The following is a 72,089-nucleotide window of genomic DNA, read 5'->3' as shown; positions in this document are numbered from 1 at the left end:
TGCTCGACACCAACGTATAGATACTCGTCACCATACCTATACGTCGTACACAACAGTAACACGTAGCAAATAAAAAACAACACATATTCCCTCAAGCTAAGGTTAGGCCAAACACTTACCTCGATTCCACGGCCACTAATCAAGCCTCAAATACCGCTTGCCCTCTAGATTTCACCTCCAATTCACTTGTATCTAGTCATAATTAGCTTAATAACATCAATAAATGCTAAAGAACTCCAACACAATGCTTAATTATAGTTTTCCCAATATTTTTCCCAAAAAGTCAAAAATCGACCTTGGGCCCGCTTGGTCAAAACTCGAAGTTCGGACAAAACCCGATTACTCATTCACCCCTGATCCCGGATATGCAATTGGTTTTGGAATCCGACCTCAATTGAGGTCTAAATCCCCAAATTTCGAAATTCTCAAATTTCACTCAAAAACACTAATTTCCCATGAAAATCCCTAGATTTTATGATAAAATCTTGTAAAAAGATGAAGCGGATTGAAAAAAAATGAGTTAAAAGTTGTTTACCTATGATTTCGGGAAGAACTTTTCTTTGGAAAATCGCCTATGGGAGCTTAGGGTTTGAAAATTTAAAAGAATGAGTTGAAATCTCGTCTAAGTTATAATTTACACAGTCGCAATTATTGCATTTGCAATAACAGGTTCACAAATGCGACCAAAGCATCGCAAATGTGAAGCTTGGCCTGGGCTGCTCACTTCGCAAATGCGAACTATTGTTCGCAAATGCAGTGACTGCTGGAGTCTCAATTGCGACATTGAACTTTGCAAATGCGAAGGTCCCCCTCCCTGCCCTCTGATCGCAATTGCGGTGGATCTTCGCAAATGCGATGCTCGCATTTGCGAGCCAATGCGAAGTCTGCAGATCTGCAAGATAACAACTATTTCCTTTAAGTCTCAAAACACTCTGTGGCCTATCCAAAACTCACTCGAGCCCTCGGGGCTCTAAACCAAACATGCACACAAGTCTAAAAACATCATACGAACTTGCTTATGCGATCAAATCACCCAAATAACATCTTAAATAACGAATTTAGCACCAAAATCAATAAAAATCTCAAGAACTCTTAAAGTTACTATTTTCACAACCGAGGGTCCGAATCACGTCATATGAATTCCGTTTCTTACAAAATTTTACAGACATAACATATACACCATATTAAACCTGTACCGAGCTTCAGAACAAAAATACGAGCCTGACGCCATCTAATTCAAACATTATTCAATTTCTAAACTCCTTATATTTTTCAATTAGACAATTTTCTTCAAAAATTCATTCCTTGGGCTAGGGACCTCGGAATTCAATTCCGGGCATACGCCCAAGTCCAATATTTTTTTACGGACCCTCCAGGACCATCAAATCACATGTCCGGGTCTGTTTACCCAAAATATTGATCGAAGTCAACTTAATTCAATTGTAAAGGTAAAATTTAGCATTTTTCTCAATTCCTCACGTATAGGCTTTTCGGAAGCGCACTCGGACTGCGCACGTAAATCAAGAAGAGAAAAAAATGTGGTTTTGAATCCCTCGAAACTCAGGATTGGGTTCTAAAATATGAGATGACCTTTTGGGTCATCACCGTTTTGATCTAATATTTTGAGATATTAATTGTTCATAATGGTTATCACATTATTTGGATACTCATTTAATTAATCAAATTCTGCAAATTAATGACTAAGGTAAGAAAGTATGGTTCGTCCGGTAGGTAGTATTAGCTGGGTGCCAGTCACGTCTAGGGGGTAGTTTGGGACGTGACAAAGTTGGTATCAGAGCTTAGGCTTTAAGTCCTGGGTCATGGAGTAGTGTTTAATAGATTCTTGTCCATGGTACGTAGGCGCTCATACTTATGATCTTGAGGCTACTAAGCATTTAGGATATTTTCCCTTCTTTTATTCCTCATTCGTACGTTAAGCTGAATCAAGTTTATTCTTAGGATGTCCCTTTAACAAATGGCTAGGCCGCATGTAACCTTCTCTTCTGGACGACATAGTTGGTTTGGAAGTTTATAACAATATATGTACGATTGAGAGTGGCTTTGAGTATATGAAGTTTTATGTGTGTTGGTGATAGTTGGAATTTTACTTGTTTTAAATTTTGGGATAACTCTATTTCGTAGGAGGGTGATGTTTAGCTTAAAGTATATATATGTTTACGTATATCACCTCATATTTTACTTTTGTTTCATGAATTTGGGAAGATAAATGCTATGATTTATGTTAATTTGAAGTTTTTTTATGTGTAGGAATAATTCGGGAGCAATTAGGGGCGAAACGCGTAAGATTTGAGCCAAAACGAACAAAACCAGACGAATTGAGCATTTGGGCGCCACAGGCGGTGCCTGGCGCCACCTGTGGCACTGGAGGTAGAATGGAATTTGAGGCAGCGCCCTGGTGGGCTCCTGGCGCTACCTAGGGCGCCGGTGACATAATTTTGTCCAATTTCGCCCGGGACAAGGTTATTTCGGCCCTAGACCTACCCAACACATATAAAAGCAAGACTAAACCTATTTTTGGAGCGAGGACGCCACTTTGGTGATATCTAACACACTATGGAGGGGAATTCACGTGGAAGAACACATACCACGCTTGGAGGAGGCTTCTAACTAGTTTTTCTTCTCTTCTCTTCCTTTAATTTCATAGTTTATTAGTTCTAGAGTTTTGGGTGTTGCATGAACGTTGTAGTTTGAAGATTGAATTTTTCTTATTATTTTATCATATTGGTTTATTTATTCAATCTTGCGTTTAATTATTTGATTGCTTGATCACCAATTGAATACTATCTACGAATCTAGGATTGAACTCGGGAGAGGGAATTCTAGATTGCATATAAGATTGAGTAGAGCAAGATCTTAACTCTGAGGGGGGCGGATTTGCAGTTAGGATAGGAATATACCTAATTGCCTTGCTTGGTTATTATACGGGAATTATAAATGTGTTCTTGTTAAATCTAATTTCATAGGCCAATTTGGCTCAGATATCCATGACATGCAGGCTCAATTGAATAACAAGCTTGAGGCATCTGATGCCCCACAACCAATTTTTGTGGACACTGGCCAACTTGTGGAGCGGAAAGAGGAATTCCAACTATTCGACCAAAATATTATTAATGATGCCAAGGTTGATGAAGAGTGCAAAATTGAGGATGTCAAAAATAATGCAATTTTAGAGTTGGAGCATATTGGACCTCATTCTAAATACTTATCAACATTGTGTTTGGTTGGTGACATGGAAATTGATCCAGTCGAGCATATGGAGGAGTCAATGGATGAGGAACAAAGTGTTTATATTCTAAAATTTGCCACACCAAGGAGACAAAATGATATTCCTCACTTAAAGGCCAAGAAGTGCAAGATGCGATACCTATTGTTAGGTTCATTTTTGTTTTACACCACCGCCCCAGGAACGTGACAGAAAAATTGATGCAAAATTAGGGGCGCAATTCTATCTTCAAAGTGGAAGGAAAAATGGTGAAAGTGATGGTGTCGTGCCGCAACGTTAAATCAAGCGCTTGTTGGGAGGCAATCCAACCTGTATTTTTTTTAATTCTTTATATAGTGTCAAGTGTCGTGTTGTTTTTGTTTTGCAGAGTAGGGAAAGTCTGAGTACCCGAAGTTGAAGCTGAGGAGCATGTTTGAGCTTAAGTATGGGGTCATCCCGACCCTTAATATTGAGGATCATGTCCGAGCTAGGCCCGAGAAGGCCTCAGGGAGTATTTCTTACCCTTGTTGTATTATTTTTCTCTATGATCATGCATTGAGGACTATGCATAAAACAAGTGTGGGGTGGAGAAACTACTTTCTGAAGTGTAATTGTATAAAATTATTTCTTTTAGTTTTTCTTTTAGATTTCGTAGTAGACATAGTCTAGTTAAAAAAACGAAAATTGAAAAAAAAAATTAGAAAAAGTTCAGACTTTTCCCGACAATGGATCTTTTGGACAATTTTCTTGAGGGATAAAGTCCGATTAAAAACACCAAAAAGATTTTTTTTTAAAGATAGTTAGGTAGTATCCCTTGGTTTTTCTTTGGGCACCGGTTCTTTTCCAAGGGTGTAGCTCGAACCGGGTACTTTATATTTATTTTTTTTAGGAGTAGTTTAGGAAGAAACTGAGTCGCTCTGAGATACTCATTGACATGGTTGATGCTGGCACATTAGGCTATGACATACATTCTGTTTTCCCGTTTATTTGGTTTGAATTATGAAGCCTAAGTAAAGTAAATAGCCTATTTCGTGACGCCTTTTCTCATTTGTTTGACTTGTATGCCACATAGTGCAATATTGCTTAAAGTTGTCAATTATGTGTGCTTGCTTGACTTGAGAGTTGAACAGAACTGTCTTGATTGAGTCATGTGCAACGTGTCTGTGAGAATTTGTGATTTTTTGTGCTATCCTGTGTTGTCTAGAACTTTCCCCGTGTGTTAATTGAAGCGAAATTGTGCTAATCTAGGAGATGACGCAGGCATTTTCTTGCTTGATCATGGATGTGTTTGTCACATAAAAATAAAAGTTTCCGTTGCTAGCCCTTTTGAGCCTGTAGACCTTTCTTTTAGCACCCACATTACAAGCCATACCCCCATTTTGATCTTAATTACATATTGATTGAACCTTCACCTCCTAAGGCACTTAGTCGCTAAAAGAAGTTAGGTTAGAGATTGGAGAGTATCTTTTGAGTGGAACCATGGAAGGGCCTGTTGGTGCATTAAAGTTGAAATCAAAGGTCACTAGCCGATGAACTTTAATGTATGGAGTGTGTGAAGAAAAGAAAAAAAAGAGGAGAAAAGGAAAAGGAAAATTGCAAGAAAAGAAAAAAAAATATGGTAGTACAAATAATGGAAAAAATACACACCTCCGATTCTTATTGATTTGTGCTAGTGGAAATATAGAAGTGCTTAATTGAAAAGAGGGCTATGTTGTATATGGCGAGTGAATTGGTTGAGAAGAATATGTGCTTGAATTGTGAATGTAGTGCATTAAAGTGCTTAGGAGGGTTAGCCATTATTTCTAAATGTATCATACCTGTCCCTTAGCCTATATTACAACCTTAAAGTCCTAATTGATCCAAGATTTGGCTAGCTTAAATTAGTAGAGATATACAATATGGGCAAGCTTATGGTACGACCACGGGATGCATATGAATTCTTTGTGAGAGTGAGTGAATTTTGTTTAATTGTGCGATGTCCTTAATCTATATTCAAAAGTATATTTGAATGTGTGGACTACTATATTCACTCTTTTGTTTGTTGGTAAGGGCACATGATCTCATAATTGGTTAGTAATGTTGTAAACTTTCGTGTTGTGTAAGTGCATGAATTGAGGGTGCTTAGTGGTTGCAAGTCGACTTTTGAGGTTGGGTTGTGACAAATAGGTTGTTGAAATTGATTGAATTGAATTATATTTGGGCATGCTTAAACGGGAAGAAAGTGAAATTTTGCGTGTTCATTCTTGTGTGTCGGTATTGATCATAGTCAAGGGTATAGTGTGTGGTTAAAAGTTAAAGTGCTCCTCTATAATTGATACTTGTACGTAGTTGGGGGTTTATTAGATAGTCCCATTGCTCGAGGACGAGCAAGAGTTTAAGTGTGGGGTGTTGATGTTTAGCTTAAAGCATATATATTTTTATGTATATCGCCTCATATTTTACTTTTATTTCATGAATTTGGGATGTTAAATGCTATGATTTATGTTAATTTGAAGTTTTTTTATATGTAGGAATAATTTGGGAGCAATTGGGGGCGAAACGCGCAAGATTTGAGCCAAAACAAACAAAACCGGACGAATTGAGCATTTGGGCGTCACAGGCAGCGCCTGGCGCCACCTGTGGCGTTGGAGGCAGAATGGAAGTTAAGGCAGTGCCCTGGTGGGCGCCTGGCACTACCCAGGGCACCGGTGACGTGATTTTGTCCAATTTCACCCGGGACAAGGTTATTTCGGCCCTAGACCTACCCAACACGTATAAAAGCAAGACTAAACCTATTTTTGGAGGGAGGAAGCCACTTTGGTTATATCTAACACACTTTGGAGGGGAATTCACGTGGAAGAACACACGTCACGCTTGGAGGAGGCTTCTAACTAGTTTTTCTTCTCTTCTCTTCCTTTAATTTCATAGTGTATTAGTTCTAAAGTTTTGGGTGCTACATGAATGTTGTAGTTTGAAGATTGAATTGTTCTTATTATTTTATCATATTGGTTTATTTATTCAATCTTGCGTTTAATTATTTGATTGCTTGATCACCAATTGAATACTATCCTCAATCTTGCGTTTAATTATTTGATTTCTTGATCACCAATTGAATACTATCTACGAATCTAGGATTGAACTCGAGAGAGGGAATTCTAGATTGCATATAAGATTGAGTAAAGCAAGATCTTAACTCTGAGGGGGGACGGATTTGCGGTTAGAATAGGAATATGCCTAATCCCTTTGCTTGGTTATTATACGGGAATTATAAATGCGTTCTTGTTAATTCTAATTCCATAGGAATATAGGCGTTAGGTTAGCTTGAATAGGCGAGTTGTACTTCGGGAGAAGGCTACGAGCAATATTAACCCCGTCAATCAATAAACTAGATAAATTAATTAGACAATTTAGGTAGAAAACTCAACGGGATTGTTAGCTAACCCATAGCTCTAGAATATACACTCACATTGAATTCGTCTCTATAATTTGCCAACTTATTTTCTTTAATCTCTTAATTTGTTACTCTAGATTAATTTTAGTTCAATATTCATACGATAGGACTCGCTTGAATAGATTAATTGTTTGGTTTAATTTAGTAGATAGTTAATTACAAGACTATGTGGGTACGATATCTGAACTTATAATCCTATATCACTTGTCAACCACGTATACTTGCGTGTGCGTTTGGGAGTAACTAGTTTTTGGCGTCGTTGCCGGGGACTTAGAAATTAACTAGTCTACTAGATTAGATTTTTTCTTTTTGCCTACTCAAGTTTTTTTTATTATTATTTTTATTTTAGTTTAATATTTACTATCTTTGTTGATATGGCATTTTGGAATGATAATTGGTCGAATATTGGTTATTCTTATTATGGTGATCCTTGTCCATATTGTGGAGGACCACACTTAGGGCAAAATTGTGCATCTCAATCTGATGTGTGAAATTTTTGTAATGTGTGTGGCTGTCAAGGTGGCCATTGGGATGGTTGTCCTAATTCTTATTATCCTTCTCAGAGTTCTTTTTATAATGTTTCTAATAATGTTTATGAGTTTGATAGGAGCAATGAAGTGGAGGATATGGAAAGCATGGCTCGTATTATGGACATGATGAGGCAATTAGCCGAGCAACAGGACATGATGATAAGGCAAGTAGCCGAGCAACAGGACATGATGATGAGGCAAATAGTCGAGAAACAAAGTCTTGATGCCTTAATAATCAGAAGACTCCAGGCTAGAATGGATGAATTAATGGCCAATTTCCAAGAAGAACCTCAATTCGATGAAGAGAAACAACTGATAGAAGGAAGAATTGAGCTCAGGCAAGAGATAGACCAATTTGGCTCAGATATCCATGACATGCAGGCTCAATTGAATAACAAGCTTGAGGCATCTGATGCCCCACAACTAATTTTTGTGGATACTGGCCAACTTGTGGAGCGGAAAGAGGAATTCCAACTATTCGAACAAAATATTATTAATGATGTCAAGGTTGATGAAGAGTGCAAAATTGAGGATGTCAAAAATAAGGCAATTTTAGAGTTGGAGTATATTGGACCTCATTCTAAACACTTTTCAACATCGTGTTTGGTTGGTGACATGGAAATTGATCCAGTCGAGCATATGGAGGAGTCAATGGATGAGGAACAAAGTGTTTATATTCTGAAATTTGCTACACCAAGGAGACAAAATGAGATTTCCTCACTTAAAGGCCAAGAAGTGCAAGATGTGATACCTATTGTTTGGTTCATTTATTTTTACACCACCGCCCCAGGAACGTGACAGAAAAATTGATGCAAAATTGGGGCGCAATTCTAACTTCAAAGTGGAAGGAAAAATGGTGAAAGTGATGGTGTCGTGCCGTAACGTTAAATCAAGCGCTTGTTGGGAGGCAATCCAGCCTGTATCTTTTTTTTAATTCTTTATATAGTGTCAAGTTTCGTGTTGTTTTTGTTTTGCAGAGTAGGGGAAGTCTGAGTACCCGAAGTTGAAGCTGAGGAGCATGTTTGAGCTTAAGTGTGGGGTCATCCCGACCCTTAATATTGAGGATCATGTCCGAGCTAGGCCCAAGAAGGCCTTAGGGAGTATTTCTCACCCTTGTTGTATTATTTTTCTCTATGATCATGCATTGAGGACTATGCATAAAACAAGTGTGGGGTGGAGAAACTACTTTCTGAAGTGTAATTGTATAAAAAAAATTAGTTTTTCTTTTAGAACTCGTAGTAGACATAGTCTAGTTAAAAAAACGAAAATTGAAAAAAAAAATTAGAAAAAGTTCAGACTTTTCCCAACAATGGATCTTTTGGACAATTTTCTTGAGGGATAAAGCCCGATTAAAAATACCAAAAAGATTTTTTTTAAAGATAGTTAGGTAGTATCCCTTGGTTTTTCTTTGGGCGCCGGTTCTTTTCCAAGGGTGAAGCTCGAACCGGGTACTTTATTTTTATTTTTTTTAGGAGTAGTTTAGGAAGAAACTGAGTCGCTTTGAGATACTCATTGACATGGTTGATGCTAGCACATTAGGCTATGACATACATTCTGTTTTTTCGTTTATTTGGTTTGAATTGTGAAGCCTAAGTAAAGTAAATAGCCTATTTTGTGACGCATTTTCTCATTTGTTTGACTCGTATGCCACATAGTGCAATATTGCTTAAAATTCTCAATTATGTGTGCTTGCTTGACTTGAGAGTTGAACAGAACCGTCTTGATTGAGTCATGTGCAACGTGTGTGTGAGAATTTGTGATTTTTTGTGCTATCCTGTGTAGTCTAGAACTTTCCCCATGTGTTAATTGAAGCGAAATTGTAAGTTGTGCTAATCTAGGAGATGACGTAGGCATTTTCTTGCTTGATCATGGATGTGTTTGTCACATAAAAATAAAAGTTTCCATTGCTAGCCCTTTTGAGCATATAGACCTTTCTTTTGGCACCCACAATACAAGCCATACCCCCATTTTGTTCTTAATTACATATTGATTGAACCTTCACCTCCCAAGGCACTTAGTCGCTAAAAGAAGTTAGGTTAGAGATTGGGGAGTATCTTTTGAGTGGAACCATGGAAGGGCTTGTTGGTGCATTAAAGTTGAAATCAAAGATCACTAGCCGATGAACTTTAATGTATGGAGTGTGTGAAGAAAAGAAGAAAAAAAGAGGAGAAAAGGAAAAGGAAAATTGCAAGAAAAGGAAAAAAAAATATGATATTACAAATAATGGAAAAAATACACACCTCCGATTTTTATTGATTTGTGCTAGTGGAAATATAGAAGTGCTTAATTGAAAAGAGGGCTATGTTGTATATGGCAAGTGAATTGGTTGAGAAAAATATGTGCTTGAATTGTGAATGTAGTGCATTAAAGTGCTTAGGAGGGTTAGCCATTATTTCTAAATGTATCATACCCGTCCCTTAGCCTATATTACAACCTTAAGTCCTAATTGATCCTAGATTTTGCTAGCTTAAATTAGTAGAGATATACACTACGGGCAAGCTTATGGTACGACCACGGGATGCATATGAATTCTTTGTGAGAGTGAGCGAATTTTGTTCAATTGTGCGATGTCCTTAATCTATATTCAAAAGTATATTTGAATGTGTGGACTACTATATTCACTCTTTTGTTTGTTGGTAAGGGCACATGATCTCATGAATGGTTAGTAATGTTGTAAACTTTCGTGTTGGGTAAGTGCATGAATTGAGGGTGCTTAGTGGTTGCAAGTCGGCTTTTGAGGTTGGGTTGTGACAAATAGGTTGTTGAAATTGATTGAATTGAAGGGTTATATTTGGGCATGCTTAAACGGGAAGAATGTGAAATTTTGCGTGTTCATGATTATATGCCGGTATTGATCATAGTTAAGGGTATAGTGTGTGGTTAAACGTTAAAGTGTTCATCTATAATTGATACTTGTACGTAGTTGGGGGTTTATTAGATAGTCCCATTGCTCGAGGATGAGCAAGAGTTTAAGTGTGGGGTGTTGATGTTTAGCTTAAAGCATATATATTTCTATGTATATCACCTCATATTTTACTTTTGTTTCATGAATTTGGGATGTTAAATGCTATGATTTATGTTAATTTGAAGTTTTTTTATGTGTATGAATGATTCGGGAGCAATTGGGGGTGAAACGCGCAAGATTTGAGCCAAAACAAACAAAATCGGACTAATTGAGCATTTGGGCGTCACAGGCAGCGCCTGGCGCCACCTGTGGCATTGGAGGCAGAATGGAAGTTAAGGCAGTGCCCTGGTGGGTGCCGGTGACGTGATTTTGTCCAATTTCACCCGGGACAAGGTTATTTCGGCCCTAGACCTACCCAACACGTATAAAAGCAAGACTAAACCTATTTTTGGAGGGAGGAAGCCACTTTGGTGATATCTAACACACTTTGGAGGGGAATTCACGTGGAAGAACACATACTACGCTTGGAGGAGGCTTCTAACTAGTTTTTCTTCTCTTCTCTTCCTTTAATTTCATAGTTTATTAGTTCTAGAGTTTTGGGTGCTACATGAACGTTGTAGTTTGAAGCTTGAATTGTTCTTATTATTTTATCATATTGGTTTATTTATTCAATCTTGTGTTTAATTATTTGATTGTTTGATCACCAATTGAATACTATCTACTAATATAGGATTGAACTTGGGAGAGGGAATTCTATATTGCATATAAGATTGAGTAGAGCAAGATCTTAACTCTGAGGGGGGGCAGATTTACGGTTAGGATAGGAATATACCTAATCGCCTTGCTTGGTTATTATATGGGAATTATAAATGTGTTCTTGTTAATTCTAATTCTATAGAAATATAGGCATTAGGTTAGCTTGAATAGGCGAGTTGTACTTCGGGAGAAGGCTATGAGCAATATTAACCCCGTCAATCAATAAACTAGATAAATTAGTGAGACAATTTAGGTAGAAAACTCAAAGGGATATTTAGCTAAACCATAGCTCTAGAATATACACTCATATTGAATTCGTCTCTATAATTTGCCAACTTATTTTCTTTAATCTCTTAATTTATTACTCTAGATTAATTTTAGTTCAATATTCATACGATAGGACTCGCTTAAATAGATTAATTATTTGGTTTAATTTAGTTGATAGTTAATTACAAGACCCTGTGGGTACGATATCTGGACTTACAATCCTATATTACTTGTCGACCACGTATACTTGCATGTGCGTTTGAGAGCAACAGAGGGATAACTCTATTTCGCATGAACATGTGCCAAAATTCTTTTTAGAAAATAAGGGTTTGAAAGTTAGTCAAATTTTTAAATATTGAGAATCTATGTGAATTGTAAAGTGGTCTAAGGGTTTGATTTTGCCTGAGAGCGACTTATTCAATATTTGAAGTTGTGGAAACAACTCCATGTTATAAGTTTGATTTGGAGAAAAAAAGAATTAAACGCGAAAGGAGTAAGATAATAATAGCTTAAACACATCTAGACTATTAGGCTTGGTGAGAAAGACATTTTAAGAAATGTGCTTATATTGTTATAAGCTTAATATTTTTTTTAAAGTGATTTGATATTACTAGTGATATCCTGATAGTGACATTATAAGTGTAATTGTGGCATGACTATCCTAATTTAAGTGCATTGAGCATAACATCGATAGTGGCGCTATGTGATGTAAAAGGTACAACATATTCTACTTGAGATCCGTTAATAAATTCCGATTTGTGAGAGAAAGTAAGACTTAAGTGTAACACCTAGTGCACCAATATAGTAAAAGATTGAATATGAAACTTGGCGAAAGATGGCATGATTATGTATATTAATAAGGGTAAGATGTACATTATGGAGACTTTCATGCACCGTATTAGAGAGAGAGGGAAGACAGAGAGAGAGAGAGAGAGAGAGAGAGAGAATTTGAAGCGTTGAAATACTTCAAAAGTATTAATACAAATGTTATCGAATTCAGTGTTATGTTCTCACAATTGTCATGATGTTGTATCTTGTGCTATGAGTTGAGAAAGTTTGAATATTGACGAAGTGAAGTGATACCTGGAAAAGTATAATTTTACCCAAGTGGAGCTTCCTATTGCTGATTGTGTTTATCAAACTTATGGGATCACAGTTAGGACAGAAGGATAGTTGCGAATTTGTTATAAATTGTAATGTTGACATTTAAGTGAACCCGGTATAGATTGACTAGTTTCGCCATATTTAGTACTCCTCATGTGCCATACGTGGTGACGATCCTAGTGGGGAGAGTCGGAGACTATACTTGTGGATAGAGTATATGGAGAATGTGTGATATTTGTTCATGGATGGAACACCATAGTCGCTCTACTAGTATTGCGATGTCTGACTTTAATGTTATTATGTGCATAAATTGATTGGTAGCGTACTATGTGATGCATAATTGTCAGGTAAAGGATATTAAGTTTGTTGTTTCCTATGTTCTTAGAATAACATGGAAGGGTATTCACGATTGCCATTGGCGAGGAAGAACCTTATACAAAGGTTTTACATGAGATGAATAAAAAGTGTTCAACATATCTAACTATAAGTTAAGACACTATAGCAGAGATTCTAACTCTTGGGATAGTGGCAGTTGTTAATAAGTTTTCAAATGAGTTACACGAGGTGTATGTATTGTAAATATGAAAAGATAAGATGAGTGTAACGATGAAATATTCAAACCTCTTATTTTAGGGCATAGCTCGCTTATCATTCGAGGGCGAATATTCTTCTTAGTGGGGGAGAATATAATAACCCATTTTTTTCAAATATACTTATTATTTGTGAGACTAGAGAATTAATTTTATTTATAATTATTGGGTCAAATAATAAGTTAGTAGGAGGAAATTTGTATTTAAGATAGTTATTAAATAAAGATTAGTGGGCCTAATTTATAATTAGGTATACCGGTGAGCAATATTAATAATTTTAGATAATAACAGGGATGGAAAAAAATGGGCCTTAACCTTATGCTGCTATAATTAGGATTTAGGGTTCGGAATATATATATTTTACACTTGGGTGTTCGGCGTAAATGAGTCCCAATTGTGTGTTAATACTAACGAAGCTAAGGAGGGGAATAAACTTTGTAAGCTTTAGGCACGGAGTGAGGCCATTGGAGGCCGTTTGGTTAGTGTTTTAGACCTCACAAGGTTGAAAAACTTTCCGTTAGCGAAGTAAGTGAGACTTTAAGCTTTGATGCTTGCTTTTTTCAAAACCCATTTTGAAAGTTTTTTTTTCTGCCTAGTCCATGTGTTGAGACAAGCGTGTGCTTGGCAGAATCAGTGGTCTTTGACCAGCCAAAAATATATATTATTTTGTAAAAAGCTAAAATTATTTAATAAGTAATTTGTGGTGTAGTGTGATGTGGCATAGCCTTGTGCTATGGCATTGGGGCGTTAGAAATTATTTTTTCGCTACCGCTATATATTTGGGGCATTGTGTATGCCACCGCTATAGGTTTGGGGTATTTTGTATGCCGTCGTAATAGATTTGGGGCATTGTGTATGCTGCCGCTATATATTTGGGGCATTATGTATGCCGCCGTGATAGATTTAGAGAATTGTGTATGTCGCCGCTATATATTTAGGGCATTGTGTATGCCGACGCTATTTATTTGAGGCATTGTGTATGCCGTCGTAACAGATTTGGGGCATTGTGTATGCCACCGTGATAGATTTGGGGCATTGTGTATGCCACCGTGATAGATTTGGGGCATTTTGTATACCGCCGTGATAGATTTGGGACATTGTGTATGCTGTCGTCGACTCGTTGGGGTGTTTGGTTGATTTCATGTACTGCCGTTTATGACAAGTTCTTAATGTAGTTGTGTTGAGATATATAGTGTTGTTGTTGAATAATTATTTGGACCTTATAGAGTAATTATATGATAAAAAAAATTTGTCCATATTATTTGTGTGCTCGTTGTGTATTTGTATTTTCTAACACTTGTTCTAGAGATATTTAGAGTGGCAGGTCGAGGATCTTACTAAGTTATATTTACGTATAACTCACTTCTTACCTGCATGTCTATACAGATACTATTGGTGAAGACGGAGCTAGTAGCCGACGAGTTCGCTAGAGTTGATTCAGTTATTGAGGTGAGTCGCCGCATTGTTCGTGGAGGCTGCCCAAAGAGTCTTTATCATTTATTCATATGAGGTCTTTTGTAATTCTCTTAGATGATCCATGGCCTAGCGTGGGATTTGGGCATATGCAACCTTAAGACAGGTGAGACCTATGCAACCTAGGCTCTAATACCAGCTTGTCACGATCCTAAACCGGACCCGGTCGTGATGGCGCCTATCGTGAAATAAGGCCAGCCGACACAAACCCCCAATATCAATTTAACAGTTATAATAATTCAATTTAAGTCATTAATATGCTATAAATCCCAAAATAAAGAGTGAAATAGAACAATTGCGGAAACAACACAGCCCGACATCGGGTTGTCACCAGTCATGAGCATCTAAACATCCGTCTAAGACTATGAAAAAGGACTACACAGTCTATTATAGAGCTAGTACAAAGGAAAGTAAAGATAAGAGGGAGAAGCACTGGGCTGCGAACGCCGAGCAGCTACCTAGTGAACTCGGAACAGTCTGTTGGAAGCAATCAGCCCTCGCTAGCATGACCCAAAACTCCTGAATCTGCACATAGGGTGCAGGGAGTAATGTGAGTACGCCAACTCAGTAAGTAATAAAAGTAAAGGCAGCTGAGCGATAACAAAACACGTAAAACACATCACAATGCTAAAACGAAGCAGTATAAAATCAGAGTAATGCAATAAGACAGTAAAAGCTCATACAAACACCTTAATTCAACTTTTTAAAACATCTTTTAGCAGTTCAACAAGTGAATGAAAACAGGGAGAAAAGATAGAAAACATAAATCAGCCCCTCAGGCAAAATACCAATAGAACTAGTCCCTCGGGCTATCTCACAATCACTCGTATCAGCCCCTCGGGCAATAAGATGGAACAACATCAACCCCTCGGGCTAGATCACATCTCACACTGGGTACACGCGCTCAGTGGGGGTGTACAGACTCCGGGAGGGGCCCCTTACAGCCCAAGCGCAATAACAAGCCATCTCGTGGCATAATCAAACAGGCATTCGGCCTTATAACAAGCCACATCGTGGCGTAACAAATCAGGCCCTCGGCCTCATAATCATGAATCAGTATATCACTGTTACGGTGCACAACCCAATCCAATAGTATCCTCACAATACAGGCCCTCGACCTTACTCAGTCAGAATCTCACAAGCCACTCGGGCAACAGTAAAATATGATGCTCAGCCCAACATATCATTTTAAAAAAATATCAAAGGCGAGTAAAGGTGGCTAAGTTGTGAAAATAGTAGAATATAACATGACTGAGTATAGATACGAAGCCAAAACAGTGAGGAATAGTAGTAAAAATTCCCTAAGGGTCCAAAATAGTTGGCACGAGGCTCAAATATGATATTCAGTCCAAAACATGATGATAGCAAACAGTTTTCAATCAAATACGTGATTAACAATCATACGGGACGGACTAAGTCACAATCCCCAATGGTGCACGACCCCACGCTAATCATCTAGCGTGTGCGTCACCTCAAAGTAGCACAACAATGTGAAATTCGGGGTTTCATACCCTCAGGACAATATTTACAATCAGTACTTACCTCTATCCGGTCCAAACTTTATCCTTTGCCTCTCGAATCGACCTCCGGATGCTCCAAATCTAAAATATAAACCAAAATCAGTATATAATCATCAAAACATGCTAAGGGAACAACGCCTACTCAAAACTAATCAAATTACAATACAAATCCCGAAATTTACCAAACCCGACCCCGGACCCACGTCTCGGAATCCGACATAATTTACATTAATGGAATCCTTATCATTCCACGAGTTCATTCATATCAAAAGTACCAAAATCCAACCATAAATGACCTCTCAAACCCTTAATCAAAGGTCTCCAATCTCAAACCCTAGTTTCTTCAATAATTACCCACAAATTTTCCATAAATTTCAAGTCTAATCAATGAAATAACACCATAGGAATAAGTTTTTATGTTCAAAAATCTTACCTCAATGAATTTCCCTTGGATTCCCTCTTCAAAATCCCCCAAAATCTCCAAAATAATTAAAAATGGTGAAGAAAGGCTGAAAATCACGAAGGAGGGTTTATATTCTTTCTGGCCCAGGAATACCGCACATGTGGCCCCAAACACGTACCTGCATGACCACATCTGTTGTCAAAGCACTACATCTGCGGTTTTCACTTAAAAGCCCTCTTCCGCATCTGCGACCAAACGCCCGCACCTGCGCTATCGCAGGTGCGCTCCAATAGCCGCTTCTGCAGTTCCAGCTGACCTCCCTCTTGGCCGCTTTTGCGGCTTGCCTTCCACTTCTGCGGGCATCGCACCTGTGGCCTCCCAACCGCATGTGCGATTATGACAGCAACAATAAACTTCAGCAGCCAAACTCAACTCCAAAATCTCCCGTCAACCATCCGAAATCACCCCGAGGCTCCCGAGACCTCAACTAAAAGCACGAACAAGACATATACCACTATCCAAACTTATATCAATCTTCAAAACACCTCAAACAACATTGAATCAACCAAATGACATCGGATTCAAGCCTAAGATTCCAAAAATATTCCGAATTCTAGTTTTAATCAAAAGGTCTATCAAACCACGTACGAATGACCTGATATTTTGTACACACATCCCAAATGACACAACGGACCTACAACAACTTCTGGAATTCCATTCTGATCCTTCTATCAAAATCTCACCTATGAACTAGAAAACGCCAAAATTCCAATTACGCTAATTCAAGTCAAAATCTACTACGGAATCTCCAAAACACGTTCCGATCACACTCCTAAGTCCCAAATCACCTCTCGAAGCTATCTGAACCATCGAAATTCACTTTCGAGCCCTTTTTCACGTAAGTCAACATCCGGTTGACTTTTCTAACATAAGCTCACTCAAAGAAGACTAAGTGTCTCAACCCTTACCAAAACCTTTCCGAACTTGCGCCAACCAACCCGATAACACATAATACAGCTGAACAAGACAATAAGAAGCAGAAATGGGGAAAATAGAGCGGTACGATCGGCCGAGTCGTTGCATCCTCCACCTCTTAAACAAACGTCCGTCCTCGAACGAGTCAAGAAACATACATGAAGCCTCAAATATGTGAGGATATCTGCTTTGCATCTCCCGCTCGGTCACCCAGGTAGCCTCCTCCACGGGCCGACCTCTCCACTGCACTTTCACTGAAGCTATATCATTTGACCTCAACTTTCGAACATGATGCTCCAAAATAGCTACTAGCTCCACATCATAAGTCAAATCATCATCTAACTGAACCATGTTGAAGTCAAAAATATGAGACGGATCACCAATATACTTTCGGAGCATAGAAACATGAAATACCGGATGCACACTCGATAAGCGGGGTGGCAAAGAAAGCTCATAAGCCATCTCCCCAATCCTCCGAAGTACCTCAGAAGGCCCAATGAACCGAGGACTCAATTTACCTTTCTTCCCAAATCTCATAACACCCCTCATGGGTAAAACCTTCAATAGAACCTTCTCACTAACCATGTAGGACACATCCCGAACCTTCCTATCATCATAACTCTTTTGTCTTGACTGCGCTATACGAAGCCTCTCCTGAATCATCTTCACCTTGTCTAAAGCATCCTGCACCAAGTCTGTACCCAATAGCCTAGCCTCACCCGGCTCAAACCAACCAACTGGAGATCTACACTGTCTCCCATACAAAGCCTCATATGGAGCCATCTAAATACTCGACTGATAACTGTTGTTATAAGCAAACTATGCGAGCGGTAGAAACTAATCCCATGACCTTCCAAAATCAATGACACAAGCGTGCAACATGTCCTCCAATATCTGAATAGTGCGCTCGGACTGCTCGTCCGTTTGAGGGTGAAAAGTTATGCTCAACTCAACTTGAGTACCCAACTCTCGTTGTACAGACCTCCAAAACTGTGAAGTAAACTAAGTGCCCCTATCTGAAATAATGGAAACCGAGACACCATGCAAACGAACAATCTCCCGGATATAGATCTCTGCCAACCACTCTGAAGAATAGGTAGTACACACAGGAATGAAGTGCGAGGCCTTGGTCAGTCGATCCACAATCACCCAAATAGCATCGAACTTCTTCAAAGTTCGTGGGAGCCCAACTACAAAGTCTATGGTGATCCGCTTCCACTTTCACTCTGAAATATCCATCTGCTGAAGTAAGCCACCCGGTCTCTGATGCACATATTTCACCTGCAGACAATTGAGACACCGAGCTACAAATCCCACAATGTCCTTCTTCATTCACTTCCACCAATAATGTTGTCTCAGATCCTGATACATCTTTGTGGCACCCGGATGAATGGAATACTGTGAGCTATGGGCCTCCTCCAGAATCAACTCCCGAAGTCCATCTACATTGGGCACACATATCTGGCCATGCATCCTCAACACCACATCATCGCCGATAGTCACATCTCTGGCATCGTCATGCTGAAATCTGTCCTTAAGGACAAGTAAATGAGGATCGTCATACTGGCGCTCTCTGATGCGATCAAATAAGGAAGACCGAGAAATCGCACAAGCCAATACCCGACTGGGCTCCGAAATATCTAACCTCACGAACCGATTGGCCAAGGCCTGAACATCAACTGCAAGAGGTCTCTCCCTAATTGGAATATATGTCAAACTCCCCATACTCACCGCCTTCCTACTCAAGGCATCGACCACCATATTCGCCTTCCCCGGATGGTACAAAATAGTAATATCATAATCCTTTAGCAACAAAAAAAATTGTTATTTAATATCATCTTTTCTTTTTTATATACATGTGTGTGTTATATAAAAAAATTGTTATATAAAAAAAATTGTTATATAAAAAATTTGTTATTTAATATGATCTTTTCTTATTTGTGTTATATAAAAAAAATTGTTATTTAATATCAACTCCAACTATCTCTGCTGCCTCAACTTGAGATTCTTCTGCTTAAACAAGTGTTGGAGGCTACGATGATAAGTAAACACCTCACAAGACACACCATAGAAATAATGCCTCCAAATTTTCAACGCGTGAACAATGGCAGCCAAATCTAAATCATAAACAAGGTAGTTCTTCTCATGGGGCTTCAACTGACGAGAAGCATAATCAATAACTCTACCCTCCTGCATCAACACACACCCAATACCAACTCTCAAAACATCACAATACACGGTATATGAACCTGAAGCTAATGGCAAAACTAACACTAGAGTTGTAGTCAAGGCAGTTTTGAGCTTCTGAAAGCTCACCTCACACTCATCTGACCACATGAATGGAGCACCCTTTTGAGTCAACTTGGTCAAGGGCGATGCGATAGATGAAAATCCCTAAATAAACCAGCGGTAATAACCCACCATACCAAGAAAGCTGTGAATCTCTGTGGCTGAGGACGGTCTGGGCCAACTTTGAACCACTTCTATCTTCTTCGGATCAACCTGAATACCCTCACTAGACTCCATGTGCCCCAGGAAAATCACTGAACTGAGCCAAAACTCACACTTGGAGAACTTTGCATAAAGCTTCTCCTCCCTCAATCTCTGCAACACAACTCTCAAATGCTCCACGTGCTCCTCCTGGATACGCGAGTACACCAGAATATTATCAATGAAAACTATGACAAACGAGTCGAGATAAGGCCAAAACACGTTGTTCATCAAATACATGAATACTGCTAGGGCATTGGTCAGCCCAAATGACATCACTAGGAACTCATAATGACCATATCGGGTCCTGAAAACTGTCTTAAGAATATCTAAGTCTCTGATCTTTAGCTGGTGATAACCTGAACGGAGATCAATCTTGGAGAACACTCTCGCTCCCTGAAGCTGGTCAAACAAATCATCGATACGAGGAAAAGGATACTTGTTCTTGATTGTTACTTTGTTCAACTACCGGTAATCAATGCACATCCTCATTGTGCCATCCTTCTTCTTCACAAATAGAACAGGCGCACCCTAAGGCGACACACTAGGCCGAATAAACCCTTTATCAATGAGTTCCTGAAGCTGCTCCTTTAACTCCTTAAACTTTGATGGTGCCATACGATATGGTGGAATAGAAATGGGCTGAGTGCCCGACACCAGGTCAATACCAAAATCAATATCCATGTCTGATGGCATGCCCGGCAGGTCTGCAGGAAACACATCGGGAAAATCCCTCACAATAGGAACATAATCAACACTAGAAGTCTCTGCACCGACATCCCTCACAAAGGCTAAGTAAGAAAGACAACCCTTCCCAACCATATGCAAGGCCTTCAAGAATGAAATTACCCTACTGGGAACATAATCAGTCGAATCTCGCCACTCAATTTATGGCACACCCGGCATAGCCAATGTTACTGTCTTAGCATGACAGTTCAAAATAGCACGACACGGAGATAACCAATCCATGCCCAATATCACATCAAAGTCCACCATACAAAGTAATAACAAGTCCACCCGGGTCTCCAGACCTCTATTAGTCACCACACACGATCGGTACATACGGTTCACAATAATAGTATCGCCCACCGGAGTAGATACACGAATAGATAAAATAAGAAACTCATGGGGTGTGTCCAAATAACAAGAAAAATATGATGACACATATGAAAAAGTGGAACCGGGATCAAATAACACAGAGGCATCTCTGCGGCAGACTGAGACAATACATATAATCACAGCATCTGAAGCAATAACATCGAGTCTAGTTGGGAGTGCATAGAAATGGGCTTGACCGCCACCTGATCGACCTCCCCCTCTAGGGCGACCCCTAGCTGACTGACCTCCACCCCTAGCTGGGTGGGTAGGTGGTGGTAAAGTAACTGGCACTGAAGCCGATGGCTGACTCCTCTGCTGAGATGAACCCTCAAGACGACGAGGACACTGCCTCCACATATGACCCAACTCTCCACACTCATAGCAACTCCCTAGTGCAGGAGACGGGGACTAAAGGGTACCCTAGCACCGGAATGACTAGTAGATGCACCTGGCATAGAAGAGCCCTAAACTGATGAAGCACGGGACAAACTCTGGGCTGGAAGGGCAAGGAGTGATGAATGGCCCTGATGAGAACTGTGAGAAAACCATGACCCGATGACGCCCCACGATAACCTGGGCGAGCTGACTAAGCATGTCTAAATGGACGGCCTCTGCCATGCTAAAACTGACCCTTCGAAGGAGCACCACCATAACTACCAGATCCCCGAGGCCTCTTGGCCTCCCTCTCATCTCGGTCCTGGCGATGAACTGACTCAATCTCGCGAGCAATGTCTACAACCTCCTCAAAAGTAGCGCCAGACACCCTCTCCCTAATCATGAGAATCCAAAGTTGATACGTGAGGCCATCAACAAACCTCCTAATCCCCTCTCTCTCTCTCTCTGTAGGAACCAACCAAACAACATGACGAGCTAACTCCGAGAACCTCATCTCATACTGCGTCACAGTCATATCTCCCTGCCGCAACCACTCAAACTGTCTGCACAGCTCCTCTCTGCGAGACTATGGCACATACTTCTCCAAAAAGAGAACGGAGAACTGCTGTCAGGTAAGGGGCACTGCACCAATAGGCCTACGCCTTTCATAAGCCTCCCACCAAGTGAAGACAGCTCCAAAAAACTGAAAAGTAGTAAATGCAACCCTGCTAGTCTCCAGAATAACCGTTGTACAAAGAATCCTCTGATACTTGTCCAAGAAACCCTAGGCATCCTCGCCCTCTGTACCACTAAAAGTGGGAGACTGAAGTCTACTAAACCTCTCCAACCTGCGCTGCTCGTCCTCTAGCATAGCAGGAGCTACATAGTCCTGAACGGCTACAACCAGTTGGGCTAGAGGTGCCCTCGGTGTCTGAAGTTCCTTCATGACCTGCGAAGGTGTGCGAGCAGCAGAAGTTTGAGTGCCTCCCCCGGCCTGAGAAGTAGTTGCAGTTGTAGTAACTGAGACCGCCTAAGCTAGGCCAGTGCATACTGATAGAATATGGGTCAGGGCCTCCTGAAGATCTGGAATCACAATAGGCACAACTGGTGCCTGAGGTGGTGCTGCTGGAGCATCCACAACTAGGACCTGATCCTGAACTAGAACGACTGGTGGATCTGCAAGTGCAGCCCTAGTTGCTGTGCAGGCTACACCCCTACCCCTATCTCGGCCTCGACCGCGTCCTCGGCCTCTAGTGGCCCCAGCTGGTGGTACTGGTGGCCATCCATCCAGACTGATAGCATGTGTCCTCACCATCTGTGAGAGAATAGAATAATAGAAGTTTAGTACTCAGATCAACATATTCGCACGACAAGAATTTCAAGAATATGAAGTTTTCCTAAAGGTTCTACAGCCTCTCGAGGATAAATACAGACATCTCTGTACCGATCCCCGATACTCTACTAAACTTGCTCATGACTCGTGAGACCTATGCAACTTAGGCTCTAATACCAGCTTGTCACAACCCTAAACTAGACCCGATCGTGATGGCGCCTATTGTCAAACAAGGCCAGCCGACACAAAATCCCAATATCAATTTAACAGTTATAATAATTCAATTTAAGTCATTAAGATGCTATATATCCCAAAATAAAGAGTGAAATAGAATAATTGCGAAAACAAAACAGCCCGACATCGGGGTGTCACCAGTCATGGGCATCTAAACATTCGTCTAAGAGTATGAAAAAGGACTACACAACCTATTACAGAGCTAGTACAAAGGAAAATAAGGATAGGAGGGAGAAGCATTGGGCTGCAAATGCCGAGCAACTACCTAGTGAACTCCAAACAGCCTGCTGGAAGCAATCAACCCTTGCTAGCGTGACCCGAGACTCCTAGATCTACACACAGGGTGCAGGGAGTAATGTGAATACGCCAACTCAGTAAGTAATAAAAGTAAAAGCAGCTGAGCGATAAGAAAACACGTAAAACACAATACAATGCTACAACGAAGCAGTATAAAATCAGAGTAATGCAATAAGACAGTAAAAGCTCGTAGAAATACCTTAATTCAGTAAAAACCTTTTAAAACATCTTTTAGCAATTCAACGAGTGAATGAAAACAGGGAGAAAAGATAAAAAAACATAAATCAGTCCCTCAAGCAAAATACCAATAGAACTAACCCCTCGGGTTATCTCACAATCACTCGTATCAGCCCCTCGGGCAATAATATGGAACCACATCAGCCCCTCGGGCAATAATATGGAACCACATCAGCCCCTCGGGCTAGATCACATCTCACACTGGGTACCCACGCTCACTGGGGTGTACAGACTCCGGGAGGGCCCCCTTACGGCCCAAGCGCAATAACAAGTCATCTCGTGGCATAATCAAATAAGCACTCGGCCTTATAACAAGCCACCTCGTGGTGTAACAAATCAGGCCCTCGGCCTCATAATCGTGAATTAGTATATCACTGTTACGACACACAGCCCGATCTAATAGTATCCTCACAACACATGCCCTCGGCCTTACTAAGTCAGAATCTCACAAGCCACTCGGGCAACAGTAAAACATGATGCTCAGCCCAAAATATCATTTTTAAAAAATATCAAAAGTGAGTAAAGATGACTGAGTTGTGAAAATAGTAGAATATAGCATGACTGCGTACAGATACGAAGTCAAAATAGTGAGTAATAGTAGTAAAAATCCCCTAAGGGTCCAAAACAGTTGGCACGATGCTCAATATGGCATTCAGTCCAAAACATGATGATAACAAACAGTTTTTAATCAAATACGCGATTAACAGTCATACAGAAAGGACTAAGTCACAATCCCTAATGGTGCACGACCACATGCTTGTCATCTAGCGTGTGCGTCACCTCAAAGTAGCACAACGATGTGAAATCCGGGGTTTCATACCCTCAGGACAGCATTTATAATCATTACTTACCTCTATCCGGTCCAAACTCTAGCCCGCAATGCCCTTACCTCTCGAATCGGCCTCCGAATGCTCCAAATCTAACCAAAATCAGTATATAATCATCAAAACATGCTAAGGGAACAACGCCCACTTGAAAATAATCAAATTACAATATAAATCCCGAAATTTACCAAACCTGACCCCCGGGCTCACGTCTCTGAATCCGACAAAATTTACATCAATGGAATCCTTATCACTCCACGAGTTTATTCATATCAAAAGTACCAAAATCCAATCACAATGACCCCTCAAACCCTTAATCAAAGTTCTCCAATCTCAAGCCCTAGTTTCTTCAATAATTACCCACAAATTTTCCATAAGTTTCAAGCCTAATCAATGAAATAACATCATAGGAACGAGTTTTTATGTTCAAAAATCTTACCTCAATGAAGTTCCCTTGCATTCCCTCTTCAAAATCCCCCAAAAAGCTCCAAAATCGATTTAAAAATGGTGAAGAAATGCTGAAAATCGCGAAGGAGGGTTTATATACTTTCTGGCCTAGGAATACCGCACCTACGGTCCCAAACACGCACTTGCGTGACCGTATCTGTGGCCAAAGTACCGCATCTGCGGTTTTCACTTAAAAGCCCTCTTCCGCATCTGCGACCAAACGCCTGCAACTGCGTTATCGCAGATGCGCTCCAATAGCCGCTTTTACGGTTCCAGCTGACCTCCCTCTTGGCCGCTTCTGCGGCTTGCCTTCTGCTTCTGCGGGCATCGCACCTGCGGCCTCCCAACCGCATGTGCGATTATGACAACAACAATAAACTTCAGCTGCCAAACTCAACTCCAAAATTTCCCGTCAACCATCCGAAATCACCCCGAGGCCCCTGGGACCTCAACCAAAAGCACGAACAAGACATATACCACTATCTAAACTTATACCAATCTTCAAAACACCTCAAACAACATCGAATCAACCAAGTGACATCGGATTCAAGCCTAAGATTCCAAAAAATTTCTCAATTCCAGTTTTGATCAAAAGGTCTATCAAACCACGTACGAATGACCTGATATTTCGTGCACACATCCCAAATGATACAACGGACCTACAACAACTTCCGGAATTCCATTCCGATCCTTATATCAAAATCTCACCTATCAACCGGAAAATGCCAAATTTTAATTTCGCCAATTCAAGCCTAAATCTACTACGGACCACCAAAACACGTTCCGATCACACTCCTAAGTCCCAAATCACCTCCCGAAGTTATCCGAACCATCGAAATTCACATCCAAGCCCTTTTTCACATAAGTCAACATCCGGTTGACTTTTCCAACTTAAGCTCACTCAAAGGAGACTAAGTGTCTCAACCCTTACCAAAACCTTTCCGAACCCACGCCAACCAACCCGATAACACATAATACAGTTGAAAAGACAATAAGAAGCATAAATGGGGGAAAACGGAGCGGTAACTCATAAAACGACCGGTCGGATTATTATACTAGAGTTTTAATCTAATATTTTGAGATATTAATTGTTCGTTATGGTTATCAAATTATTTGGATACTCATTTAATTAATCAAATGCTGCAAATTATGACTAAGGTAAGAAAGTATGGTTCGCCTGGTAGGTGGTGTTAGCTCGGTGCCAATCACGTCTAGGGGTAGTTTGGGACGTGACAAAAATTTAGTCACATGGATGTTACTTTGTACGCCGTGATCAATAAGATGTCATTTGTTTTAAAAAAAATGTTCCAAAATGTATTCTGAAAATTAAAAGTTCACTTTTTCTTGTAAAAACACAATGTTTATATTATCATAACGTAAAAACGAGTAAAATTCATAAATAGCCACTTTTAAGTCTCTATTATTGAAAATGGCCAATATCCTGAAGTTTTAAACGTCACAAGTGAATCTCCAGAATAGTGTTGGGCATATATTGGGTAAAACCGATAGTCCGAATCAAAAAAGTTTATTGGGTTATCGCTATCGGGTTATTGGATTAATGGTTCTATAACGGTTTAATGTTATTGGATTATTGGATTATCGGTTCGGGTCTCAGTTTTCCAATTTTATAAACGGTTTAATCGATAACTCAACAATCTTTATCAAAATTATAATTTTACCCTTAGGTATATAAAGACACCTTAGGGCTTCATTCTATTAGAACTATGTTTGGATTTCTTAATTATTATGGCGTGATTGCTACTATTTTGTGTTGTTTCTACTGTGTTTGGAAAACTGAACTTGAACAAATCTCTTGTTCTTGATATGAAAGCAACTTTTGTAATTATGATTATCCAATATTCCAGTGTTCATCATATTCTGCTAATTGATCGTCCTAATGGATCCTCCCGAACAACCTAGAGTATGCGTGCAACATTTCCAGAATATGTTGTTTCTCTTGCCACAATTGTTGGATTAGCACATTTCATCGTAATAGTATGATTAATGTTTCTCTCTTAAATAATGGAATATTGTTACGTTTGATGAAAAGATTAATGAGACTTATTCAATCATTGTCTTGGATGGATGCAAGTTAATATGGTGAAGTCATCCTTGTTCATTTCATAATCTCATTGTTGTTCATTTGTATTTGAATACATGAAGTACAACAACAACAACAAAAAGTGAAATCTCACAAGTGGAATCTGGGGCGGGTAGTGAGTATGCAGACCTTACCCCTATCTCGATAGAGTAGATTAAAATATGAAATACATTTGAGCACAAATATGTCTGTGAAATTTTTGTTCATTCTATAGAACATAATTGAAAGGGGTCAAAGTTATAAGATCATTAACATTATACACTACATTTTTTCCTCTATATTTAGTTATCTTATCGGATGAACCGATAACCGAACCGATAATGATCGACAACCAATTAACAATAACCGATACCTTATAGGTTCGGTTATCTATAAATCGATAACGATATATCGAACCGATAACACTCGTAACCGAATCGAACCGGCCATAGCATATCTATAAATCGATAATCGCTATATCGAACCGATCACATTTGCAATCGAACCGAAGCGGCCGATATACACTCCTACTCCAGAACATTGACATTGGTTATTTTTCAAAGGCAAGGTCGAAAAGTGGCTAGTGGGCCCTTATTCTACAGTAAAAACACCTAAAAATAGCACGGTATAACCAGTTTTCGGACTGGTCATTCAAAAATAGCTAGCATTTACGAAGTCAATGAAAAATAGCCACTATTTTGCTGTAACAGAGATCGGTCCAGCATAATATACTGGAGTTCGGTGTACCTGTGTATGAACTCCAGCATATTATGCTGGACCGGTATACTTTGCTGACTCCAGTATAATATATTGGAGACTGGAGCACCGGTGCTCCAAACTCCAGTATATTATACGAGACAATTATACTTGTTGGAACTCCAGTATATTTATGCTGGAGTTCTAGTGTACTTATGCTGGAACTCCATCATATTATGTTGGAGTTCCAACATACTTATGCTGGAACTCCAGTATAATATACTGGCGTATTTTCCGGGTTTTGAATAGTGTTTTCGCTCAAATTTATCTTTACATGAAAAGTGGCTAAATTTCGATTACTTTTGAAATTGGGCTATTTTTGAACGACCAGTTGTAAATCCGGCTATTTTTGAATTTCTCCCTAAAAACACTTGAAAGATGTCAAAGGTCTACGGCCCAAAAACTTAACCAGCCCAGACGAGTTGGTTTGGGTTTGTGTATTCTGGGTCGTTCTCGGCCCGTAGAAGATTCTATCGCTTTAGCAATGGAAATAATGGCGGGAGAGAGCAAATTATGTTCAAAACTTCTTTCCTAAAACGCCGTCCCACGTAAAAATAAAAAATGGAACGCCGTCACTTTTTTCAACTCTAAGTTAAACACAGTGAGTAACATTTATATCCCTAAACTACCCCGCACACGCACTACACACACTCATTGCACTGTATCACACACTCTCCCACGCACCACCACTCCTCTCAATCCACTCTCTCTCCCATGGAGAATCAGGCAAAGCGGAGCAAACAATCTTCGTCGAGTTCCGGGAGTAGAAGAAGCTTGAAGAGAAAGCTAGACGAAGAATTCGAAGACGATCGCAAAGTCTCTTCTCATGAAGATCTCGTCCCTGAGGTTCGTACGCAAGTGGAGATTCTCGAATCTACTTTTTCTTCGACTGAAGCAGATCGAGCTTCCGCAAAACGTGCTATTCACGTGCTCTCCGAGCTAGCTAAGAACGGTAACTCAAAATCTCGTTTTCCTTTTCATTTCTACCGGATCAGAAATTTTACATGTACATGCACTGTTCTACTTATGTAGAGTTAAATGTTAATTCAACTAATTTTTTGAAGTTTAATCCGATTGCGAGTTTAATTTTTATTTTCTACAGAAGTAAAACTTCAATTTCCAAAAACTGCACAAAAGTATTGTGTTATATGAAAAAAAAATCATTATAAATGTCTAGTAAAGTTCGTTTCGTTTGAATATGGGGAAGTGTGGAGTTAATTCAGCTGTTTGGCATTTTTGCTTCTCGAGAGTCAATTCAATTAATTTTGTAAGTTAATTAGATTGATTCGATTATTTTTTCTTCTGAAAAATTAGACTTAGATATCGAGAATAAGTGCCACAGTATATTAGAAGAAAACATTCATTACAAATGTTAGTCAAGATTCTTATGGTTTGAATACAGCAAAGTGTAGAGAGCCAAACGTGTCCGGACAGAGACATCATTATGTACATGCAGAGAGTTGTATTGGTTTATTTCAATCAGTTTGGGACGGAGAGTTCCATTTTGATATTTGAGAATTTTTTGTTGCAGAGGAAATTGTGAACGTGGTTGTAGACTGTGGTGCTGTTCCAGCTTTGGTGAAGCATCTTCAGGTGCCGTCCCTTGGGATTGAAGGAGATGGTGGAGAGATGCCGTACGAGCATGAGGTCGAGAAAGGAAGTGCTTTTACGCTTGGGCTTCTTGCCATAAAAGTTAGTATTGAAATCGTATTTATGAGAAGGCAATGTTTGCTATATACAGGAGCTTGCTTATGCAATAGGAGCTATGTTCTGTTATTGAATAAATGAGCTTGCTTATACAATAGGAGCTATGTTTTGTTACTGAATACATTCCACTTTAATTGGTACTTTGGTTTTGTCTACATATTTGCATGTACAATTTGGTTTATTTCTGCACTCTCTTGCCATTGAGAAGATGAACGATTTCATTTACAATGACAGTTACTAGAACAATTGGATACTTGTGTTTCTTAACAATTTGTTGTCTCTCAACAGGAATATCGATTTCTTCTCTATCCTGTATGATCCTTCTTTGGTTAATAATTTAGATGGAGGTGTTTTTAACTGTTTCTGTGTCTGACAGCCGGAGCACCAGCAACTCATTGTTGATGCTGGAGCTCTGCCTCATCTTGTGGATCTGTTGAAGAGGCACAGGAATGCACAAAATTCTCGTGCTGTAAATGGTGTTATCCGTAGAGCAGCTGATGCAATCACCAATCTTGCTCATGAAAATAGCAGCATCAAAAGTCGAGTCAGGTTAGTTTCTTTGTTCTCTGAAATTTTGGTCTTCTAAAAAAATCAATAGAAGACATGCTTTTCATTCTAAATCTCTATTTTGTATGTGTAGGATTGAAGGTGGTATTCCTCCTCTTGTTGAATTGCTTGAGTTTGTTGATTCAAAGGTGCAAAGAGCAGCTGCAGGAGCCTTGCGAACTTTGGCATTTAAAAATGACGAGAACAAAAATCAGGCTAGTAGCTTTCTGATTTATGAAAATTATCTCTGAACTTCTTGCATTATCTGTTCTATGGATAATTTCTCCGAATTGATTTCAGATTGTTGAATGCAATGCACTACCTATTCTTATTCTAATGCTGCGGTCCGAAGATACTGCTATACACTATGAAGCGGTTAGGCATCATTTTACAATTTCATATTACTAGCTTTATTTTTGTTTCTATAGTTAAGTAGGTATAAGGTTGTGTGTATGCTTCAAGTGGTAATCATCGCTATACGTAATAAAATTGTACACGACAGGTTGGAGTCATTGGAAATCTGGTGCACTCATCACCACATATCAAAAAGGACGTTCTTCTTGCTGGAGCTTTACAACCTGTCATTGGGTTACTTAGGTATAGTTGGATCTTATAATTTTTGAGTGGCTGGTCATGGACAGCTTCTACTTCCTAGCTGCTTATCATATGCAGAGTTCCATAGATGGACCTAGATGTGCTATGCTTTGCTTTTGTCTTTTCCTCTTTATGGCTTCTCAACATAAGTTTTTATGTAGTTCCTCCTGTTCGGAGAGCCAAAGGGAAGCTGCTTTATTGCTTGGACAATTTGCAGCAACCGACACAGACTGTAAGGTTGATGATACTATTGTACTCTATTATTGTCATAAAGAGGAGTAAAACTCTTGATTTATTAGCATTTAAAGAAACTTGTTCTCATTTATGCTTTAATCTTTTGCGATGGTTTTCCAGATACACATTGTGCAAAGAGGTGCTGTACCACCATTAATTGAGATGCTCGAATCTCCGGATGCTCAACTTAGGGAAATGTCAGCCTTTGCCCTGGGAAGGTTGGCACAGGTGACTTGAAATCCTTACAGAACTTCTTTAGGGTATTTTGTCTCCTTGTGGTTATCAAGTAATTTTTCTGCTGTGTTACTAGTTGTCCCGTGGGCCATTATTTCTCTGATTATTCTGTAAGCTTACCATTCATATTTATTTTCTGGAATTACTTGTGATGATTGTTGATGATCATGGATTTACCTTTCATGATTACTGAGGTCTCTTTTGAAGTATGACACATGCTCATGGGATCTTCTACATGGGCTTACCCCGTTTATCAATCAAACGTAATACCAGAAAATATACTTGTAGTAGGGGTTCCAGCAGACCATGTTTCTGTGATTATTCAGCAAGTTTAGCATTCAAGAATTTATTTTCTGGATTTACTTTATGTCTATGAATAGGCATCACTTGTGCCTTAATGGAGCAGAATGATTACAGAGGATTCATATGGGCGTCCCATTAGGATTGAGGTTTAGTTGAATGATTGACTTGTATTTTTGGATGATAGATCATGGAGTGACACTTGAATACTTGTTTTTATTTGTTTCATCAAAAAGGATGCTGTAATATCTTGTATATTGGCTTGCCCACTTGTTAAAAAGAACTTGTTACTTAGGAGTAACGTATAAAAGGAATCATGCTTGTGAGTAGTGGTTTCATGTCTTGAAATATTATATACATGCCTAGGAGTCCCTAAAGTAGTATAACTTGTCGGATAACGGCAAATTGGTATTTTGCATTAACACCTATCAATTGGGAGGTTACATTTTATCCTAATATTCTGAAGGGATAATGTTAATTTTGTGATATATCATTAAATGCGTAAAAGGCCAAAGCATGTGCTCTTCTTTTCTTAACTGTAGTACAGTACGGCTGGAATGTGGTAGAGCATTGGGTTCTTCTTTTCTTTCTTTCTCTTTGGAGTTCATATGATTTGAGAATTATGTGTGTGGATTCTAGTTGATTGGGAGTTATTGGTTCCATGATGTTCAGGACACACACAATCAGGCTGGTATTGCTCATTGCGGTGGAATAATCCCATTACTGAAGCTTCTTGATTCAAAAAATGGATCATTACAACATAATGCTGCATTTGCTCTTTATGGGCTTGCTGATAACGAGGTGTTACATCTCATCCGATCATATGTCTTGTTGTTATAACCAGATTTCATGCTTTTACATGCTTTTTAAATTTGTAACGATGTGTTACATCTCATCTGACTTAGTGCAACTTTCTGCTATAGGATAATGTTGCAGATCTTGTAAAGGTTGGAGGTGTTCAAATGCTCCAGGATGGAGAATTTATTGTTCAAGTATGATTCTTTTCTTTTCTTCTCGTTTTTGCTATTTTGTGCTAACATATTTTTTAAAGGACTAACAATTTCATAGCCTTATAGTGATTTTCTCATTATTCTTCTTTATTGTTGCCATGGGCCTTGATGTTGTTCACTGATTTTTCAGCCAACTAGAGATTGTGTAGCGAAGACATTGAAAAGATTAGAAGAGAAGATTCACGGACGAGTGAGTTTCTATTTATATTTATAGCAAGGAATTTGTTGATTCAAACTTCCATTTGTTGGTAGTGAAGCACATGTTTTGTATAAGAACTGAACCAATGCATTTCTTTTGCTAATGCATGCAATTATTTTTGGTCTGTTCTAGCTATGATATGTGTTGTATCCCCCAGTTTCCAGTTCTTTTTCTCTTTCCTTCAATATGGCAAATTTCGTTGTTAAGTCTCATAGGTTACTGATGGTTATATCTCAAAACTTTTTGCCCTCCTTTCAGGTATTAGGCTATTTGTTGTACTTGATGCGTGTCGGGGAAAAGGTTATTCAAAGACGAGTTGCTCTGGCCCTTGCCCATCTTTGTTCACCAGATGACCAAAAGACAATTTTTATTGATAATAATGGTATGAGTTCCGCTCAGATACTTGGAACAATTTTACTTGGGGTGTTGGTTAGGCTGTCACAATATGTCCACTGTGTGGACTATGTTCTTGTAGGATTAGAATTGCTTTTGGAGCTTCTAGAATCAACAAACTTGAAGCACCAAAGAGACGGTTCTGTAGCTTTATGCAAGTTGGCTAACAAAGCCAGCTCGCTTTCACCGATCGATGCAGCTCCTCCATCTCCGACTCCTCAGGTTCGTTCTGTGGTTTCATTCTAATTACTGTATCAAAGTCTTTGTTCTAGTTTTTGGTTTTAAGTTCTAACACGAGTAGCGTTATAGTCTTTTAGTCATTTATGGGTTTCTATTAATTCTTCATTGTTACACTTTAGTGCTTTCTCACATTGAACTAACATTTAAGCTATCTTCGTATTATCATCAAGCCTTTCAAAGATGTTCCCTGAACTGATTGATGATGTTCAAATTGAAGCAATTGATTGTGATTCTTGTAGCTTCTACTGTTTATAGTTTATATGTCAACCACCATTTGCTAGCCTTACCTCAAGACTTGAAACTTATAAAATGTTTACTTGATGTTCACTTTCGTCAGTAATTATAAAATGTTGTCACGGGTTAGGCACACATCACAGCTTCGAATGCTGCCTCAGACAAAAGCTTGTTATTTAATTGGATAAGGGCAGAGATGCGGGTCCATTATTTACTGAGGTCCAACCCGCGTGCCGCTGGCCCTCGGGGATTTCTCAGATAAAAAAAAATTGTCTGATCTTTTTCATGTTTGTTAGTTTTTATGTCTGCTTTCTTACTTGACATATATGTTGCTCGTAACCATCAATAGTGGAGTAATTAGACAATTTATTTCATCCCTATACTGTATCACTTTACCTTATTTTCTCCTTTTGCATTTTCCCGATGCAGGTCTATCTGGGTGAGCAGTATGTAAATAATTCCACTCTATCCGATGTGACATTTTTAGTTGAAGGTAGCAACAGTGTTATGATTCAAATATCATTCTTCTTTGTTTCATGCTGTGTCTTTACTGTTTCTGCGGTCCTCCATCAGGCAAACGGTTTTATGCCCACAGAATTTGTTTACTTGCTTCTTCTGATGCATTCCGAGCAATGTTTGATGGTGGCTACAGGGTAAGTCAAATTCTTGCCCTAAAAAATTTGTTGCTTTTACTTTTTAGGTTTTATTTGTTGTTAATTTGATCATTAGCAACGCAAGAGGGAAAGTATTTTTTGCCTCAAAGATTTTCTATGGATTATCTTTCCCTTTGGACAAATTTAACACTGACGGTATCAAATGGTCTTTGCAAGAGGAGAATAGCTAAGAGGCAAACATCTTTGTTTGAAATATTGTGAGCATGTGTTCTGTGACTTGGCCAAATGCACAAACGGAGACTACAATACTCTGATGATTTGTGGTCTATTCATTGCAGGAGAGAGATGCCAAAGACATAGAGATTCCGAACATTCCATGGAATGTTTTTGAGTTGATGATGAGGTGCAATACTCTTTAATTTCTGTCACATTTGGAATTCAGATTTGTTCAAATAAATCTAGCAATATTAAAGACAAGAAATTTCTTTTTTGCAGGTACATATACACTGGATCAGTTGATGTTAATATGGATGTCGCACAAGATCTTCTAAGGGCTGCAGATCAATATCTTCTAGAGGGCCTTAAGCGTCTATGCGAGTATGCAATTGCACAGGTGAGTTCTTGGACCTTTTTGGTCTTTGAGGGCAATTTGTGTCGGGGTTTTCCTGATATTTTTCATCTGCTCTAGGATATCTCTGTGGAAAATGTCTCTCTCATGTTTGAGTTGTCGGAGGCTTTTAATGCTTTGTCATTACGAAATGCTTGCATTCTATTCATTTTGGAGAAGTTCGACAAATTAAGCGTCATGCCATGGTATGTCCAGTTCTTACTATCCTTTTATTTTGTCATTCCTTGAAAAAAAAAGCACATCCCAATCAAATACGCACGCGGACAAACTATTATATGATCTCATGATAGTAAAATTGGAAAAAACTTGCACAATGGTGTTTACACCAATTATATAACTGCATGACATGCCTTTTAACACATTTCAATCACTTACCCAATAACTAATTGTTGCGTATTCTGATCTCAATTTATCCTTAACCATGATAAATTCACGTGGTTTGGTGTAAATACCGAATGTTGGTAAGTTTCTAACCGTACTATTGATTGGGGGTCTTGTTATCGCTATGTTTGGTTTTGGCGTGTTGGTTGGGTTGGGTTAGGAGAGCTGGGATCACATCTTAACTTGCATTAGCTGTCAGGCTCTATCACAGGAGTTTCGCCTTTTGTTGGAAATAGAGATTTTCAAATAGAAATAGCTGGATAATATTTAAGTCAGAAGGTAGAAAATTTATTTTATTGTGTGTAATTGTGTATTAACCAAATATAATCTCGTTACATGTAGGTATTCACATTTGATTCAACGTATATTACCTGAGACACGTACGTACTTTGTAAGGGCGCTGAACAGGCCAATTCAAGCTGACCTCTGATGTCGATTTAGATTCATTTTTGGTCTTTGATTAATTGTAAGACAGGTTTTAATGTATAGTATTATTGCACTCATCTCTAATTGCAAGAGCCAATGTAATTCCTCATTGAGTGCAATCCTAGATTTATTCCGACTATTAACGTAGCTTATAAAGTTCAGTTTTAACAATTATTTTCCATTTTGAATTTCCTACACCTCTATTTTTATTTTTGCATAATTGGACTTCTCTTCCTTTATGAATAATCCAACAAGAACAACGTCGTTAAAGAAAAAAGAAAGAGCTAAACGAGCGTGAGGCTTCCGGAAAACATAAAAACGTTAGGCGTTTGTTTCAAGTTTTGCAAAAGTTGAGGTTACAAACAATGGAAAGTGTATTTGATTATCTAACAAAGCAGTTGTTTTTTTAAGAAAAACTTCAAGCATTAATTTTTCAAACATTATAAAAATTGGAAGGTCCTTAGAAGTAACAATGCGAACAGTTTCTGTATAAAAATAACTCAAATTTTAAAAATGGGATTGATTGTTACAAATGCAAAGAGTTTTTGCATCAGACATAAACGTAAACTCTTTGTGCTAAATTTCATTACGATAAGATAACTAAATCTATTACGTCCATTAATACAGTTTTATTATACAATCACAGTTTCTAAATGCTATAAAATTAACTTTTAGAGCTAATGTCCACCTAAATCTCCAAGGCGAATTTAATTGTTTCGACAAAAAAAAGAGAGAGGTAGATAGAGAGAATAACTTCTATTTTTAAAAAATTAATTATTGTTACGAAACTTAGCTCAAAGTAATAATATGAAACAAGCAAATAGACAAGAATGTAGAGAGAAAGAGAGGAGAGATTCTTATTTCTTCCATGTATTTTCCAAGTGTATACAATGTGATGCCCAAACCCTCTATTTATAGGATGATATTTAGGTGATACAAAGGGATGTCATGAACATGGTATTAACTATTGAGATCATGGGGGAAAATCATGGAGGGGGTTATGGAGGTGTGAGAGTTACAACAATAATTGTAAAAAGCAGTGGGAGGTTAACGGAGAAGAGTAGTGGGAGTAACTTCTTTAAGAGTTATAGACATCCACTATATAATATAATATTTCATAACACTCTCCCTTGGATGTCTATAGATAATGTGCCTCGTTAAAAGCTTACTAAGAAAAAATCTTGTGGGAAAAAATCTTAGTGAAGGAAAAAGAGTACACATATTTTGTAATACGCATTGTTTGTTGTCTCGTTAAAAACCTTGCTAGAAAAACCCGGTGGGATAAAACCTCAGCTAAAGAAAAAAGAGTGCATCGCGTATCTTACTTTCCCTGATGAAAACATCACTTTACTTTTCGGAAATGACGCATTCTAATCCTGTATACAACTTCTCAAATGTTGAGGTTGGTAATGATTCATTAAACAGATCCACCAAATTATCAATCAATAAATTTGTTAAATATCTGTATTACCAATATGTCGAAGATCATGTCTGAAAGAACTTTGGTGAAATGTTCTTTATTTTGTCTTCTTCGATCGTCCTTCTTTCAATTGAGCTATGCATACAATATCATCTTCACTGTAATTGAAATCTTGTTGAATATCATAATATGGCAGTACCCTCAAAGACAAATAGATTATCTGAACAATGAACTATGCCCTGCATTTGTATAACCAACAAAACTTTGACAATATTTGTTAGAATAAATAAATCTGTATCAAGGACTAGTGAATTTATTCGCGCTTTGCGCGGTCATATAAAAAATATAGAAATAATATATTCTTAAATGTAATCGACATAGAAGGAAATAAAAATTTCATGCGTATGTATACAAAAGATATAGGAAAGAATAAACAAAAAAACCAATATAACTCCCATAGTAGTCTAACAAAATAATAATCTTGAGGTTCCATTGCTCGAGGCTTTATTTGAAGGCACAAGCTAACTTCCGTGAAGCATAAATAAAAAATTAAAAAAAGTTCCCAAGATGGCAATGTTAGATGATAGGAAGTTCTCCTAACGACAACGAAAACGATAACGATCAACTCATAAATGTTGGGTTTATCTTTTGAAAATTGTCACTATCACCCTAATACATCTTCTCAAATTGTACTATGGATGAAGTCAACAAATTAAAATTGACTAAACATTAAAACATATATACTCTTTGTATATACAACTGAAAGAGAAAAAGTAAAAAAAAATTACTGGGGAAAATAGGTATGGGATGAAATGCGATGCAAAGTTTAAAAAGAAAAAATGGATGGACTCTTATATGAAGACAATACATATCAAATTGATTGAAAATAGACTTGGTCCTCTACATGTTTGTACTCGTACTCTAACGATCTCATTCTCAAGTTTTTGGCGCAACTAAGAAGTTGTAAATTCCACTCATTGTTCTTGCTAATTCTCTCTAGCCTCTCTCTCGTTCTCTCTCTCTGTTCCTCTCCAGATTTCCTTTTTTCACTTTAAAAAAGTGCCAGAATAAAAATGGCAGCAAGCGAAAAGTTGAAGGCAATTCTCTCACACTTTAGTTACAATTGCAGATAAATTTTATTTGGACTGAAAACATTACGACGGTAGCTCTTCAATTTAAAATGAAGACCCCATTAAATGCAAAAAGGCGTGGAGATGTAACCCGAAATGATTACTCTTTACCGTCCTTATTTGCATAGATGGAGTTGTTACCATCAGACTCACCATGCTCGGATAAAACGCGGTGTGGACCGATGATATTTAAACCCAAAATTCTTGAAGACCACCCTTTTTCTTCATTTAAGGGGTAAATAAAAGGGCAGAACTATGAAAAATGAACCATTATTGGAAAATTAAAGGCTTTGAAAACGAAAAGACTTCAGTTTCTTTAACGTCTTTCTCTTTTAATTGAGCAATGAACGCAAATACAGTAAACTTTTTAATGGAGTGACTTCATTTTTCAATAAATTTTTAAGGGCAAAATAAAAGAAAATGTCAAAAAATCTGACAAAAAGATAAATACCAATGCTGAATATAGGAAGGTGCCATATCACATTTCACATTCCCAGCTTTATATATATAGATAGATTCTTTTTGCAATATAACATTGATCGTACTTCAATATCTCCATATAGGAGTAAAACTATATCTTGCAATCATATTGTTATACTCATGGTTCTAGCAAGATATATTAATGCACCAATTGCACTAGACACAAAAACAAATCATGTACGCCATAATTTCTCTAATCCACATAAGGATTTGCCGAAATTTTATTTAATAAATTTCTTGGGAACCTTAATATGCTTCAGAACTGTAGAAGAATTAAACAGTACAGCTATTACGTGACTCTAGTTAGTTGGCCATGGTCAATTAGTTAGTTAGTTGTTTGCTTAACGGTGTTACCTAACTTATGTGTTAGTGGGGTGTATTAGTTAGTTGGTTTTACAGCTGTCATTCATTAGGATTAGAGATGTATATATACGACTCTTGTAAGTATAGCATGTGAAGAATGAAGAACTGAAAATTCTGCTCCCCTCTGCTTTTTCTTCTTCTTAATCTCTTCATCCTCTTCACTCGATTGCACTCACGAACGACTCAATTCACCAATTCATGGAGATTTAACATGGCATCAGAGCCCTAATTGAGTGAATCTAGGACATGCGAGAGATAAAACAACAGCTGAATGCGAGAGATGGAACAATTCATGGATTTCTGACAACAGTTGAAGATCGAGAGATTATTCAGGAATTTTTTGGTGAATTCTGAGTTTTGCTTTAGTTTTGTCCCCTAAATCTCATGGCGGTGGATGATGCTACTACACAAAATGTGATTGTGATTGATCATAATCACCCTCTGTATTTGCATGCTTCCGATTCTCCAAGCTCGTCTTCGATCGGAATGCCTCTGATCGGAATGGAGAATTACACCCTATGGCGACAAGCCAGGGAGGTTTCTTTGCTCACCAGAAATAAACTGGGCTTTGTTGATGGAACAATTACTAGAGACACTTATGGACAAAATTTCGTTAATCATTAGGATCGCGGCAATGCCATGGTAAAATCATGGATAATGAATAATGTTAGTTGAGATCTACTTAGTGGAGTGTTATTTCGTTCTAGTGCTCATGCTATTTGGGAGAATCTGAGAGAGCGTTTTGATAAGGTGACAGCTTCTCGCATGTTCTATCTACATAAAGAAATTTTCACATTAACACAAGGAACTTCTTCTATTTCTGTATATTACTCTAAGTTGAAGGACCTATGGGATGAGTATGACTCATTGATGCCGCCTCCTTCATGTGAATGTGCAAAATCTAAGGAGTATGCTAATCATTTGCAATACCAGCTCTTGTTACAGTTTCTTATAGGCCTTAATGATGGATATAGTCAAGCACGCAGCCAGATTTTGATGAAATCTCATGTTCCTAATGTTATCAAGCATATGCGATGTTGCTTCAAGATGAGAGTCAAAGACTGGTAGCAGGAGGGCATTGTGTGTTGACTGAAAATAGGGAACCTACTGCTCTATTCACTACTAAACCGTATGCTCAGAAGCAAGGGAAGAAGAATTATAATCTGGAGTGTGAATATTGTCACATAAGAGGACATTCCAAAGAGAATTGCTTCAAGTTAATGAAGTGTGATTTTTGCAACATGAAAGGACATTTGAAAGAAAATTGTTATAAAATCATAGGATATCCTCCTGATTTTAAGTCAAAAAAGAGAGGTGCATTGCCGAGTGGAAATCTAGCACAATCATATGGATATGTTGCTCCTACATATCGTCCAATTCTACCTATGATAGCACCTATGACAGCACCAGTTTTTACACCAGAACAGTACTCTCAAATCCTCAACTTGTTGAATAAAACTTCAATTGGTGAACCTAGTGCAAATATGGCAGGTATTTCTCTATCTGATTCCAACTCTAATCCTACTTGGATAGTAGACACAAGAGCTACTAATCATATGACAGGTAATGAACGATTGTTGATTGATGCTACTAAAGTAGGAAATTCAGGACAGGTTCAAATGCCTACTGGAGAATCTGCTCAAATTACTCATGTAGGAAATTGCCATTTATCAGGAGGTGATTTCATCAAATATGTTCTATGTGTACCAGCTTTTAAATTCAACCTTTTATCAGTTTTAAAATTGACTAAAGCATTGCAGTGCTTTGTTAGCTTCTATCCTGATTTCTTTATCTTCCAGGACCTCTTCACTGGGAGGGTGAAGAAGATTGGTAAAAGGGAAGAAGAGCTCTATATCTTGAGACCAAAAGGAGATGCTGAAATCAAGGAGCAGATGAGGTCTTTGGCAGTAAGAGGGATCACAGATTCAGAGTTGTGGAACAAGAGGATGGGTCATGTACCTATGGCAGTCTTACAAAGAATTTCTACTTTAAACAATAAGTGTAGCATTACATTGGATCATTGTAGCATATCTTCATTGGCTAGACAAGTTAGATTACCATTTCCCCATAATAGTACTAGTAGGGCTATTGCACCTTTTGAATTGGTTCATATAGATGTTTGGGGACCTTACAAAGTTTTCACTTACAATGGCATGAACTACTTTCTCACTCTTGTGGATGATTTCTCCAGATGGACATGGGTTTTTATAATGCGTGTGAAGTTTGATATGTCTACTTTGCTTAAATATTTTATAGCCATGATTTTAAATCAATTTGAAAATAAAATCAAGGCTTTTAGGTCTGACAATGGGTCAGAGTTTTTTAATAATATCTTTGGTGAGTTGTTCAAATTCCATGGGATAGTTCATCAGAGTTCTTGCCCTTATTTACTTCAACAGAATGGGGTTGTTGAAAGGAGACATAGGCATATCCTTGAGACAGCTAGAGCTATCAAATTTCAGGGTCATTTGCCATCCAAGTTCAGGGGATGTTGTATAGAAGCTGCCGTATATGTCATTAATAGGGTACCTGCCACTGTTTTGGGGAACAAGTCTCCGTTTGAGGTGTTATATAACAGATGTCCTTCATTGTCTCACTTGCGAGTAATAGGGTGTCTTTGTTATGCAACAACATTACCTAAACAAGATAAATTCAGTCCTAGAGCTACTCCTTCTGTGTTGCTTGGCTATGGAACTTTTCAGAAAGGTTATAAGCTATATAACATTGTGCACAAGACATTTTTTATTAGCAGAGATGTTTTGTTTCATGAGAACATATTTCCTTTTTATTCTCAGACCACAGACCAAGACTTCTCCTTTCCAGTTCTATCAATCCCTTCTGCTCCACCAGAAGATTCTGTTCCCATTCCATCAAACCAGCCACAAGCAATAACCTCATCAGAAATAGCAGTCCTTGATAATGCAGAGTCTGCTTTCCTCACTGTAGACTACTCTTCTTCTACTCCTATATCTCTTCCTGATTCAGGACCATTACCAGTTTCTAATCTAGAACCACCACACAAAAAATCTGGAAGGGTGTCTAAGCCACCTATTTGGTTGAAGGACTTTGTTGTTCCTCACAAAACTGCAGCTGCTTGTCTCTACCCACTGTCTAATGTTGTTAACTATGATACTCTGATACCAAGGTATCAAAGTTTTCTCACCAAGTTTTCTGCTAATGTTGAGCCCCTGACCTATGCACAGGCTGCTAAGGATCCCAGATGGATTGAGGCTATGCAAGCTGAAATACAAGCTTTGGAAGCTAACAATATCTGGGAGGTAGTGCCTTTGCCTCATAGTAAGAAGGCTATTGGTTGTAGGTGGGTGTATAAAATTAAGTATAAAGATACATGTGAGGTAGAAAGGCTTAAGGCACGATTGGTAGCAAAGGGTTATAGTCAGCAAGAGGGGTTAGATTACCAAGAAACCTTTTCACTCGTAGTTAAAATGGTAACTGTTAGATGTGTTCTAGCTATTGCTGTAACCAAACATTGGACAATCCATCAAATGGATGTCTATAATGCTTTTCTACAGGGTGATTTGTATGAAGAAGTATATATGAGTTTACCCTAGGGTTTTCACATTTCTAAGGGATTTTCGCATGTTTGTATGTTGTTTAAGTCTTTGTATGGTCTTAAACAAGCTTCTCGACAGTGGAATCTAAAATTAACTTCTGTTTTACTGTCCTATGGATTTGTCCAAAGTAATTTGGATTATTCTCTGTTCACGAAACAGTCTCAAGGAAAGTTTGTTATAGTGTTGGGTTATGTCAATGATCTTTTGATCACAGGTGATGACTCCACCATGATCCTTGACACTAAGGCATGCTTGCAGTCTAGTTTCAAGATCAAAGACCTTGGTGAGCTGAGGTATTTCCTTGGGATTGAATTTGCTAGAAGCAAGGATGGTATTGTTATGCATCAACGAAAGTATGCCCTTGAACTGATATCAGATATGGGCTTAGTTGGAGCTAAGTTAGTGGGTGCTCCTTTGGAGTTTAATTTGAGGCTGACATCCTCAGAGTTTGATGCACATATTGGGGTGACTGATGATGCTCTTCTTGATGATCCTAGTATATATCAGAGACTTTTAGGCAGGCTGTTATATTTGACTAACACACGTCCAAACATTAGTTTTGCAGTTCAGTGCTTAAGCCAGTTCATGCACTCACCTAAGGTTTCTCATATGGAAGCTGTTGTACGATTGGTTCGTTATATCAAACAATCTCCTGGCACTGGGATCCTCCTATCTTCTGCTTCTTTTTCTTGTTTGGTTGCTTATTGTGATGCTGATTGAGCTTCATGTCCAAATACTCGCAGGTCTGTTACAGGCTACTTTATTAAATTTGGCGATTCCCTTATTTCTTGGAAATCCAAGAAACAAACAACTATCTCTAGAAGTTCTGCTGAGGCAAAGTATAGAAGTCTTGCCTCGACAGTTGCTGAGCTTGTGTGGTTGCTTGGATTGTTTAAGGAATTGCATATGAGTATTCAGTTTCCTATCTCTCTATATTATGACAGTAAATCAGCCATATAACACATAAGTTAGATTCTTTTTGCAATATAACACTGATCGTACTTCAATATCTCCACATAGGAGTAAAACTATATCTTGCAAGCATACTGTTATACTCATGGTTCTAACAAGATATATTAGTGCACCAATTGCACTAGACACAAAAACAAATCATGTACGCCATAATTTCTCTATTCCACATAAGGATTTGCCGAAACTTTATTTAATAAATTTCTTGGGAACCTTAATATGCTTCAGAACTATAGAAGAATTAAACAGTACAGCTATTACGTGACTCTAGTTAGTTGACCATGGTCAATTAGTTAGTTAGTTGTTTGCTTAATAGTGTTACCTAACTTATGTGTTAGTGGGGTGTATTAGTTAGTTGGTTTTACAGCTGTCATTCATTAGGATTAGAGATGTATATATACGACTCTTGTAAGTATAGCATGTGAAGAATGAAGAACTGAAAATTCTGCTCTCCTCTGCTTTTGCTTCTTCTTAATCTTTTCATCCTCTTCACTCGATTGCACTCACGAACAGCTCAATTCACCAGTTCATGGAGATTTAATAAGAACAATTTAAACCCTTCAAGGATTTTCATTATACGCATATCAAATGTATTGTCAGATCAAAACCTGAAATGACTACATCCACCACAGAAGAACATGTCTTCATATAATCAATGCCATGATATTTGCAAATCTTCTTGTGCCACAAGTCATCTTTATGTCTACCGACTTAATTTTACATTTCAATTTTCGCACAAGAACACATATATACCTTCACTGATTTTATACTTTCAGGTGTTGGGACTATCCGTCAAATTTCATATTTTTCAGGTAAAATAAATTTTCATTACGTATTTGTCATTTGGCCAATCATTTATCTGTCCAAATTTCATGACAGATTTGAGCTCAAGATCCTCGTCAATATTAATAATATTGAGCGCTACATTATATCAACAATATCGTCGACGATCACTTTATATCAGTTCTATCATTACCCAATAAAGATATAACTTATTGAGATCTCTTTATCTCATTATTTTCAGGTACTTGAGCCTCTCCTATGAGGTCTTATGAAGTGTTATGTCGTGGTGCTATTCTAGAGCACTTGCCTCCTTATTATGACCATCTTGATCATTTTCTCCACTCCTTCTTCAAGGAGTTTTATCTTTGGAACCGATTAGTCTATTATGCTTCATGCGTTCCATAGACGATGTCCATCATGGACTTTATTCTATTTGGAGCATTAGTAGCTGAAATATAACATTTATCTTTGGGTCAGCAAATGCCCCTGTCAATATTTTGCAAATGAATTATCACTTGGACTTTAAGTTCACATTTTCTAGTACGGGGATCTAGATGTACTCATAATAATTCATTCCACGTATCTTTTTCAGCTGCCCATTTTCTCCCCTAATGTTGGGATCACCAAACATATCCCAACCTTCTTTGGAAACCCATCTTTGTGCATTATGGTGGAATAGGTAAATTATATAGCACATCCATATTTCTAGATGCGAATTATTCTGTTCCTGACCCTGAACCAATTTTGATAGGGAGAATTTATCATAACTTGTTGGCTAGATGCGTACAAGTGCTGTTGTATATTAAATAATACACCTCATACTAAATTTCTATTTGGGATTTCTGTTCTCATAGCCAATAGTTTAGCTATAATTGGAGGCATACAATTTCTGCTAAACCAACTTGGATTTAAACCAACATTATCAATATAAATCATCATAATTTATATTCTGAAACCGTGCTGTAATAATTTAAGCAATCAACCTTGCAAAATCCAAACTGCAAGTTGATAACAAACGCACATGTGACCATATAATAGATTCATCTATTAAAATCTCATATAATGGAAAATAGTCCACATGGCAGGTGACTGAGCCCATAAATATATCACCTTTTATTCGTTCCAGAAATCAAGGAATTCAATCTCAACCTTAGCTGGTATATCATGAGAATAAACAGCACAAGAGAATTCTTGAAGAATCTCTTATTTCTTCAATATATGCCAATGTGAATTCTCAATTAATTTTCGCATCATAATTGAACCAAAATGGCCAACCGTTCATGCCAACTAATATTTGTTTCAGTAAATCTCTAGTTTACTTGTGGCATAGGATTGCATTATCGTGCTTATACTTGTGCAATACAAATAGAAGGAAAGTCGGGTAACCTTTTATATTTATCCTATATGATTATAGTAATATGAATATATTCAATCTTCCTTTCATTTATAGTCTCAACATGCCAACCACTTTGGCTTATACATTTGAAACTCAAAAAGTTTTTTTTGAGACTTACTACAATATTAATATCTTGAACAATTTTATTCATCTAGATAGTAAAAAATTGACTTTTCGGGAGCTCTTAATTGATTTTGTACTACAATACTTTTTTCTCACCATCCATATGGTAAATGTCTCGTTCACGGAGAAAAATTAAATTATTATAGTTATGGTCAATCATCATAAGCAAAATCAATTCTTGCTTTACTTTTGTCTTTAATAACTTTTTATAAGGCATGTCAAAATATTTTTGGCGTACCATATGTACGCGACCAATGACATATTCATGTAACCACATAGTAATATTCATTATCTTTCTTTCTCTCAAACCTCCCTTAGAGGTGAGTTGTGGTGTGTATCCCAATCATGCATTGCACGTCTTTATTTATTACTTTTATCACATATTGTTACATTCACCTTGAAGAATGAATATGCATTCTCAATGCTTATCACAAGTCACATTCTCTTCAAAGAATGGAGTATAATTATCGTGACGTGCTTTATAAATTTTCCATACCAATTTGATGGTAAATATTTCCTTCACCTTTTGAAGGATTACTTCGAAAACCCTTATTGTTCTCCTTTTATAGTTACCATAATGATGACAATTACTATAACGATGCAGCCTCCTATATCTGCACTTAATATATTAGTTGAAAACACAAGAATAATTTAAAAACCATATACTGATAGTATGAAGGAAAACCTATGTATACTACACAAGTATGAAGGAAAAGAAAAACTATAAGTAGTAGCACCAAAATTACTAAACACAAACTTATAGCTTCTAAGATTTTCACTAAAACTTTGGTTTTGGTTTAGGAAACAATTGTGTTCGTTACTAATAGTTAGGAGTAAAACTTTACCCATAAAAACTTCATATGAGGTCTAACTTCATAGGATTAAACAACAAAAACTAGATTTTTTTGCACTAGTATTAATGTATAAACTCTTACCATTAAGATCATGAATAAAGTTACCTGCACGCAAAAATGGTATGACCAGAGTCGAAGTTAAAGGGCACCGACCACAATATCTTGACGTAGAAGATCATGAAATGAGCAATTCGTGCTGATAACGTGTTAGTAAACTTAGCTCAAAGTAATAATATGAATCAAGCAAATAAACAAGAATATAGAGAGAAAGAGAGGAGAGATTCTTATTTCTTCCATATATTTTCCAAGTGTATACAATGTGATGCCCAAACCCTCTATTTATAGGATGATATTTAGGTAATACAAATGAATGTCATGAACATGGTTTAACAATTGAGATCATGAGGGAAGATCATGGAGGGGGTTATGGAGGTGTGGGAGTTACAACAATAATTGTAAGAAGTAGTGGGAGGTTAATAGAGAAGAGTAGTGGGAGTAACTTCTTTAAGAGTTATAGTCATCCACTATATAATATAATATAATATTTCATAACAATTATTTATTTAAAAACCAATTACGCTATTTAAGAAGTAGATAAAAATATGTAATAATAGCACGGACTAGCCAGTTTTCGGACTGATCATTCAAAAATAGCCAGCATTTGCAAAGTCATTGAAAAATAGCCACTATTTTGCTGCAACAAGGAAAGTTCCAGCAAAATATACTGGAGATCGGTGCACCTGTGTATGAACTTCCAGCATATTATGTTGGGCCGATATGCTGGAAGTCCAGTATACTTTACTGGAACTCCAGTTAATTCCAGTATACTTTACTGGAGTTCCATTATACTTATGGTGGAAGTCAAGTATACTAATGCTGAAGTTCCAGTATATTATACTGGAATTCCAATATATTATGCTGGAGTATTTTTCGAATTTTGAATAGTGTTTTCGTTCAGATTTATCTTTATTTGAAAAGTGACTAAATTTCGATTACTTTTAAAAATGCGGCTATTTTTAAATGAACGCTTGTAAATTTGGCTATTTTTTAATTTTTGCCAAAAAAATATCCTTTGCAAACGAGAAAGGCATTCGTTAGTTGTACCGATAATTTCCAACCGATGGCTACGCAGCTCCCTGGGATGTTGCTAAACAGCTCCGGCCTAACACTCGCCGGTGGCCGGTCACTTAATTGTCGGAAGAGTCAACCGCCGGCAGCTATCTCCTCTGCGCTTCCTCCTCCTCTCTCTTCATCCACAATTCAGGTAACATTAATTTTTTTTAACTGTGTTACATTTACGCAGGCACAATGGCTTAAAATCCTCAAAATAAATTTACTTTGAAGCGTCGTAATTACTTCTTGTTTTACATGTCTTTGTAGTGCTGCAATGGCAGCTTACAGTTACTTAAAAAATGATGCATTTTATAAAAAAATCGTTTCACTTATTACCTCTAAGTTTAAGTTGTGGAATAATCTAGTTAAAAGTAAAAGCTGCTTAAATCCTCAAATAGTATTAGTGACAATCAAATTCAGTTCGAGGAAGCACTAGTGAGAACTGGATAGGGTGAGTGTGAAAATAGTTGTTTTTTGAGATGGAATGTGCAAGTAATTGCTGAAGCTAATTGAATCAGGCAGAGGCAGATCCAGCGACCTCAAGTTAATATGCAATAATAATTGGGTTCACAATCAAATGTTTGGTGGATTTCTTAATACACATATAGCGACTGGGTTTGCGTGAACCCATATGTTACATGGTAAATGCGCAGATATGTTGTAGGGGAATGTTATTGGATTTCAATCAATTGAAGCTGAGGCAAGCCTATAATAACATACCTTTGCTGTAAGGCTGAATCTGTGTATCCACCGAGGTCCAGTAAGGTAGGTTCCGTAGGCCACTTCTTTTGGGCCTAAGAGTGAAGGTATGATAAAGATAGTGAGCTGCTGAATACAGTGTGACTTAAAGGTGAACAAGCATGAGATAACTCGAGCCCAAAGGTAGAGTTAGCTAATGACGGCAAAGAAATATACCGGTGAAAGAAGGAAAGACATCAGTATTTGGGACGCCTTGTCCATTCTATGTGCCAGCTTTAATGAACCAAATGTCTTGGCTCCTTTTATTTGCTCAAGGATCAGTCAGCGTTATGTTCTTTTCTAACTCATGGGCGCAAGGCGATTTCCTATGTGGTTGTTTTGAAGCTGAGCTTAGACTTTGGAATTATAGTAATTTCCCTTAGAATGGTATGTGGCAATTATGTCAAGCTAGAATTCTTGTTTTCGAAAGGTGCCTTGTTTTGATGTTATGGGCTGAGGTATAACCAGAAATGAGCATAGGGAATATTGAGGGTATACGTTCAGACCACTGGATTGATTGTGACAATGAATACGAACGTGCAGTTTCAGCTTCGCAAAAGACTACCTTTTTCTAGCTTAACTGAGTAACTTTCTGACTGCATTGATCTGGGGTTTCATCAATTGCTATCAACTTATATTTACTATTCTATTTATATATATAAACGTAAAACCAAATCCATCATTGAGCATATGACAGTCTCAGATCTCTTTCAAAAATTAATGCGGTCTCATGTAGCAGTCGGTCCATAGCACCTGTTCAGCTTGGTTTTCATTTTGACTAGACATACCAAGAAGTTCACAAATTAATAGCAGCCTTTTGTGAGTCTTTGAGCTTGCTTTGCTAGCCTTTAACACTTCCATGTAATACAAGTTATTTGAATTTTATCATTTCTCACTTGACCTAACGTGAAAAGCATGGTGACTTTGAAGCTGCAGAATGCCTATATTTCATGCTTTATTTCCATGTTGCATGTTGGCATATATACGTTCATCTGTTTCCCCCCCTTTTCAGTAAGCTGAAGCTATGGCTAAAACTGACATTCATGGGTTGTGGTTTATATTATGCTTTTGTTTTTCTATTAGGCTAGCATAGTTATATATTCGTTATTCATTATCACGTGCAACAGTTAGATGCAGAAAATTCTCTCTTATGTGGGGAATATTTATCATCTGAATTCTTTCTTGCTCTTGTTGATTTTTTGGTACAACTTTTGCTAATCATATTACAAAATGTCTGGAGACTCTCATAACGTTATCGTGAATCAACTTTTCTACTATCACTTTCTTTACTCTCTGCTTCAAGAAATAACGTATTCTGAATCAATTCAGGTTGTTGGTTGGAAAGGTGCTGGAGAGTCTGGCAATGGGAGTTTAAAACTTGGTAATGATTTTGAAGGCTTCCAAGAAGAATATGACTGGAATGATGTCGAAGCTGATCTTTATCATTGGACAAAGACTTTACGACCAGTTCAGGTATGCACAAGGTGTGAACTTGACATTGCACTTCTGAATCGTTTCAACTTTTTCATTTGGTTCCAAATGTTTTACCTTCTTATACTAATGCTACTATAATTTAAATAGTGGTATCCTGGTCATATTGCAAAAACCGAGAAAGAGCTGAAGGAACAGTTGAAATTGATGGATGTTGTCATAGAGGTTCGAGATGCAAGAATTCCAATGTCCACAAGTCATCCACAGGTTAGAAATTTATCTAATGGTTTTTTGGGCTATGTGCATTATGGCTAGGTTATTGAACGTTATGTGCTATGTTTGAATATTGTCTATGGTTGAGTAATGAGCTAGTAACCTAGCCTGCCTTCCCAACAGCTAGGTAAATGTGGACGAATGCTGATTGTGTCATCCTAAACAACCTTTACCACTGAAGACTTGATGTTATATAAAATTGGAGAAAGTGCTTTGAAGTGCAATTTTACATTTATTATCTGATATGTATTATGCTTTGACAATTTTTTATTAGAATTGTGACCGCTAGGTGTTCTGCATATTGATTGCCTACGTAGCAATGGCCAACTAATTTCATAGCCCTGGCCCATTCTTTCTACATAGCTGTTGTGCTTAGTTTTAACTGATACTCCATCTCAAAGTTTTCTTAGTCTGGCTTAGAAATGCCATATTGAATTGCAGTTTAATTCATTTCAGTATTAGTGTTTTGAACTTAAGAAAATTAATAATATACTTAACAAATCTTTGTATCACTTTGATGGTTTGCAGTTTCAAAGACTAAAAATTTGGTAGGTGTCACTTTGACCCTATTCCCTTTCAGCAAAGTCAAACAAGAGCAAAATGAGATGTAGGAAATTGTTTCCAATGATGCAAAGAGTGTGCTGCGAAGTAAATGCACAAGAACCTCTTTTGAACCAGGATAGAGTATATATGCAAACTGCAGTTCATAATTACTTTTCTTGACTCCCATTTAGGATATCAAGCCACTAAAAAACTTGTGGCATAGATATTGTTTTATGCATTGTAGATTATGTAAATTCATGATCACGGGCATTTATATAACAGCAAAAGACTCCTCTTGCATGTGGGATTCTAGTCTTGTCTCCTTTCAACTGTCATCTACTTGATCTGTTAGTAATTCAATTTCGATGAGCAGATGGACTCATGGCTTGGCAACAGAAAGAGAATTTTGGTTTTGAATCGAGAGGATATGATATCAACTGCTGATCGGAATGCTTGGGCAACTTATTATGCAAAGCAAGGGATTAGAGTTGTTTTCTCCAATGGCCAGCTTGGAATGGTAATTGGAATAGCGTGTACTTGTTTCTGCTAGAATAAAGAGTGTTGTTATACTTCTGTTGATTCACGTATTGGGCAAATTTCAGGGAACACTAAAACTTGGCAGGTTGGCGAAAGCATTAGCGGGTACTGTGAACATAAAACGTAGAGAAAAAGGACTACTTCCTCGTCCAGTGAGTTTACTAAGGCTGATAATTGCTCATATTATCCATGCCTTTAGACTGTAGATCTGTTGTAAGCTCATTTCGGTTGTCAAGACAAATGAGACTTAAAAATCTCTTGCTTTCAATCCACCAAGTTCAGTTGGTTCGTGACTAATGTTAGCAATCTCGTTCGCATTTTGTACTTATATGTCATCTTCATCATTTACATATAGACCGTCACAAGTATTTGAACTGGTAGATCTGTGTGAGCCCATTTCAGTTGTCAAGTACCAATGCTTTCTTTCATTCAACAGTTGGTTCATGACTATGTAGCACTCTAATTCTGATTTTGTATTGTATTGTATTCAATATGGCATATTCATCATTTACATATAGACTGTTGGAAGCATCTATGGTGATATAAAAGAAATGCAAGGAGTTCACTGCCAAACTTCAAAGTTTTACCATTTGATAATTTGGTTTGAGTGTACACCAGAGGAAAAACATCATTTGTGTTGCCATACTCTTGTACCAATGTACTGATGAACAACATTTGGAAATTATGTAACAGAATAGAAGATTCTTATTTGGTTCACTAGTTGATGAAATGAAAAAATTAAGGAACTACTTCCTGAGTTAGCGTAGCAGACTTAGCATCAGTGTTATTTTTTTTTCTAAAGTGAGAAATTTTATATGTTTTGACAGGTTCGAGCTGGTGTAGTTGGGTATCCAAATGTTGGTAAGTCATCTCTGGTAAATCGTTTGCTGAAGCGCCGGATGTGTCCTGCAGCCCCAAGACCAGGTGTTACCAGAGAGCTGAAGTATGTCCTTGGCTCCTTACTCTTTCCTTTTGCCGCAAGTTCATTAGCTATTTGATTCCATAAAAAATCCCACAAAATTTTGATTCCAAAGCTTGTATCTCTTCTTTACTTTTGAGTGACCCGGGGGTGGGGTGGGGTGGGTGGGGTGATAGGGTTGTACTTTCTTCTCATTCCGACACCTTGTGAATCACTTCAACTTTCTATTCATTTTGAAATTAAGCATTATGTAGAAATTGATGCAATTTTACATATATAGCAATCTATTTCAAAATATTGATCTGCTAAGTGGAACTGAGTGAAGATTTCACCACAGGATAATTTAGGTCTGTGTAATTGTTATGCTGAAAGGAAGGTATTCATTAATTTAACTTAAAAAATACTAGATTAGATATTACAGACTCTTCTTCCTTTTAATTTTCTACCTGCTCCTTTTGATTAGGTGGGTCCGTTTTGGGAAAGATCTAGAGCTACTGGATTCACCTGGCATAATTCCAATGAGGATCAGTGATCAGGCAGCAGCAATAAAGCTTGCCATATGTGATGATATTGGAGAGAGATCTTATAATGCTACAGATGTTGCAGCCATTCTTGTACAGATGCTTTCGAAGCTTCCAACTGTTGGTATGTTTCCTGTCATTTAGATATACTGCTCTCCCGCTTGAAAATATTTCGAGACTTCAATAATTTTGGCACATACAATTCACTCGTGTAGGTAGGTTCTTGTTGGTAAAACGTCAATGAAGATACTGTGCGTCAGAAATTATTACCGGACCTTATTTAGACAATATTGGTTACTCATCCTAATAGATCTATTATTGCACCTCGGCATGCACTTTGAGCCTCTCGAATGTAACAAGCAATTCCATTAGGGATTGGAGAGTCTGCCCCGAGATGTTCATTTTAAGCTGCTTGTATACATGTCGCCTTCTATTTTTTTAACATGGCTCACTCTGACCAGGTAATAAAGCTCTTCGTGACCGCTACAAGATTGAGACAGATGGGCGCTGTGGTAGAACGTATGTATGGCAAATTATACCCAAATGGTTCATCTAGAATTATGTGTACCCTAGCAGGAATTTGGTCTATATTTCCAACTTGATCTTTGTTTGTTTTGGTTGCAGATTTGTTCAGAAGCTCGCTGCTCAGTTATTTAACTCGGACAATAACCAAGCAGCATTTCGTATCTTGCAAGATTTCCGGAAAGGGAAATTTGGTTGGATAGCACTAGAACAGCCACCCAGGTAGACCAACATTTCAGACCTTGTTCTGGTGCTTTCATGTATGTCAATTGAAGCTTGTGGAAAATTCTTGGAAGCTTCTCTGATCAACATAGAAGTATTTAGACTGGGGAAAACCCAGGAAGCTGTTCGCGCCTTTCATGTGAATTTTGGGGCGGATCAGAAATGCTTGCAAGCTAGAAATGTATATACCGCCGAACCTACTCAATGAAGCTACAGATGGTGTAATTCGTTCTCGAGTTCCATTAGTGTCAGGCAAGCTATATAAGCCATACAGCAATGGTGACATTGGTTCTTAATCTTGGGTTGCAACTGTTTTCTTCGAACTACTAGATTATTATACGTTGGCTATAATTCCTTTGGTTGGAATTAGCCGAAGTATTCTAATTTCTAACTTATGTCCAGATATAAATTAGACAATATTAGACTAAATTCTATGTTCAAATTCTGCATGTGTGAAACGAAGGACAGAGAAGGTGCAGAAAGGGAAGCAATTATCTTGCTGCCATATGTAAAAGGTTATTATTGTAATCAAACTTTGTCAAAGAATGTGTTGTGTCCATGATAAAACACATGCACGCGACTTTGGAACAAACCGTAACATTTTGAGTCCCTTTGGCTTACCTGAATTTAAATAGCTTTTTAAAAATATTTTTTAAGTGTTGAAGCTGAATTAATGAATACATAGTATAGTACGTACTTGTACTTGGATAGGAGTGTTGAAACTAAAAAATTGCTTATTAGTTGAATTTGTGTCGACATGCATTAGCTGTGAACATGGTCCCCATCTTTCCATTTGAGGCCTTTACAAACATGGTAAAATGGTAAGAGAGCCTTTATTTTGGTCTATTTCAAATAGAATGGCAGCTTACTATATTGAAAAATTCTTTGACTCTAAACTTTTTATTTTTCCTTTAATAATATGTTCTATTGCCATTGAAATGACATGACACGTTTAAAATCATAAATTCTAAAGTATTAACAACGGTTAGTCCTTTGTCTTTCCATTTAAGACCTTTACGAAAGTATACTAAGCAATGCACTATTTTAAGAATGAATTGCCTGTGAAGAAAGGTCAAGTGGTGCAGCAGCAAGCTACTTTGTCGGCTAATATGAGACAAATTAATCTCTGAACAAAACAAAAGGAATCAGTAGCAAAGATTAAAAGGAACCCTAGTTTATGGCTAGGGTTTATTGCGGGGGACATTCTTATCAACAGACTATGGTGTTGTCGTTTAGTTGTAGAAACAATTATATGTTTGCTTTAATTAGATGACTTGAGGTCAGTACTGTAATTTTATGTCGTTGATTATGTTGTCAATGCTTTAATTATATGTTGTTGAGGTCAATACTGTAAGCGCAAAGATAACTTAAAATCTTCATTGTGATAGGACAAGTAATTTGTACCACTTAATAATTGAGGTAACTAATTGTAGTAAACACGAGCACAAACCATACATGAATATATGCATACAATAATGGGGGTGCATACTTACTTTTGACTGAACCTATATATATTGTTGATTTTTTTACAGAAAAATTAAACTAAGTTTACGCTCTCGTTACAAAAGAATATTGCGTATACGTACTTTTACAAATTTAAATCATGAATCCACTTCTAAAAGATAACATAGGTGAACTTGTTACGAAATATTTCTAGAACTATAAGGACTAAGACTTCGGAAGAAGGGAGGGTGGGGGGTGGGGGGGAACACAATGGCGGAGGTAGGATTACCTGCTAAGGGGTTGAAAAAAGGAAAAAGTTAAAAAGATTGTAGCTAGTAGGAAAAAAAACAATGATCTTGCAAAGGTTTTGAACCCTCTTGACCACTAAGCTATGCTTTTGGGTTGCGTCAAGGAGATTCAAAACATAAATATAGAGGTAAGAAATAAATTTTACCTTATATATACAATGTAATTTTTCGACGAACGGAGTTCAGGTGAACACCCTTCCGCCCCTAAATCCGCCCCTGCGGGAACGTATGCTGCCTAGAGTACTAGGTACAGTGTACTGGACAAAAGGTTAAGAAAAAAATAAGAAACAAACACTGAATAAAGAGTTGCCTACTTCTTAATGTTAATACTGCATATTAATGAGCCAACCAGATAACGCATTACTGGGATCCAACCCTGAAAAATCTTAAACACAATCATAGTGCAAAGTGTTGGTTCTCCACGAGCTGTCCTTGCAATTCTATGTCTTAAAAGACTGACATAGAAAACCAATACGATGTTGATTTGGTTTCTCTAATGTCCCAACAGGGCACAGACTGTTATTTTGGCATATTTCAAATATTTTGAAGTTTTAACTATTGTGACTTATAGTAATGCTTTTTATGTAGTTTTAAATATGCAATTTTATTTCAAGAAATTAAAAAATCTATATCCAAATTTATATTGAAAATTAGTTGATTTGACTTTTATACTCCGAAAAAAGTTCACAAAAATTGAAATGGAAATAGTATATGCTAAGAGGTCATAATGTATTCAATTGGTTTAAAAGACGTTTGACAACATTATGAAGTACTTGAGAAAAAGTGATTTGTTGATTCTTCAATCTAGTTTATGCAATGGTAAGAAGAAGCGTGAACAAAATATTTCTAATGAAGTACAAGAAAGGAGGAGAAATTGAAGAGAAAAAAAAGATTCATAAAAATTGTGGTTTGATTTTCTAGTTTGATAGGATATGAGAGGCAAAGATAATTTTGGATGATTTATTATCATAGCCCTAATACTTAAGTCTTCTAATGTGTGTGCTAAGATATTGTATACGGTCAAAATCGTATACCCGACTTAAAGGCTCGAGGGCCCGTCCTGAGCCCGAGTCCGGGTAAGATCAAGTTCGAGCTCGAAGGACCAGGCCCGAGTTCAAAGGCGAAGCGCGATGCATATCGAGGTCGAGTATGTTCGACTCCAAAATAGTACCGTTGTGGATTTGTACTAGAACGAGTTAGATTCCTGCCACGTCCCCAAAGCCATGGCGCAAATTACGGAATATGATTGTACTATTCCGTACTAGGCGATTAGACAGCTGTACCAAGAATATTTCTTACTGTAAATGGAAATATTCCTTATTTAGGGCTCCCCTATTATATAAAGGAGACCTCAATCATTTGTAAGACATCTTATCATCACTGAGAAAAGAATATACGCTTTGCCTTTTTGCCTACTGTCATCATCATTGTCCTTTAGCTCCATTGTTCTTGCTTTATTTTTATTACTTAATTGTTCTTACTGCCCTAAGCTACCTCGAGGTTACTAAGCTCGAGGTCACTGCTGCTAAGTAACATTGGTTTGATTCACTTCTATCTTTCATTTCTACTTCATATTATTTGATTATTAATTGGTATTGAACTAAATCACATATCTTTAAAACCACTAATCAAATTTAATTATTACTCGTATTTTCAAGGTAATCAGTTTGGCGCCACCGTGAGACTAAAAATAATAGTGATTATTTCTTTACTGATTCTCGTTACACACATTGTTTTTACACTTTTTCTTGTCAAGATTTGTTGATTTTCAGGCTGAAACATGTCTAGCTCACAAAACACACCCATTCACGACAACGAAGGTCTTGGAGGAAACAACAATGCAGGAGTCGGTGTACCACCAATAAACCCAGGGGAAGTGACAAATGTGGAACCTGTTGATGTTAGTATGCAAATTGCTTTGAATGCAAATCTAGGCGCGGACCCCGAAGCAGATATACGCAGGGAAGCCCGACCCATTGGCCAAAGAACACAGGGAATGGAAGAAAGGGGAGTCTAGAGAAAAGAAAATTGAACAAAATGATAAGAAGGTGAAAACTTATAACTCAGGGTAGATCAGATACCGAGGGCACCACCAGTTTTTAAAGGTCTAGATGCCAAAAAGTTTGTACAGAAACCATTCTCCCCGAGCACGGCTCCGATGCCCATTCCCAAGAAGTTTCACATGCCCGATATACCCAAATATAACGGGACAATCGACGAGCATATAACTCCGTACACTTGCGGGATTAAAGGAAATGACTTAAATGACGATGAAATCGAGTCAGTTTTGTTGAAATATTTTGGGGAAACACTATCAAAGGGAGCCATGATTTGGTATCACAACTTGGATCCTAACTCCATTGATTCGTTTGCTATGCTAGCACATGCCTTTGTGAAAGCACACGCTGGGGCCATAAAGGTGGCCACGAGAAAATCGAACGTCTTCAAGATAAAGCAAAGGAACGACGAGATGCTATGGGAGTTCGTATCCCAGGTTCAGATGGAAAGAATGGAGCTACCTCCGGTCTCCGATGACTAGGAAGTACATGCCTTTATGCATGGTCTGAATAAAAGGAGCTCGATCATGTCTCGATAGTTGAAGCAGAACTTGATCGAATATCTAGCTATGACATGGTCAGATGTACACAATCGTTACCAGTCAAAGATCAGGGTCAAGGACGACCAGTTGGGAGACCCCTCGGGTTCAGTTCATCCTAACAGATTCACAGCCAAGCCCCCGAGGGACACAGACTAGGAATCAAGGTTCAACAAAGAATGGTACCAACCATATGCTGAACGAAGAAACAATGGCCCGAGCCGTAACCTTCCTCGGAATGATCGGAGAAATGATCGAGGTCAAAGTTCTCAGGGACTCATGAGTAAGAACGGGTTCGATAAACATACCGACCCCATAGAGTCCCCCCGATTATCAAAATACAATTTTAGCATAGATGCGTCGGGGATTGTCTAAGCTATTGGGAGAATCAAAGACACCAAGTGGCCCAAGCTAATACAGATCGATCCTTCTCAAACGAACCCGAATTTGATGTGCAAATATCGTGGCACATATGGTCATCAAACTGAAGATTGCAGAAAACTGAGGGAAGAAGTGACGGGGTCCACCTTCGAGAATTCCTAAGTGATCAGGCTAAGAATCACCTCCGAGAAAGAGATGCAAAGAAAAATGAGCAAGAAGAACCACAACACGTAATCCACATGATCATTGGCGGAGTCGATGTCCCTCAATGACCTGTATTCAAATGCACCAAGGTGTCAATTACAAGAGAAAGATGGACTTGGAGCTATGTACCCGAGGACGTCTTATTATTTTATGACGGGGAAGCAAAAGGCATATCTTAGCCTCACAACAACGCCCTGGTAATCTCTATCATTTTAAATAAAATTCAAATTAAACGTGTTTTAGTTGATCCAGGTAGCTCAGCAAACATAATTAGATCGAGGGTCATGAAACAACTCGGCCTGCAAGGTCAGATCGTACCTGTGTCCCGGGTCCTGAATGGTTTCAACATGGCAAACGAAATAACAAAGGGAGAAATCACCTTGCAGAAATGAGGGAAAAATTATGTAGCCATTTTAGAGGCCGAATTGGCCCAATATAAAGAGCCTAAGGGCAAACTCAAAGAGCCTAAGGTCCAACTCAAAGAGTTTAAGGGCCAACTAAAAGAGCCTAAGGGTCGATATATAGGAGCCCAAGGGCTAACTTCGAAAGGCTTAAGGGCCAAAAACTTATAGTTCGAGATTCCGCTCTCATTTCAATACGGACTCAAGGCTCACAATACCCGAGCGTACATCGGATCGATTTAAACTTAGCTCAAAGATTATTATATCTATCGATAAAGATCTAAGGGTTTATTATATCCCGAAACCAAACCAATCCTCGGAACAATCGTTCAAACAAAGTTTTCCATAAATAAAGGCAATATAAATCCAGCACAAACCAAAGATGAGATAAAAAGTTCCCCTTGTATTTCCAAAAGATGATTACTGGAGATATTTACACAAGGGAGGCTTACATAGAAACAAAATAAGGAAACCTAAAACTACTTCAGGGTGTCACACCTCCTTTTTACCTTACACCCCCGAAAAGGACTGTAAGGGAGTTTTTCCAATTAAAGTGACATTATTCGAAATGGGATTATTTAATTATTTCAGAGTCGCCACTTGGGATCATTTATGGTGTCCCAAGTCACCGGTTAGAATCCCGAATCGAGGAAAATATTGACTCTATATTACAGTCCGCAAGCCAGAAATCCAGGTAAGGAATTCTGTTAACCCGGAAGAAGGTATTAGGTATTCCCGAGTTCAGTGGTTCTAGCACGGTTGCTCTACTGTTATGTTCGGCTTAATTATCTGATTTAGACCAATTTGAACCTACGTGCAATTTTAACTTTAACCGCTTTTTAATTAAGAAAATTATCTTGAAACGGGTTATGCGCACATATACCCATTTATTTGGCGCGTCAAAAATCATGTCACGCGTACGTGTCCACGATTAATAACACTTTGTTAATGTTGAGAAAATTGGGCCAAAATTGCGCATTCTCCAATTTTGCTTTTAGAATCGTAATTATGTCATGCGAACACGTACACAACCACGATAGTATTTTATTAAAATTAAGATTGTTTCGCCCGATGTTGCACGAACGCATACGTTGATCTTAATTTTGGAACCCGTAATCATGCCATCGCCGGGTGATGGGCAAGGCTTTGGGCCGTTCGATCAAGGCTTTGGGCCGTTCTCAGATGAACGGGTGATGTGCAAACGACATCGTTTGGTTCTGGTAAGGGCGGACCGGGTTGGGATGGGTCAGGGCTGGTTTTTTGGCTGTGTTTGGCTGGGTTTTGGTTTTGGGCTTCTTAAATTAACTTGAATTTGGCCCAATTCTGATTTAATTCTCTTCCTTTTCTTTTCTTCCCTTTTTTTTCTCAAAAATTAAAACCAAAATCCTAAATTAAATTATAAAAACACCAAATTAACTTAAAAATACTAATTAACTCCAACTAATAATTATCACAAATAATTAAATGCTAAATTAAAAGAAAAATCACACAATTTGACTAAAATTACAAAAATATGTTATTATTTTTTTGAATTTTCATTTTTGTAAAACACCTAATTATTAATTAATTCCAAAAAATATAAAAATCAAATCTTAAATGCAAACGTTATATTTTTGTATTTTTAATGCATTAATAAAATTAAACATGCACACAAATATATGCAAACAATCAGGGAAATCACACAATAATTCCTAAAACATAACACATAATTAAAGAAAAGACCTAATTTTGGGAATTCTCTTGGAGTAATCCGTATGAGGCAAAAATCATGTGCTCACACAGGGTCGTATCTTCGGCAACTACAGGAGTTGCATCTTCGAGAACCTCACCCTCGAGGACTTCATCTTCGTCTCTTCCACTCTCGGAGACACTGGATGAATCATTCTCATCAAAAAGCAGAGCGGCAACCTCTTCTTCCAAAATCTTCACCTTTTCAATATCGGCTGAGAGATCGAAGCCGCGATCATGTACCTCCTCGAGGGTTACCCTTAGGGATTGTCTCCTAGCATGGTCAAGTGCACTTGATAGCTTTAATTCTACCACAGCAGATATTTCTTTTGACCGAGCATTAGCTGTTTCAGCATCGGCTCGGTACGAAGACCCAATGGCCTTAGCGTCATATTTGGCCTTAGCTAGCTCAGCATCGGATCTAGCTTTAAGCCACTCAATTTCGCGACCTCGAGCTAGGCTCTCCTCCTTCATACTTTGAAGCTGGTGTTCGAGTGAAGCCAGCTGCTCTCGAAGAGTTTCTTTCTCAGAGGCAAGATTGTCGATGCCTTGCCTCCACCCCAAGGTCTCTGCCTCCTTCATCTTAAGCTCCTCCGGAAGCTGCAACACCAATTCGCCCTTCTGATAGGACTGAAAAATTAAAAATATTAGTCTTCAAAACCAACAAGTACATAACAGACCCTCAAAGACTATATTACCTCATCAATAAACTTGGCCCGTTCTTGGCAAGCTTTCGACAATTCCACTCGTAGATCGCTGATCGCCCCCTCTTTCTTGACATAGAGGATTTTAAGGTTGTCCCTCTCTTCCTAGACTTTCTTAAGCTCGGCTTCACATCGGGCAAGCTCAGTTCGAGATTTGGCAAATGCTCATCGGTGAAGCCATACGGTTTTTCACAAGGAAAAGAGGTCAGAATCAGAAAGATGAAGATTAAACTTGAAATAATGAAAGATAAAACTTACTTGTTTGAGGAACTTCTCAAATTCCTCAAGAATAAATGAGGAATCAGGATCAGAACCCTCTTTGATTTCCGCTAGACACTCCCAAAAAATATTGTTCTCTTCATGAGTCACTGCCACATCAGGAGTCTCCATATCCCGGGCATCTCAGAGTTACCCTTCAGAAAACACCGGACCCTACAACGAGTCATCTATGTTGATTATCCCAAGTGACTTACTTGGTGTGTTATCCTACCTTTGAAAAGCCTCGGATTTAGGCTCTTTGAGCTTGCTCACCAAATGTCCCCCGGGACAAGGAGCACCTTTTTTGCCTGATGGCTCGGGGACTTTGCTCGAGCTCCCTTCTGAAATTTCTTCAGTACGAGATTGAATCGCCTCGCTGTCGGTTCATCATTCTTCGAAGCGTCAGGGCTTCCCCTTTCCCGAGATACCAGGAGGCAGTCATTATCCTCTTCCTCTTCCTCCTGATCCCAAAGGCGTTAAGCCATTTTCGGAGATAGGGCCATGGTGTCAACCTTGGGCTTTCGAGATTTGCCCTTCTTTCGCCTCGGGGTATTTGTAGACGACCCCCTCTTTCTCTTCTTTTCTTTGGGAGGCTTTAAGATCTCTTCTTCACCAGGCTGGGGCGGCCGCATTTCGACAGCTTCCCCGAGACCTTCATAAAAGATGAAGTAAGTATTGTATTAAGAAACACAAGTAAGCAAACAAGAAAACTCACTGTGGTTTTTTGCCTCCCATTGGCCCTTGGCTAAATCGCGCTAGCAACGCTTTGCATATGAAGAAGTAGAGGCCAGTTGGTGAACCTGACCCTCGAGGTCCTGGACCGCTGCAGGAAACCAAGCGATAGCTGCACCATCAAAAAAGGATTATATTGATAAAAAGTCAAAACCAAGAAAGGAAAAAGGGAAGCAAGGTGTGAAGTTATTTACGTTTCATATTTCATTCCTCGGGGAATGGCATCCTCTAAGCAGGAATCAGGTCCGAGGTCCTGACTCGGATAAAATGGCTCATCCACCTTTGGTCTTTATCCTCATTGATGCTGGAGAAAAGAGATTTCAGGGATCGGCATTGTAGTTTTATCAAACCACCTCGGTACAGTCGAGGTTTGTACAGCCTGATTAGGTGGTCGAGGGTGAAAGGTATCCCCTCGACCTGACTCGAGAAAAATCTGATCAGGTGAACAATCCGCCAAAATAAAGGGTAGATCTGGCCAAACATCATTTGGTATCATTGGCAGAAGTCGAGAATAACTGGGTCTATGGGACCTAGAGCTGGATTTGCTGGGCCCAGCGTGAATGGGTAGGTGTACACACTTAAGTACCCCGCATTATGGGTAGTGATGTCCTTTTCCGAGGAAGGAATCACTACGTCTTTGTCACCCCAGTTGCAATCCTTCTTTACTTGCACGAGATCGTCCTTGGTTATCAAACAAACATATCGAGACATGGGCTCGCATCAGCCTGGAGTCAATACAGGTTTCTCGATCTTGAAATTAGACGTTATTTTGCATGGCGGGGGAATGCACTTCTCAATATGAAGGGGCACTACTGGTTTGCCCTTGGTCGATCAAGAAGATGGAGAAGAATTTTCCTTTTGGGGAACCGATTTAGAAGTCTTGGCCATTATAATATGGAAATTCAAGAAAATGGAGAATGTTGATAGTGAAGAAAATGATGAATTCAGAGAAAGTAAAAGAGCTAATGAGACTTTGGAAATTATATGAGAATAAAGTTTGCAAGAGTGTGAAGTTTATCAATTTATAAAGGTCATTTAAGCGTGCTGAGGAAGTTGAAAAGCCGACCGTCAGTCACCTCCAATTTATAACTTTGGAAATCGCACGAAAAACAACCTTTCAGTCACTTCAGCCGCTGACATCACGAGATTGACATCAGGATCAATGCGTCAAAGATTAATTCATTTGTTATCGATCTATTTTCGAGTTCGAGCAAAGTATTCACTCGACTGCTAAGCCCAAGGGCTACCCGAGTTCGAGAAAATTCTCACTCGGGGAATATAAAAAAGCCTAAAGGCTAACTCTATCTCAAGTTCGATCAAGTGCTTGCTCGACTACTAAGCCCAAGGGCTATCCGAGTCTGGGAAAATTCTCACTCGATGATTATCTACGAAGCCTAAAGGTAAACTTTATTTCAAAGTCGAGACCTTGCTCTCACTCAACTCGGATTCAAGAGTCCCGATTTCCCGAGCTCGCAATAAATCAATTTAAGCTTAGCTCGAGGATTAGCAAGAATCTTAAGAGGTATTATATTGATCGATTAAAAACTTAAGGGTTTATTATGTCCTGAATCTGGTATTTGGACTAGTCGCTAAAGTCATACAATCAGATTTTCCACAAGTAAAGACGGAATGAAATTCAACACGAGCCAACAGGGAGACAAAGGATCCTTTTATATTTACAAGAGATGGTTGCAAAATATAACTACAACATCCGCTAAGGGTACTTACACAAGAACAAAGAAGCAAAGAACAAAATCCAAGAGCCTAATATACTTTTAAGACCACGTCCTCGAGAGCGTCATCTTCGGGAACCTCCTTCCCGGGGACCCCATTTTGATCTTTGGAAACGTTTGTGTGCCCAAAGAGATTTAGCGCAGAAAGCCCTTGATAAATGTAACTATGTCTCCAGCAGCGAGGGTTGAGCATTCTGTTGAAATTTTGAGCCATAATCCGTTAAAAAAAGAGCAGCAAAAGAAAACGACCACAAGATGTAGCCTCACCTTCTATCACAAGAAAACCCAAAAAAGGTCATGAAATGCACGAGCAACGATCCAAGAATGTTCTTCCTTGGTACATTGTTCTGGTGTGGGATGCAAAAGTTAGTATATGATAGTGCAACCTCATTCCATGGAAAGCAAAAGGAATGAAGTGCCACACCAGGTTGAAGTTAAGAGAGATGAGCAGCAGTGTAAAGTTCGCGTATTTTCTGGTGCGAGAAGGATTCGACGCCCTTCTCTCATTGTCTCAAATCGAATATTTGAAAAGGGGAGTCATGGCATAACTGGTAAAGTTGCTGTCATGTGACCTTGTGATCGTAGGGTCGAACCATGGAAATAGCTGATTAAAGAAGGAAGCAAAGAAGGGAAAAGATCAAAAGTAGGTGAAGATGAAAAAAGTACAGTTCTTTGCTTAAAAGAGCAACCTCCTATTTATAGAAAGTTGGCGACAAATTCACGGCGCAAGTGGCCGACCAATGCTGGAGCACATTTAATATTTTGGGGAAGCGTGTTGACATGACATTTCCGATCACTTCAAGAGCCTACGTCAAGGTCATGACGTCATTATAAGAGGTTCGAGAAAATCGAGGTTCGAATCATTTCTTATCATCTTACTCCAAGAAACGCGGGGACTACCTATATACAGTCAAAATCATATGCCCCCGACTTAAAGGCTCGAGGGGATGTCCTGAGCCCGAGTCCGGGTAAGATCAAGTTCGAGCTCGAAGGACCAGGCCTGAGTTCAAAGGCGAAGTGCGATGCATACCGAGGTCGAGTATGTTCGACCCCGAAATAGTACCGTTGTGGATTTGTACTAGAACGAGTTAGATTCCTACCACGTCCCCAAAGGCATGACGCAAATCTCGGAATGTGATTTTATTATTCCGTACTAGGCGGTTAGACAACTATACCAAGAATATTCCTTACTGTAAATGGAAATATTCCTTATTTAGGGCTCCCCTATTATATAAAGGGGACCCCAATCATTTGTAAGACATCTTATCATCACTGAGAAAAGAATATACGCTTTGCTTTTTTGCCTACTGATCATCAGCATTGCCCTTTAGCTCCATTGTTCTTGCTTTATTTTTATTACTTAATTGTTCTTACTGCCCTAATCTACCCCGAGGTCACGGCTACTAAGTAACATTGGTTTGATTCATTTCTACCTTTCATTTCTACTTCGTATTTCTTGATTATTAATTGGTATTGGACTAAATCACATATCTTTAAAACCACTAATCAAATTTAATTGTTACTCGTATTTTCGAGGTAAACAAATATCATAATGGGCGTGGTGCACGAGTATTGGAAACAGACTATACAAGTGCACAAATGGTTTTTCTCAGGAATGCTATTTAGCGATTAGCCAACACTTATTTTGTCCTAAATTTTTAACTTCAAGACAATTCAGGATATTTTTACTCTGAAAAACTGAAATTCAGGACGCACTGGCTAATTTCTAAATAACAACTCTTTAAACTGGCTATCTGATGTCATTTCCACCGCTTACTTCGAGAAACTGGTAAAAATTATACGGGGCGACCAAACCATTTAACCTATACCCATTTTTTAAAAACTTTTAAATTGTACCCACCTTTTAAATAACTTCAGCCCCCTTTCTCCTCCTCCTCCTTCATTTTTTTTTCTTCTTCTTCTTTCTTTTGCTGTTGTTGGTGCTGCACTAGAATGTGTGGTGGTAACATTCGCTTGCTTGTTCATGTCGAGAATCAATAGCAGTGTGAACTTTTGCATCACAGAAAGGCATGTGTCATTGAAGGTTGGGACTTTAATAGTATTTTTATATAAAAATAAATTCTGAAAAGCAATCCATGTATAACAATTTGCTTGTGCCAAAGGATATAGCAGACATATGTTTCCAAATGTCGATCTGTCGAAGAGAATTCTTTGAAAGAATAGTTGTTTGTCTCTCAGAATACACACATTAAGAAGAAGAAAAACAAACACACAAACACTAGAAAGAAAAGAGAACTAAATAATTTCAGCTCTAGAGCTGAAGTTCGACAGTTACAAAACAAAAACTTCAGCTCTAGAGCAGAAGTTCGCCAGTGACAAAAACAAAAACTTCATCTCTAGAGCATAAGTTTGCCAGTTACAAAACAAAAACTTCGCCAGTTACAAAAACAAAAACTTCAGCTCTATGTTACAAAACAAAAACTTCAGCTCTAGAGCTGAACTTCAGGCCCGGCTACTAGAATGCCGAAGTTTTGCGTGATTGTCTTTGCTACTTCAGCCCTGTATGTTGAAGTTATGTGAAAAAATGGGTACGTTTGCAATTTTTTTTACAAAGCGGACATAAGTTAAAACGTGACACAAAAAGCGGGTATAGATGCAAATGCCCGAGAAACTGGTTCATGATTCTTGAATTTGTTTCTACTCATTGGAAGAAAAAATTTGTGCTAGTTAAATTTAATTGTCCAAAATTATCTATGAAAAGTTTTAAATTTTTTACAACAGAATGAAAAACTTCGAACATGTAAAGTTGATGAATTATTAATAGACGCAATGTTTAGGAAGTAAAGAATCTTGGTTTGCATTCTCCTCATGTAGTGGCAGAATAAAGAAAATTCATCCTCTTTCGGAGTAATTCTTAAAATGGCCAATCAGATTTTATCTATTGAATAGAGGCTTAATAGCCAATATCTATGTCTTCTACCCAAACTAACAAAAAGAGAAAAAGGAAAAAAAGAGAGGACTAAAAACCAAGAGAAACAATGACCAATGAGCTTCGTCCAATTTCAAATTATTCTAGCATTCCACTTTCTTCGACTTTTTCTTGTTCCTTTCGTCCGTATATTTTGTAGCAAGAGTAAAAGCTAACTAAATAATTCTAGTGGCCTCAAAAGTTCTGTTTCTCCTCTTTGCAATTAGATCACCCTATTTTGCTAAAAAATTAATCATTCATGTTTACATGGAATGGTACCAATTTATCATTGTTAAGTAGACAAATTAAGTTGAGGATGTGTACTATAGTAGTATGATTTAGTGAAAAGTATATACAAAAATATATGTCATATATTCACTAAGTTGAGGTATCCCTTCCTCGCAACTCTGGCCAAGTTTTTTTGTTTTGTTGCCTTCTCATAGTAAAAAGTGTCTATCAGAAATAATTTTTTTATCTGTACAAAATAAGAGTAAGGTTTGCGTAAACACTATTGTCTCCAAACTTCACTTGTTGGATTATACTAGATACGTTGTTGTTTGATGAAGTAGTAAAGAGTATAACAATCCAATTGGAAAATTGTGATCATGAAAGTATTAAATATAGCACAACAACGTAATCACTCTCTCAGTTTCATTCTATATGATTTTATTTTCTTATAATTCTGTTTCAAATAGAATCCACGTTCCCATGCTTAGAAACCATTTACCATTCAATTTCTATTTCATTTTTAATGCCATGCTTTTATAACAACATAAAATTTTTGTTTCTTTCTTAAACTCGTGATCAGTCAAACACTGCCACATATGGGAGAGGTAGTGCTACAACTACGGGTTCGATCGAACCCAGTAATTTTTGTTTAAACTTTATATTTGTATTGAAAAAATCATTAAATATGTAAAAATATTTAATTGCGAACCCAATAATTAAAACGAGCTAGGATTCGGTGACAAGATCAAAACCTGTAACATTAAAATTCTGGCTCCGCCTTTGCCCGAATTAGTTAGAACATGAGTTTTAAACCACTTGACTGTAGCTGACCAATTCTCAAGCTGGTTACTTTTTTGTTCCTATAAATTCAAACTTGCTCATTCACTTCTCTTTCATTCAGTGCCTCTTCCTTTATTACCTAGTCTTTACCTCCACACTTAAAACTTAGTTGAGCAAATCCTTTTATTTTTTCCCTATTATTGTTCAGTCAGCCAAGGTCGTTTAACATTTAATACTTCGTAAAATCTTTATCGTCATTCTAAACGTACGGATTCATAAAAACCCAGAAAAATTCACACGAGCGAATCCCCTGTTCTTCCTCTGTTTTCTTCTTCTGTTATAGTAATTGTTGAAAACAACATGGCCTCAGCTTCCATTCTATGTCAAGGGATGCAATCTTGCATGGAAGCACAACTACCTGAAAAGCATGTCCTAATAAACAAACTTTCTCCTCCAACGTTAATCTTTTCCCAGTCTAAGTTTAATATGTTTTCCCAAGAAGCAGAAGCAAAAAGAGGAGTAGAACCGAATGAAGAGATTTGTGTTCGTTCCAATGACTTGCAAAACCAGCATGGCAATGATAACAAGGGTGGATGGAGTTTCTTAGAGGCTTTGGATAGTGCAAAAAAAGATAATGCAGAAAATGAAGTCTATATTCACCCTTTAATGAAACGCTCTTCTTCCAGTACCCTTAGCCCCAAAAGCTTGGAGATGTGCACAGAGAACTTAGGAAGCGAAACGGGTAGTGACATTAGCGAAAGTATCGAGGAAAACTCTTGTTTCCTGTCAGAAAGAGAGAACTCTCATGATGTTGGACGATCAAAACGTCGAGAAATTATTAAAAAACATTACCGGATATCTAGTTTTCCTCCTCCTCTAACTTCACTAAATGTTGTTCAAGTCAGGTCTCAACGCGAAGGCGGTCGCTTAATTTTGAAAGCCACAACATGCAAATCTTGCTTCCAAACAGAACGTGCTGATGGCAGACTTAGACTTTCTTTGTTGAATGATGGTATTAACACTCATATTCCTGATAGTTATGAGCAAGCTGAAACTCAAACTGAAGCGCAAGTCAATGAACATGAAAATGTAGGAAGTGAAAAAGGGGTAGGAGAGTACGTAAGACCAAGAAAATGCAAGGAAAGTGGGAGTAGGATCAAAGGGATTCCAAGCTGGGAGCCATTTTGGGTTGCCATTTCCTAAATCCTACTAATAAGCTTTGTCTTCCCCATTATTGTTGCTACTAGTCTATTTAAGCTTTTTATTTTGTTTTCCTGTCGTGATTTTCTTATGGTTGTCCGTATGGCAGTTTAATTTGGACCATCTCGAACGCCAATCAAGGTTATTTGATACTAGTATATTGTCCGATCCGTTTGTGGTTGCGCAACTTAATATGCATTAACTTTGGCCCGAATGTCCAAGCTGTTTAGGTATTAGTAAGATTTAACTTTTTATATAGTGATCGTGCAAAGAATATTACATTAGAGTAGGTAACCTATCTCATATTCCAAGTCATTAGACGCCGTGTCACAATTTGAAAAAATGTGCAAATGAATAAATCACTATAACAAGAAGTGGTATCATTTTCTATATATATCCTCAATATTTTCATTTTTCTTATTAGTGAAAAAGTTCGATCAAGGTGCATGTCCCTGCCATTTATACTGTTGATAAGTGGTCCTTGTAATTTTCAGTTAAGCAACTTGATAGTATAAAAATTACTATAAATGTATAAAAGTTGAACTTTAGCTGCAAGTACAGCTCGACACATGACTTTTAGGACGATAACAATATCACATGATACTAAGTACTCAAATTCCATTCGTCATGATAACATGCATGGGAATGTGAATGGGCCTTTATAAAATCATGTTATTTGAAAGTTAGTTACATGTAACTTTATATAGCATAAAAACATGGTGAATGATTAGTTACAGCAGACAAAATTACATTGATAGAGCAAAATTTCTTCACACTATCCATATATAAAAGTTACACTCCATTTACTTGGACGGTTGGACCAACTTGGCCTCCATATGTAGCAGAGGTATTAAAATTAAAGAAATAAATATTTGAAGAAGACAATGGGATTCAACTCATAGTATATATACATGACAAAATATTTTTTACCCATAATTTTTTGACGAAGGAATGTCGATTGAAGCTAGGTGGTTATATATGTCTATCTTCCGACGAAGGGGTGTCTAACTTTTACTCAGATAAGCATATGTTTACGTCTTCGAGGAAGACAGAAAATTGCAAACAATCAATACAATCTGCTGACCTTCGCAAATTTTATCAGACCAAATAGAGTATCAAAATGAATATTTTATACTTTGAGGTTTCTTTATGACAATAAAGGAAAGCTCTTAATGGAATTGGTTAATGAGAAAGGGGAAATGCCTAACTGGTGATTTCACTTAACCATTTGCCAAACTATCAAAATCTTGTAAGTATTTCAGCATTTATGCCTAATTTTCTACTTTCAAGCATATTGTTGATTTTGTTCCTTGTTCAAAATTAGACATGGTTTCAGCATATATATAATGGGTTAACCTCTCCTGAACAAAAATCTTAGTAAGAAGTGAGGAATTATTTAAAGATTAAGTTCGTTGCACTAGGCATTCCCATCATCTTCCTTTCGAAATCACATTCTTTTTCACAAAGTTAAGATTTGTACTAATTGATAGGATTATGACATTTGTATCAAATATATACCATGAATCCATTGTTACACTGCATCTTCTTTCTCAACTTTGGTTTTTCTTGTGTTAGGAGCAATGCATCTAAAACCAATTGGAATATATGACTTGAATTGTGACTGTCATTAGTCACTTCCTTTCATTGATATACTTATTCTAGTTAAGCATTCTGCTTTGGATGTCCCCTGAGATTTTTGATTTTCAGCGTCACTTCAGTTTAGGTCGAGAGAAACAAGATCAGCACACAATTTATCAAGAGAAATTTGTTGTTAATTGGGCATGCAAATAGGACCCTCTAATCATTGTTGTGGGACTGATTGTCTCACCGGTCCCCTCGCTTGGTGGTAGCAGTGTCGTAGCCAGAAATTTCATTTAGGGTGTTCAAACTTAAAATAAGTAAAAAAAAATTCCAATAAAGGGTGTTCAATATGTGTTATATACCATTAAAATCAAATATTTTACTCATATATGCAGTATAATTTTTCGATAAAGGGTGGTCAGTTGACCAGCCTTAGGGTCATGTACCTTCGCCCTTGGGTGGTAGTGTCATCCGACATCGTTTCACAAAAAAATTCAAATAATTACATCAACAAATATTAGTACTATATTCTAATCCAAATAAGTTGGGGTCGGCTATGTTAATTCTCTCTAACCAACTTTGTCCATTTAATATTTTTCTATAAAACCTTGTGTATATAAAGTAAGATACGAAGTAAAACCTTGGAATCCCTTGGACCCAAACTCGTGTACAAACCAAATTATAACAAATAGTTTTAAGATATTTAAGCAATATTCGGTATTATCATCTAACAATTACATTTGAAGATATTTAAGCAATATCAATCATGGAGGACACCAAAGAATTATCATGCGCAAATTATGTCGAGGTCGTACGGCCCAGTCCAATATATTAAAATATGCACTGCTGGGGGGTCGAACGGCGCGAACCATAAATGCATCTATTTACTACCGAGACGCTCGGCCTGATCCACAAATAATAATTATTTTTAAGAAAATACAAATTTCTCATTTATAATCAAGTATCTCATACAAATCTTCAAGTAAGTGGATATAACCTTCTGTAATTCTTTTATCAATTTATAACATGACTTAAGTGATTATATTAGCAAGTAAGGACGCAAACATTTTCAAATATGGCATGATATGGGTCCTAAACTACTCGGGCAATAGCATAATAGTAGCTATGTACGGACTCCGTCACCTCGTACGTACGTAGCCCCCACAAATAGGTACAAACATTCATTTAATTCACCTATGGGGTTAATTCCCTCTTACAAGGTTAGAAATGAGACTTACCTCGTCTCAAAGCCTACTTCCCAATTCAAGAATGCGCTCAAACCTCCTAATTCGATGCCAAACGACTCGAAACTAATCAAACATTACATAAACTAATCAATTTATTCTCATAAGTTCATATTTTCACTATTAAAGTGATTATCCAACCCAAATTACAAGATTCCTAAAATTCACCTCCAGACCCACATGCTCGATTCCGAAATTTTTTAAAGAAAGTCGTTACCCATAACTTTAGGAACATAAATATATGATTTTTACTAAATTCCATGACAAATTCCGTGGTTAAATCGCATTTTTATTTAAAAATTAGGTTTTTACCCAAACTCATGATTTTTACTAATTTACATGTTATAATCTACCCATAAACTATGTACTTAACTCACATTGTGTAGAAATTACCTACCTCAAAGTGCTAAGTGAAATCCCCTATCTAAGAGCTCCAAGAATCACCCAATAATGGAAGAAATGAACTAAAATAGCCTACGTCCTGTTTTTTAAAAAGTTTCTGCCTAGGTCTGCCTTCTTCGCAATCGCGGAAGAGGCCTCGCGATCACGAAGGCAAACGGCCCAGGCCCAGGAAATTTACCCATCGCGAACGCGAAGAATGAACATCGGCCACCCGACATGAACGCTGGCCAGGTCACGC

The 72,089-nt window shown here is 37.9% G+C and overlaps 3 protein-coding genes and 1 pseudogene across 4 annotated transcripts; all 4 read left to right on the top strand.

Moving 5' to 3' along the window:
* Positions 1–27,966: 27,966 nt before the first annotated feature.
* LOC104237450 (ARM REPEAT PROTEIN INTERACTING WITH ABF2-like) lies at positions 27,967–35,282 on the top strand. 2 transcript variants are annotated; one of them, XM_009791605.2, is made up of 19 exons: positions 27,968–28,299; positions 28,879–29,039; positions 29,431–29,603; positions 29,695–29,815; positions 29,901–29,975; positions 30,103–30,197; positions 30,356–30,431; positions 30,549–30,656; positions 31,635–31,763; positions 31,886–31,954; positions 32,103–32,162; positions 32,430–32,553; positions 32,647–32,786; positions 33,468–33,531; positions 33,612–33,691; positions 33,991–34,055; positions 34,148–34,265; positions 34,341–34,465; positions 35,004–35,282. In XM_009791605.2, exons 1-19 carry the CDS (start codon positions 28,062–28,064, stop codon positions 35,089–35,091), a joined length of 2,109 nt encoding a protein of 702 aa, XP_009789907.1. In that variant the 5' UTR covers positions 27,968–28,061; the 3' UTR covers positions 35,092–35,282. The 2 variants fall into 2 exon arrangements, with proteins under 2 accessions (XP_070003780.1, XP_009789907.1); XM_070147679.1 differs by having other exon boundaries at positions 27,967–28,299; positions 32,430–32,786.
* Positions 35,283–41,926: 6,644 nt separating this feature from the next.
* LOC138871783 (secreted RxLR effector protein 161-like) lies at positions 41,927–43,015 on the top strand (annotated as a pseudogene).
* Positions 43,016–47,268: 4,253 nt separating this feature from the next.
* On the top strand, positions 47,269–53,597 carry LOC104237449 (DAR GTPase 3, chloroplastic). The gene is made up of 9 exons (XM_009791604.2): positions 47,269–47,444; positions 49,361–49,504; positions 49,613–49,729; positions 50,652–50,795; positions 50,881–50,967; positions 51,643–51,758; positions 52,198–52,379; positions 52,717–52,774; positions 52,880–53,597. Exons 1-9 carry the CDS (start codon positions 47,301–47,303, stop codon positions 53,001–53,003), a joined length of 1,116 nt encoding a protein of 371 aa, XP_009789906.1. The 5' UTR covers positions 47,269–47,300; the 3' UTR covers positions 53,004–53,597.
* A 14,187-nt stretch (positions 53,598–67,784) lies between these two features.
* LOC104237448 (protein FANTASTIC FOUR 2-like) lies at positions 67,785–68,627 on the top strand. The gene has a single exon (XM_009791603.2). The coding sequence runs from the start codon at positions 67,785–67,787 to the stop codon at positions 68,625–68,627; it is 843 nt and encodes a 280-aa protein (XP_009789905.2).
* The last annotated feature ends 3,462 nt before the right edge of the window (positions 68,628–72,089 follow it).

Source organism: Nicotiana sylvestris, chromosome 6 (assembly GCF_000393655.2).
Source record: "Nicotiana sylvestris chromosome 6, ASM39365v2, whole genome shotgun sequence".
Lineage (NCBI taxonomy): Eukaryota > Viridiplantae > Streptophyta > Magnoliopsida > Solanales > Solanaceae > Nicotiana > Nicotiana sylvestris.
Note: the sequence above shows the minus strand (reverse complement) of the source record. Positions and strands in the feature narration are given on the sequence as shown.

Excerpts from the sequence above, each read along its gene's own strand:
- LOC104237450 (XM_070147679.1), top strand. The coding sequence starts at position 28,062 with ATGGAGAATCAGGCAAAGCGGAGCAAACAATCTTCGTCGAGTTCCGGG. Across the intron at positions 28,300-28,878 it reads CTCCGAGCTAGCTAAGAACG|AGGAAATTGTGAACGTGGTT; the intron begins GTAACTCAAAAT and ends TTTTTGTTGCAG. Across the intron at positions 30,657-31,634 it reads CCCTGGGAAGGTTGGCACAG|GACACACACAATCAGGCTGG; the intron begins GTGACTTGAAAT and ends CATGATGTTCAG.
- LOC104237449 (XM_009791604.2), top strand. The coding sequence starts at position 47,301 with ATGGCTACGCAGCTCCCTGGGATGTTGCTAAACAGCTCCGGCCTAACA. Across the intron at positions 47,445-49,360 it reads TCTCTTCATCCACAATTCAG|GTTGTTGGTTGGAAAGGTGC; the intron begins GTAACATTAATT and ends GAATCAATTCAG. Across the intron at positions 52,380-52,716 it reads TTCGAAGCTTCCAACTGTTG|GTAATAAAGCTCTTCGTGAC; the intron begins GTATGTTTCCTG and ends CACTCTGACCAG.
- LOC104237448 (XM_009791603.2), top strand. The coding sequence starts at position 67,785 with ATGGCCTCAGCTTCCATTCTATGTCAAGGGATGCAATCTTGCATGGAA.